General features: G+C 40.4%; 2 protein-coding genes across 2 annotated transcripts; both read left to right on the forward strand.

Annotated features, from left to right (window-relative positions):
- Positions 1-21,444: 21,444 nt before the first annotated feature.
- On the forward strand, positions 21,445-43,401 carry LOC116200477. Its single transcript, XM_031531325.1, has 4 exons — positions 21,445-21,612; positions 21,715-22,097; positions 22,227-22,375; positions 43,262-43,401. The coding sequence occupies exons 1-4, from the start codon at positions 21,445-21,447 to the stop codon at positions 43,399-43,401; spliced, it is 840 nt and encodes a 279-aa protein (XP_031387185.1).
- Positions 43,402-56,929: 13,528 nt separating this feature from the next.
- On the forward strand, positions 56,930-57,726 carry LOC116198767 (pectinesterase inhibitor 11-like). Its single transcript, XM_031528999.1, has 2 exons — positions 56,930-57,326; positions 57,399-57,726. Exons 1-2 carry the CDS (start codon positions 57,003-57,005, stop codon positions 57,432-57,434), a joined length of 360 nt encoding a protein of 119 aa, XP_031384859.1. The 5' UTR covers positions 56,930-57,002; the 3' UTR covers positions 57,435-57,726.
- Positions 57,727-72,089: the final 14,363 nt, after the last annotated feature.

Consider the following 72,089-nt stretch of genomic DNA (forward strand, 5'->3'; position numbering starts at 1 on the left):
TTTGAATTATGAGAAAAAAGTGTGAAAAAGTAATGAATAGTTGAGAGAAAGTAATAATTGTGCTGTTAAATTTTGGAATAAAGTAATGAATTGTTGATAAAAAGTAATGATTGTGTTGTTGAATTGTGGAAAAAGCAATGAATAGTTGAGAAAGAGTAATGATTGTATTGTTGAATTGAAGATAAGTTGAGTTAAGTGGAGTAGAGTTAAAATGAAAGTTAAAATTTGTTTGTGAAACCAAACAAACCAACTACCATTACATTGGAAGATTTTGATTTTCCGGTCAAGTAAATTTTTCATTTGTGTTTTAAATATTTGGAAATTATCAAAAACTTCCAATATGAATTTTAATGGAAATAGCCAGGTGAATCTTGAAAAATCATCAATAAAGATAACGTAAAATATGTAACCCAAATGAGACATAACTGGAGAGTGCCAAACATTCGCATAAATAACTTCCAATGGAAATTTTGCAATATAGTTCATAGAAGAAAGAGGTAACCGGGAATATTTACCCAGAGTATAGGAATCACAAGAATCTTTATTGAAGGAAAGCATTGAAATTAAATTTCTAGACCGACTTATTGTTGTGCTCGAGCCCCTGGTGCTAGATCACAAATAGTTTTGTAGTAACATGAATGCCCGCGATCGTGAAAGAGGGATTGGGTAGAGAGACCCCTTAGAGGGGCAGTTGAGGAGAATCATTCCCGAGAGATTGTCCTTTAAGAAGAAACTAGAATGAGTCCATATCACATGGCAATCGTTATCTTGATATAATCTGTGAAGATATACTAGGCTATAATCAAGATTAGGGACATGAAGCACATTTTGCAAATATAAGGGTCTTGATCTTGTTGGAATGGTCACGAACCCCACATTATGTATAGGCAAAATAGATCCATTGATAGTAACAATAGATGAGGAACCAAAATACGGAGTAATGTTGTCTAATATACCTTCATTATGGAACATGTGACACGAAGCCCCGGAGTCCAAATAAGTACCCAGTGATGGTATATCATTCAAGCTCATAGCAGCAAAAGACTTTTGATAGGCATGAGACTGATGTTGATTATAGTAGTCCAAACATTGTAGGGCCGTATGTCCAGTAGTATTGTAAAGTTAACAAACCACGGCAGCAGGGGCATGCCCTTGTATCTTGTCATTAACTGAGAAGGAGTTACCTGAAGGCGTTACCGAATGTGAGAGTTGATTCGGTTGTCCACGACCATAAACAATTACTGCAGAGCCTCCACGACCACCATATGCATAGCCATGACTGTATTACCACGACCATAGGAGTTTCTCGAGAAATTTTGCTGTGAAGCATATCCTCGACTAAAACTAGCTCCATGGAATCGACTGCCACCTTTGCTACCCCTCTATGAGATTTTCCACCACGACTGCTATTGTTTTGCTGTCTACGGCCTCCTCCTCGTCCTCCAGGATGTATGAAAACCTGAAGGGCTGTGTTAGTTGCTGGAGAGGGAGTAGGATAAAACTTTCAAACTCTGTTTTCATGAAACAATAGTTTGTTTCGAAAGACATCAAATGATATGGGACTGGGATCATTATCATGAGATGTCATAAAGGACTCATATTCACGAGGAAGTCCAACAATAGCAAAAGTAATAAGGTCTTCATCATCAATGGGTTTTCCAATCTCCTTCAGCTGATCATCAAGCAATTTACAATCAGTGAAGATACTTTTCGACTCCTTGATCTTCAAACTTCATCTAGGTGAGTTCAACCTTAATGTCCCAACACATGACTCAAGATCTTTCAACAAACCGATTATGTAAGCCATCCTAGACTTGCCGTGCACTACCTAGATCATGAACCTCTTCTAGTAGTGATTCAGAGAGCGTGGAGAACAGCCAATCGACACCAAGCTTCATACATCGGATTCGTCGAGCCGAGGCATGGCCGACTGCCATCAACAAAGCCAAACAGATCGTGGGACTTCAGAAAGGTTGAGAAGAGTGTTTTCCAAACAAGATAATTTGAATTGGTAAGTTGAATGTTGACAAGATTTGTGATATTAGGTACTGTGATGGAGCCAGAAACTAGTGTAGATGAGGATGGAAGAATAGAGGCGAAAGCTGGTGTAGGGGCAGTACAGTTATCAGTGTTTTTGAAGCTGGGGTTAGGAAAGGAATGAATGGCGAGAGGGGTGGGTAAGTTGCCAATGTTGCTTGAATTTTCTTGCTCGTGGGACATGGTGCAGACTGGATGTTGACTAAAGGGAGATGATGGGAGAGATGACAGAGATTTGACGGAAAGAAGGCGATGGCTTAAGAAAAGAAAGAATTTGATATATATAATTAAGAAGGATACAACAATGGTGTTCTGATACATAGTGAGCTATACAAGGTGAGAATATTTTCGAGATACCAAAATGTATTCTAATACGAACAAAGTCTAGCCTAAAAGAGGTTAATACCAAAAAAAAAAGTACAAACTTTTCATATTTTAACAATTTTAACACGATATTTTTTTATTTACCTAAAAATGTACAAACTTTCGTTTTAATAACAATTTTAGCATGGCGTCAATTTTTTTATTAATTTGGACAGAATCGATGCCACATAGGGCTCTAATGACCCCAATCGATGCTTGTAACGCCAATTGGGGAGTGATGGCTGGGGTCGTGGCTCCACCCTTTGAATCAGGAGAATTCCCAAGTAGAGGGTTCTCCCAATTCTGAGGGGTAGGGGCCTCAATTCAGGCCACCCCCCCCCCCCCCCCCCGGATTGGGGTCGCTAGCGGCCCCCTCCGTGACCTCGATTTCGTCCAAATAAACAGAAAATCTGACGTCGTGCTAAAATTGTTATCAAATCGAAAGTTTGTGCATTTTAGGTTAAGGAAAAAAATTCGTGTTAAAATTGTTAAAATGTGAAATATTTGTGCTTTTTTTATTATTAAACCGCCTAAAATGATTAACAAAAAAAAATCAAACAAATTAGAACATGGGATTCATCTCAATTGACGTCATCCAAACTTCAGTCTTTGCACCTCACATCTAGCTGTTTGGATCCATATGAAATCCAATCAAACCTTCCTCAAAAATATCAAACAACTTATAAAAATTTACTTTCAAATTCTTCTAGCAATTTTGGATATTTTCTTTCTTAAAATTCTTGTTTAGATTGAATTTACCTCAATAAAAGCATTCCCATATGCAATTGTTCCAAAGGTACCATCGACTCGATTTCCCATTTTATGTTGATTTAGTAAGGCATCTATAAGTGCTGCATCCACGATGGTTTTCCAAAATTCTCGTGCCTCCCTCTTTGTGCCTTCATCTTCATCCTTTGGTCTTTTCGAAAGATATTTAAGTAACAACTCTCAAATTCCTAGGAAAACACACAACATCAAAAGTACATTTCCATAATCCACTATAAAATCCATAATTAGGAACCAAAATGAAACCATCATTTTCTCTAAATTCTCCATAAGGGCTTTTCTTTTAGTCAAAACCTCAATATCAAAACAATTAAGTAGAGCAGGTAACAAACAATTGAAAAGATTATAACTACATTGTGGATTGATTAAGCTCAAGTGAGTGAACAATACCAAGAGCTCAAGATTGACTTGTTTCATTACAGTGATAAACTTAGCAGCAACAAAATTTTTGGCTTTAAGCTAAAACAATGCATCACAGAATGCCATCGTTATCAAAGGTCAAGGATGTTCATTAACAGGCTGTACAGAAACTGTTGTCGAGAAAATAATACCCACTAGTAAGAAAAACTTTAAAAGAGGAAAATTCATCAGATGGACGAAATATAGAGGAAACAGCATTGCCGCCCATCGTGGCATTAAAGATTTAGAAGAAAAATGAGAAAGTAGATGAACCCAAGCTGAGTAAGAAACATGAAAGAAGAGGAGTGGGGAGCTTGGTTTTGATTAAAAAAAAGAAGTGTGCTCGTTTCTGCAAGGAAAAAATGCATATTAAATCATCCAATGCTTGGCAGCGAAGCAACCTGTAAAAGTAAAAGGTTGAATTTTTCGGTGATTTTTTTTTTGTTTCAAGCAGGACTGAGGTTACAGCAACAAACCCAATAAATCTTGACCAAGAAATTGTAGAGACAAGCAACACTGAAAGAAATCAAACCATTCATCGATAGTACTTGAGAGCTAGAAACGATGGAGATCCTCATAGTGGTCTTCCTTCAAATACTGAGGAAGCTAGGTCTCAAAAATGATTATTAATAAAAATATTTTAGAATTATGCATTATACATAAAATTCATACAACAAAATCAAAATTGTACAAAGGATCTAAATGATCATAGATGAAATGTAATTACAAGTATAAATTATTCCGTAAACATTGCTAGAGAATAAAAGAAAATTAATTCAAATACAACCCGAAAGCAAAAATCTAAATGGAAATGCATAACTAGATACAACTAGACACATAGTGCAACTACACATTATCATCCATCCACATTGCTACAACTATATAATTTATATAATCATGGGAAAAGTACAAAAAAAACCCCATTATGGTTTGAGATTGAGAGAAATTGCACCATGTGTTTTTGTAAGGGACAATTAGCCCCCGCCCCCCCTCCCCCCGTGATGTACTCCATTAGCCATAGGGGGTTACGACGTTAATTTTTTTTTCCATTTTTAATCCTCCATCTTTAGCCTTTTAATCATTTTGGTTTTAAATATTTTTTCTTTTATCATTCCAATCCTCAACTTTGCATTTTTCATTTTAGTAATCGAAGGAAAATCGAAAGGGAATGAGGGGTCGAGGCCGCCAATCAGCTACCCTGACCCTTCCACCGAGGTCGCTTGCGTCCTCAGTGCATACCGGCAACCTCTATAAGACCCGGCATTTTTTTAAAAAAAATACATACTTATATACCTACATACGCTTTTATATACATATATATGTGTATAATATAAGTTGCTGGGAAAAAAAAAAGAATGGGAGCATGAGCTCCACGTGGCCCAAATTCCTCCCCTAAGCTTCCACCGCCATTTATTCTTTCATTTTCATTCTTGTTCAGTCCTGTTATAGCGGGGAGGAAACGAAGAAGAAGAAACAGAGGGTGTGTGTGTGTGTGTGTGTGAGAGAGAGAGAGAGAGAGAGAGAACCGATCGAACTCAAAGAAGAAGAAGAGTAAGAGGAAGGATAGGTTCAGGGAGTTTTCTAAGTTTAGCTTCAGCTCTGTTCCGTGTCAAAGAACAGAACAGAACATAAGGGAATAGATAAAGAGGGAGACGAACGGAGTTGAGGAAGAGTCGAAGCAGCGCTAGAGGCTAGGCTTGGAATTCCGATTAAGTAAGTCGATTCTTCATCCCTAGGCATTCTTTTTACTAAGTATAGAGGTTGATTAGTTCGTATTTTATTCATATCAACTTAGGTTACTGTCCGGGGTGCTGGGGGAAATGCATTTGGTTTGCTGTAGATTTTTTGTAGTGAGTTGGGCGACCTCTGAATTTACATGTAAATTAGAGGATTATGTTGTACTGTAATGTGCAGATTTTTTTTCCTATGATTGAGATGGCTAGAAACAATTGATAAGTTGAATGTTCTTCGTTCATTTCAAATTTTTGAACTATAATAATTTCTTGGGCCTAGAGATGCCTTCAATTCCATTCCTCTGGCTATGTTCATGTTTGGTCCAGGTCAAAGATGAGGTTGGAACTTTCTCATCTTGGCAAAGGCTTTAGAACGTTTTGGGGGATATGTATTACTTCTTTTCTTGCTTCCTTTCATTTTATTTTATTTTCATTTATTTGTTTCGAATCCAAATCTTTTGGTTTTAACCTTGAATTTATGCTTATACTTATGCACATTGTGCAGATTCTCTGGTCATACCTTGGAAAAAATAAGTCCTAGAATACTTAGAAACTATTGTGTTTGGATACTATTCCTCTTCAATTACTATGAACTATTTCTTAAATTTTAGCAGACTTCTATTCAATGTGAGATTGCCTCGTCAATCAAACTTAATTTTTAGGGTGGTATCCTGTAGATATTCACGTTGCTTTTATTGGAGAAGAGTAGCATCTTGGGATCTTTATGAACTTCTGCTTGGGAACTCTCATCTCTCCATAATTTTTTAAACAGATTCTTTGACCTCACACAAAATTCATTCATTGATAAATTTCAGCCAGGGGACGGATATTTGCTTTTGGTTGGTTGTGGTGTAGGAAAGTGATATAAGGAATTTGGGGAATTAGATAAAATGGATCAAAAATTGAGTTTTAGAATGTCGGTTAGTTGAGGTGAAAATTTGAGGAGTAGGGGGCTAGCTAGCTATGTGAGATGGTAAGGTTGTCGAAGAATAATGATTGTTGATTCAATTTGGATTAACTAGATATAGTTAGTGAATTCAATGATATATATTGTTGTTAAGTTACTAAAGTTCCAGTTATTGCTATTTTAGCTTAGACAAGTTAATAAGTTATTATAAAACTTTTGAAAAACAATATTGGGTAGGCAATGTTAGGAGGTTATGCTTTGTTGCCTTGAGTTTCACGGTGTTGAATTTCTTGTATGGAAATTGTTTTAAGTAGTTTTTGGTATAGATGAGAAATGGACTTAAGGAATATGATATACATATATACATATGTATAAATCGGGACTTATTGGAAATATTAGGCTCCAAAGAAGACTGTGGGAGGTATCGGAAGTCCTCTTGATAGTGCTATATTTTTATTATCTAATATAATGCTTGCAAATAATAGGGATCATGGAAACTGGATCCTTGCACTTTGAAAGGCTGACTCAGTTTACTATCTTTTTGTGGGTTTTCGGTGAGTACCTTATTCCATTGCGAAATGATATATATTAATATGTATATATATATATATATATATACACATACTACGTTAAGTGGATGGTAATGATGGTGTGATTAATAGGATTGATTATAATAAGAGGATTTGAGAGATATTGCCATTTTATGTTTCATTTTGATTTGAGATATGTAGTGTGATTTTGTATGCTAATTGTATATGAGAGATGTGATGATAACATGCTGCCATTGTAATGTGATTGGAATTGTGCTCGTGTATGATGATAAATGCTATGAGATGGCATGGTTGCAATTGATTGTGCTTGTGTTTTTTTTAATATAGCCATAGGATCGCTTGACCCGGCGGATTATAAAATGGGCCAGATCGGCCGCTGAACCCGGCGGAATAGAAAGAGGGGTCTGATCAGCTGCTAGACCGGCGGAATATAAATTGTGGTCAACTCTTACCACTAGAGGTTAATAGGTGGCCTCCGCTTATGAGATATGGATATTGGGAGTTAAGGATGATATGAGTGAGATGTGCGGGGTCACGGTACTGTGATAACTCTGTTGCGAGGAAATGCAACCCTATGGCTATATTGATTGGTCGTGTTGTATATTGTTTGTTTGTTATGATTATTGGAGATGTGATGATTGTTGTGATTGCTATAGATATGATAATTGTTGAGGTTGTATGAAGTTGTTCTGTGAAAGTCGTGTTGTTACTAGAGTTTGTTCTGACAAGTGATTGTGTTGTGAGTTGTTATGGAACGTTAATGAATGGATATTTGATGTTTATGTGATATTGGATATTAGATGAATTTTTGGAAGAGTTGTATGTATTCGTTAGTATGACTTAAATTTAGTTATTATGTTGGATATAATTATTAATATAAGTTATATATATATTTATATCGTATATGTGTGCGGGTGAGCTAATAGTGGAATTAGATGTGATTGTATTATTTATTTAAATATTTGGTTGTTTGCAATTAAATATTTATTTAATAATAATTCATTTTGCTTTGGAATATAGTACTCACTGAGATGCAGCTCACACTCTGCATATATATTTTTCAGATCAGTTAGGAGCTACACTAGCAGCACATGAGAACTTTTTTGGAACATCAGGGATCAGCTTGGGGGACTAAGTAGGGATTTTAGTTATTTGATGACTATTCTTTTTGTATAGAATGTATTTGAATATGCTGCGACCTGAAATTGTTATTTAGTTGGTTTAGTAATGTGGTTGAGAAAAAAAAATTCTCTCTTTTGAGATGTAGATATATATCTTAGATATTGCTGAATTGGTTATATGTTTTTGGGAGTTGTGGAAAGCAGTTTTATAGGAATAGTTTGTGTGATAATAGATATCGAAAAAAAAATTAGGGAAAACGGTGATGAAATTTCGGGTCTTGACAATTTTGGTATCAGAGCCTAGGTTATGAGATTCTATAGACTTAAGTTAATGCTTGATCCTCGATAAATTTTTTTTTTCTAATTGTGGAGATTTTGATAGGATTTCTTTATCAGAGTCTTAGTCAATATCTGTGCTTGTATATATTAGATTGGTGATGAAGTTTTGTATTGTTTTTATTATTCACTGGGATGTGGGATATAGTATAATAAATTCCCATGAGCCTCATTCCTACATGTCTCTTTTAGTCATAGAAATATAGTATTACTTATTCTTGATCATCGGGTGCTAATGCTTGTAGTGGGTAGTGAGTTATTTTGCTCTTTTGAGTGAGACTCTCATATGGAGAAGACCTCTTGTTGTTGGACAAATTCTGTTTGGTTTTCATGATCTGGTGGAATATTTTCAATTCCCTTGCCTAAGGTTGAGGCCAATTCTTCATGTTTGTGTATTCCAGTTTGTGTTTACTTGACTTGATAATATTAAATTTGATTTTTAAAATTTTTGGTTGACATTGACTGACGTTTTGATATGGGTATATTGGCTCGATTCACTGTGCTGAAAGTTGTGCTATATATGGTTTCTATTTACTCTAAATCCTTGACTTTTCACTTTGAAATCTTAAGTTTTTGGTGAGTCCTTACTCTTATTTTTATTCTACTTGTTCCACTAAATTGGTGGATTATTTTCTTTGCATTCAAGTGATGTTGTCAGTGAAATCCTATGAGTATGAATGGGATGTGTAGGTGTGTTTAATTACCGTGGATGATGCCTTATGGTTGATTTTGCCTGACTTAAAAAAAAATTGTTTTCTTTGATTGATGTACCTACATGGAAATGGATAGGTTTGTACAAGCTAGTCAAGGTTACTCGATATTAAACTTCTATATCTCCATGCCATGAGTCTCATTCTTGAATTGTCTTAATGTGATATGTTGAGTTCTATTCCATACAAAAGTTGAGCGAGCTACCTGATTGTGTACTATTAAAGCTATGGTCTTTGGTTGCAAATTCTTTCTTACCGGTTTCCGTTTGGTTTCTTTGCTTGAAATTCTAAGTAAATTGTTGCCTAGGTTATGGGTCTAATTATGCATGAGTTGAACTTCATGATAATTTCCTAAGAGTATTTTGTTACATATCCCGAAAAACAACGGAGTGATTGCTATGTTTTAACAAAAAGTATATATATTTTCCTCCTTAAGGGTAGAATTATCCGATATTCGTTTATCCTTTTGACTACATCGCTCTTTCTCATTATTTGGTCCCACTTTGATATTAAATGTAATTGTCAATTTAAATTGTTTACACATAGTTTTAGTGGCTGTTGGGCTAAAATATAAAATATTTTATTATGAGAGGCAAGAGGATGATGATATTGGTAGGGGTTTCTATTTTCTCATAATCGTGAATCTCTACATTTGAAATTCTAGGAAATATTGGGCTATATTTTGGCATTCCTTTCAATTAGAGTCACCACAGTTCACTTGGTAAATTGTTATTGGGATAGGCATATTGGATTTTCTTTTTCTTTTTTAACTGTGTCAATGGCAAGATTGTTTTGGTAGACTAAACCATATCTTGACTGTTTTGGTGGAGTGAAATTAAACTTGTTTGGAATATATGTGTGTGTGTGTGTGTGTGTGTGTGTGTGTGCGTATGAAACTCTGACATCGTGGTGAATTTCCCATCGTATTCTATCATTAGAAAATTTTTGAGATATACTCCTTTTATGATACAAAGAAGAAGTTAGAAATTCCTTGGGGAAAAAAAACAAAGAAAAATTTGGTTGCTCGATCTTGGATGGCTCCTTGGTTGTTATTAGAGATAACATTCAATTTATTGGATTGTATTAGATAATGATTTGGGGACTTTAGGGTGTTATGAACCTTAAAAATCTTTTCTGCTTCTATAAACAAATTTCGAGAACGAAATTTTTATAAGTGGGAGAGATTATAAGACCCGGCATTTTTTTTTAAAAAAATACATACTTATATACCTACGTATGCTTTTATATACATATATATGTGTATAATATAAGTTGCTAGGAAAAAAAAAAAGAATGGGAGCATGGGCTCCACGCGGCCCAAATTCCTCCCCTAAGCTTCCACCGCCATTTATTCTTTCATTTTCATTCTTGTTCAGTCCTGTTATAGCGGGGAGGAAACGAAGAAGAAGAAACAGAGGGTGTGCGTGTGTGTGTGTGTGTGTGTGTGTGTGTGTGAGAGAGAGAGAGAGAGAGAGAGAGAGAGAGAGAGAGAGAAAAACCGATCGAACTCAAAGAAGAAGAAGAGTAAGAGGAAGGATAGGTTCAGGGAGTTTTCTAAGTTTAGCTTCAGCTCTGTTCCGTGTCAAAGAACAAAACAGAACATAAGGGAATAGATAAAGAGGGAGACGAATGGAGTTGAGGAAGAGTCGAAGCAGCGCTAGAGGCTAGGCTTGGAATTCCGATTAAGTAAGTCGATTCTTCATCCCTAGGCATTCTTTTTACTAAGTATAGAGGTTGATGAGTTCGTATTCTATTCATATCAACTTAGGTTACTGTCCGGGGTGCTGGGGGAAATGCATTTGGTTTGCTGCATATTTTTTTTAGTGAGTTGGGTGACCTCTGAATTTACATGTAAATTAGAGGATTATGTTGTACTGTAATGTGCAGATTTTTTTCGTATGATTGAGATGGCTAGAAACAATTGATAAGTTGAATGTTCTTCGTTCATTTCAAATTTTTGAACTATAATAATTTATTGGGCCTAGGGATGCTTTCAATTGCATTCCTCTGGCTATGTTCATGTCTGGTCCAAGTCAAAGATGAGGTTGGAACTTTCTCTTCTTGGCAAAGGCTTTAGAACGTTTTGGGGGATATGTATTACTTCTTTTCTTGCTTCTTTTCATTTTATTTTATTTTCATTTATGCTTATACTTATGCACATTGTGCAGATTCTCTGGTCATACCTTGGAAAAAATGAGTCCTAGAATACTTAGAAACTGTTGTGTTTGGATACTATTCCTCTTCAATTACTATGAACTATTTCTTAAATTTTAGTAGACTTATATTCAATGTGAGATTGCCTCGTCAATCAAACTTAATTTTTAGGGTGGTATCATGTAGATATTCACGTTGCTTTTATTGGAGAAGAGTAGCATCTTGGGATCTTTATGAACTTCTGCTTGGGAACTCTCATCTCTCCATAATTTTTTAAACAGATTCTTTGACCTCACACAAAATTCATTCATTGATAAATTTCAGCCAGGGGACGGATATTTGCTTTTGGTTGGTTGTGGTGTAGGAAAGTGATATAAGGAATTTGGGGAATTAGATAAAATGGATCAAAATTGAGTTTTAGAATGTCGGTTAGTTGAGGTGAAAATTTGAGGAGTAGGGGGCTAGCTAGCTATGTGAGATGGTAAGGTTGTCGAAGAATAATGATTGTTGATTCAATTTGGATTAACTAGATATAGTTAGTGAATTCAATGATATATATTGTTGTTAAGTTACTAAAGTTCCAGTTATTGCTATTTTAGCTTAGACAAGTTAATAAGTTATTATAAAACTTTTGAAAAACAATATTGGGTAGGCAATGTTAGGAGGTTATGCTTTGTTGCCTTGAGTTTCACGGTGTTGAATTTCTTGTATGGAAATTGTTTTAAGTAGTTTTTGGTATAGATGAGAAATGGACTTAAGGAATATGATATACATATATACATATGTATAAATCGGGACTTATTGGAAATATTAGGCTCCAAAGAAGACTGTGGGAGGTATCGGAAGTCCTCTTGATAGTGCTATATTTTTATTATCTAATATAATGCTTGCAAATAATAGGGATCATGGAAACTGGATCCTTGCACTTTGAAAGGCTGACTCAGTTTACTATCTTTTTGTGGGTTTTCGGTGAGTACCTTATTCCATTGCGAAATGATATATATTAATATGTATATATATATATATATATACACATACTACGTTAAGTGGATGGTAATGATGGTGTGATTAATAGGATTGATTATAATAAGAGGATTTGAGAGATATTGCCATTTTATGTTTCATTTTGATTTGAGATATGTAGTGTGATTTTGTATGCTAATTGTATATGAGAGATGTGATGATAACATGCTGCCATTGTAATGTGATTGGAATTGTGCTCGTGTATGATGATAAATGCTATGAGATGGCATGGTTGCAATTGATTGTGCTTGTGTTTTTTTTAATATAGCCATAGGATCGCTTGACCCGGCGGATTATAAAATGGGCCAGATCGGCCGCTGAACCCGGCGGAATAGAAAGAGGGGTCTGATCAGCTGCTAGACCGGCGGAATATAAATTGTGGTCAACTCTTACCACTAGAGGTTAATAGGTGGCCTCCGCTTATGAGATATGGATATTGGGAGTTAAGGATGATATGAGTGAGATGTGCGGGGTCACGGTACTGTGATAACTCTGTTGCGAGAAAATGCAACCCTATGGCTATATTGATTGGTCGTGTTGTATATTGTTTGTTTGTTATGATTATTGGAGATGTGATGATTGTTGTGATTGCTATAGATATGATAATTGTTGAGGTTGTATGAAGTTGTTCTGTGAAAGTCGTGTTGTTACTAGAGTTTGTTCTGACAAGTGATTGTGTTGTGAGTTGTTATGGAACGTTAATGAATGGATATTTGATGTTTATGTGATATTGGATATTAGATGAATTTTTGGAAGAGTTGTATGTATTCGTTAGTATGACTTAAATTTAGTTATTATGTTGGATATAATTATTAATATAAGTTATATATATATTTATATCGTATATGTGTGCGGGTGAGCTAATAGTGGAATTAGATGTGATTGTATTATTTATTTAAATATTTGGTTGTTTGCAATTAAATATTTATTTAATAATAATTCATTTTGCTTTGGAATATAGTACTCACTGAGATGCAGCTCACACTCTGCATATATATTTTTCAGATCAGTTAGGAGCTACACTAGCAGCACATGAGAACTTTTTTGGAACATCAGGGATCAGCTTGGGGGACTAAGTAGGGATTTTAGTTATTTGATGACTATTCTTTTTGTATAGAATGTATTTGAATATGCTGCGACCTGAAATTGTTATTTAGTTGGTTTAGTAATGTGGTTGAGAAAAAAAAATTCTCTCTTTTGAGATGTAGATATATATCTTAGATATTGCTGAATTGGTTATATGTTTTTGGGAGTTGTGGAAAGCAGTTTTATAGGAATAGTTTGTGTGATAATAGATATCGAAAAAAAAATTAGGGAAAACGGTGATGAAATTTCGGGTCTTGACAATTTTGGTATCAGAGCCTAGGTTATGAGATTCTATAGACTTAAGTTAATGCTTGATCCTCGATAAATTTTTTTTTTTCTAATTGTGGAGATTTTGATAGGATTTCTTTATCAGAGTCTTAGTCAATATCTGTGCTTGTATATATTAGATTGGTGATGAAGTTTTGTATTGTTTTTATTATTCACTGGGATGTGGGATATAGTATAATAAATTCCCATGAGCCTCATTCCTACATGTCTCTTTTAGTCATAGAAATATAGTATTACTTATTCTTGATCATCGGGTGCTAATGCTTGTAGTGGGTAGTGAGTTATTTTGCTCTTTTGAGTGAGACTCTCATATGGAGAAGACCTCTTGTTGTTGGACAAATTCTGTTTGGTTTTCATGATCTGGTGGAATATTTTCAATTCCCTTGCCTAAGGTTGAGGCCAATTCTTCATGTTTGTGTATTCCAGTTTGTGTTTACTTGACTTGATAATATTAAATTTGATTTTTAAAATTTTTGGTTGACATTGACTGACGTTTTGATATGGGTATATTGGCTCGATTCACTGTGCTGAAAGTTGTGCTATATATGGTTTCTATTTACTCTAAATCCTTGACTTTTCACTTTGAAATCTTAAGTTTTTGGTGAGTCCTTACTCTTATTTTTATTCTACTTGTTCCACTAAATTGGTGGATTATTTTCTTTGCATTCAAGTGATGTTGTCAGTGAAATCCTATGAGTATGAATGGGATGTGTAGGTGTGTTTAATTACCGTGGATGATGCCTTATGGTTGATTTTGCCTGACTTAAAAAAAAATTGTTTTCTTTGATTGATGTACCTACATGGAAATGGATAGGTTTGTACAAGCTAGTCAAGGTTACTCGATATTAAACTTCTATATCTCCATGCCATGAGTCTCATTCTTGAATTGTCTTAATGTGATATGTTGAGTTCTATTCCATACAAAAGTTGAGCGAGCTACCTGATTGTGTACTATTAAAGCTATGGTCTTTGGTTGCAAATTCTTTCTTACCGGTTTCCGTTTGGTTTCTTTGCTTGAAATTCTAAGTAAATTGTTGCCTAGGTTATGGGTCTAATTATGCATGAGTTGAACTTCATGATAATTTCCTAAGAGTATTTTGTTACATATCCCGAAAAACAACGGAGTGATTGCTATGTTTTAACAAAAAGTATATATATTTTCCTCCTTAAGGGTAGAATTATCCGATATTCGTTTATCCTTTTGACTACATCGCTCTTTCTCATTATTTGGTCCCACTTTGATATTAAATGTAATTGTCAATTTAAATTGTTTACACATAGTTTTAGTGGCTGTTGGGCTAAAATATAAAATATTTTATTATGAGAGGCAAGAGGATGATGATATTGGTAGGGGTTTCTATTTTCTCATAATCGTGAATCTCTACATTTGAAATTCTAGGAAATATTGGGCTATATTTTGGCATTCCTTTCAATTAGAGTCACCACAGTTCACTTGGTAAATTGTTATTGGGATAGGCATATTGGATTTTCTTTTTCTTTTTTAACTGTGTCAATGGCAAGATTGTTTTGGTAGACTAAACCATATCTTGACTGTTTTGGTGGAGTGAAATTAAACTTGTTTGGAATATATGTGTGTGTGTGTGTGTGTGTGTGTGTGTGCGTATGAAACTCTGACATCGTGGTGAATTTCCCATCGTATTCTATCATTAGAAAATTTTTGAGATATACTCCTTTTATGATACAAAGAAGAAGTTAGAAATTCCTTGGGGAAAAAAAACAAAGAAAAATTTGGTTGCTCGATCTTGGATGGCTCCTTGGTTGTTATTAGAGATAACATTCAATTTATTGGATTGTATTAGATAATGATTTGGGGACTTTAGGGTGTTATGAACCTTAAAAATCTTTTCTGCTTCTATAAACAAATTTCGAGAACGAAATTTTTATAAGTGGGAGAGATTATAAGACCCGGCATTTTTTTTAAAAAAAATACATACTTATATACCTACGTATGCTTTTATATACATATATATGTGTATAATATAAGTTGCTAGGAAAAAAAAAAAGAATGGGAGCATGGGCTCCACGCGGCCCAAATTCCTCCCCTAAGCTTCCACCGCCATTTATTCTTTCATTTTCATTCTTGTTCAGTCCTGTTATAGCGGGGAGGAAACGAAGAAGAAGAAACAGAGGGTGTGCGTGTGTGTGTGTGTGTGTGTGTGTGTGTGTGTGTGTGTGAGAGAGAGAGAGAGAGAGAGAGAGAGAGAGAAAACCGATCGAACTCAAAGAAGAAGAAGAGTAAGAGGAAGGATAGGTTCAGGGAGTTTTCTAAGTTTAGCTTCAGCTCTGTTCCGTGTCAAAGAACAAAACAGAACATAAGGGAATAGATAAAGAGGGAGACAAATGGAGTTGAGGAAGAGTCGAAGCAGCGCTAGAGGCTAGGCTTGGAATTCCGATTAAGTAAGTCGATTCTTCATCCCTAGGCATTCTTTTTACTAAGTATAGAGGTTGATTAGTTCGTATTCTATTCATATCAACTTAGGTTACTGTCCGGGGTGCTGGGGGAAATGCATTTGGTTTGCTGCATATTTTTTTTAGTGAGTTGGGTGACCTCTGAATTTACATGTAAATTAGAGGATTATGTTGTACTGTAATGTGCAGATTTTTTTCCTATGATTGAGATGGCTAGAAACAATTGATAAGTTGAATGTTCTTCGTTCATTTCAAATTTTTGAACTATAATAATTTATTGGGCCTAGGGATGCTTTCAATTGCATTCCTCTGGCTATGTTCATGTCTGGTCCAAGTCAAAGATGAGGTTGGAACTTTCTCTTCTTGGCAAAGGCTTTAGAACGTTTTGGGGGATATGTATTACTTCTTTTCTTGCTTCTTTTCATTTTATTTTATTTTCATTTATGCTTATACTTATGCACATTGTGCAGATTCTCTGGTCATACCTTGGAAAAAATGAGTCCTAGAATACTTAGAAACTGTTGTGTTTGGATACTATTCCTCTTCAATTACTATGAACTATTTCTTAAATTTTAGTAGACTTATATTCAATGTGAGATTGCCTCGTCAATCAAACTTAATTTTTAGGGTGGTATCATGTAGATATTCACGTTGCTTTTATTGGAGAAGAGTAGCATCTTGGGATCTTTATGAACTTCTGCTTGGGAACTCTCATCTCTCCATAATTTTTTAAACAAAGTCTTTGACCTCACACAAAATTCATTCATTGATAAATTTCAGCCAAGGGACGGATATTTGCTTTTGGTTGGTTGTGGTGTAGGAAAGTGATATAAGGAATTTGGGGAATTAGATAAAATGGATCAAAAATTGAGTTTTAGAATGTCGGTTAGTTGAGGGTGAAAATTTGAGGAAGTAGGGGGCTAGCTAGCTATTTGAGTTGGTAAGGTAGCCGAAGAATAATGATTGTTAGTTCAATTTGGATTAACTAGATATAGTTGGTGAATTCAATTATATATATTGTTGTTAAGTTACTAAAGTTCCAGTTATTGCTATTTTAGCTTAGACAAGTTAATAAGTTATTATAAAACTTTTGAAAAACAATATTGGGTAGGCAATGTTAGGAGGCTATGCTTTATTGCCTTGTGTTTCACGGTGTTGAATTTCTTGTATGGAAATTGTTTTAAGTAGTTTTTGGTATAGATGAGAAATGGACTTAAGGAATATGATATACATAAATACATATGTATAAATCGGGACTTATTGGAAATAGGGTAAATTACAAAAAAAAAAATCCAAGTTTTGTAAAATGTCTCAATTTTGTCCTAAATTTTGTTTTGTAACAGAAAAAACCATAAGTTTTCTAAAATGTCTCAAAAATTACCTCCGTTATAACTTCCGTCAATTTTTGCCTACGTATGACCTACGTGGACTGTTAAAGGGACCCGCCATCAGCAGAAAAAATCGACGAAAGTTATAATGGAGGTCATTTTTGAGACATTTTAGAAAACAAAATTTAGAACAAAACTGAGGCTTTTTACAAAATTTGGGTTTTTTTTTGTAATTCGCCCTTCGAAATATTAGTCTCCAAAGAAGATTTTGGGAGGTATTGGAAGTCGTTGTGATGGTGCTATATTTTTATTATCTAATATAATGCTTGCAAATAATAGGGATCATGGAGACTGGATCCTTGCACTTTGAAAGGCTGACTCAATTTACTATCTTTCTGTGGGTTTTCGGTGAGTACCTTATTCCATTGTGAAATGATATATATTAATATGTATATATATATATACATATATACTACATTAAGTGGATGGTAATGATTTTGTGATTAATAGGATTGATTATAATAAGAGAATTTGAGAGATATTGCCATTTTATGTTTCATTTTGATTTGAGATATGTAGTGTGATTGTGTATGCTAATTGTATATGAGAGATGTGATGATAACATGCTGCTATTGTAATGTGATTGGAATTGTGCTCGTGTATGATGATATATGCTATGAGATGGCATGGTTGCAATTGATTATGCTTGTGTTTTTTTTTAATATAGCCATAGGATCGCTTGACCCGGCGGATTATAAAATGGGCCAGATCGGCCGCTGGACCTAGAGTAATATATGTAGGGGCTTGATCGGCCGCTGGACCCAATGGAATATAAATATGAGCTAGATCGGCTGTTGGACCTAGCGGAATAGAAAGAGGGGCCTGATCAGCCGCTAGACCGGCGTGATATAAATTGTGGTCAACTCTTACCGTCGGAGGTTAATAGGCGGCCCCCACTTATGAGATATGGATATTGGGAGTTAAGGATGGTATGAGTGAGATGTGCGGGGTCACGGTACCGTCATAACTCTGTTGCGAGGAGATGTAACCCTATGACTATATTGATTGGTCGTGTTGTATATTGTTTGTTTGGTATGATTATTGGAGATGTGATGATTGTTGTGATTGCTATAGATGTGATAATTGTTGAGGTTGTCTGAAGTTATTCTGTAAAAGCCGTGTTGTTGCTAGAGTTTGTTCTGACAAGTGATTGTGTTGTGAGTTGCTATGGAACGTTAATGAATGGATATTTGATGTTTATGTGATATTGGATATTATATGAATGGTTGGAAGAGTTGTATGTATTCGTTAGTATGACTTAAATTTAGTTACTATGTTGGATATAATTATTAATATAATTTATATATATATTTATACCGTATATGTGTGCGAGTGAGCTAATAGTGGAATTAGATGTGATCGTATTATTTATTTAAATATTTGGTTGTTTGCAATTAAATATTTATTTAATAATAATTCATTTTGCTTTGGAATATAGTACTCACTGAGATGCAGCTCACACTCTGCATATATATATTTTAGATGAGCTAGGAGCTAGACTAGCAGCACATGAGAACTTTTTTGGAGCATCGAGGATCAGCTTGGGGGACTAGGTAGGAATTTTAGTTATTTGATGACTATTATTTTTGTATAGAATGTATTTAAATATATTACGACCTGAAATTGTTATTTAGTTGGTTTAGTGATGTGGTTGAGAAAAAAAAATTTCTCTTTTGAGATGTAGATATATATCTTAGATATTGCTGAATTGGTTATATGTTTTTGGGAGTTCTGGAAAGCAGTTTTATAGGAATAGTTTATTGATAATAGATATCGAAAAAAAATTAGGGAAAACGATGATGAAATTTCGGGTCGGGACAACCTCGATGGAAGGGTTGGGGTTACTGATTGGCGGCTATAGCCCCTGAATCGACCAGGGGCTCCAAGTCGGAATTCTCGAAAGATTCTCGAGATGGGACCGCCAATGGGGGACCCCGACCCCTCCACCGAGGTCACTAGTGTCCTCCGTAGGTACCGGCAACCCCTCTAACGAGGTCACTGGTGTCTTCAGTGGTACTAGCAATCTCGGTGGAAAGGTCGGGGTCGCTGATTGGCGGCCCCAACCCCCAATTAACTGGGGACTCCGAGTTGGAGTTCCCGATCGATTCACGAGTTGGGGCCGCCAATTGGCGATCTGACCAAGGTCGCAGGTACCCACAGAGGATTTTGGCGACCTCGGTGAAGGGGTGGGGGGTCACCGATTGGCGGCCCTAACCCCTCATTCCCTTTCGATTTTCTTTTGAGGACTAAAATGAAAAAAATAAAAAGTTGAGGATATGAATGATAAATGAAAAAAGATTTAGAACCAAAATAATTAAAATGCTAAAGATTGAGGATTAAAAATGAAAAAAATAACGTCATAACCCCTTATGGTTAAAGGAGTACACCACATGGGGCTAGTTATCCCTAATAAAAACATATTGTGCAATTTGTCCCGACCCTAAACTATATGGGGTTTTTGTACTTTTCTCTATAATCATTTCCCCTTCCAATTCATCTTCAACTTCATTTCTTTGAGCATGGTATTCATCTAGAGCTTCATTATAACTTTCAATATCAGATCGACCTCTGCAATAAAATCACTATTTCGATCAACACCCATAATGTAATTGTGCAAGATACAATAGGAGCCTATTATGTATTTTTGAGATTTAGATCTATAATGTGTTTTGTTTTACTTATTATGATAGGAAATGGTCATTTCGGTGCACCAAATGCACATTCAATGACATTACGCAAGGATGCATGTCGATGATTAAATAGCTCTCGAAAGGTTTGTTATTGATTCCTTCAGTATCCTTTTAAGTGATATCGTTACAAGGTGATATAAGCCCTAAATTTAGTTGGAATCCAGCATCGACAAAATAATATTTAGCTATTAAAAAATTATTGATATTTATCAATATATAATAAAGTAAATAATATTTATTAATTTGATTACCTTCAGCAATTTTAATATTGTCTTCTCTTGTCAATGAATTTTTCAAAATTCTCGAGATGCAGTCCTTTCTCAACCAAATAGAGCATAAGTAAATTTCATAACGAAATCACACGCGGCTAGCACATCCAATGTGGGCCAATCTTCTCTACCATGATATTTAAATACATTTTGACTGGATGCTTTGGCATGTACATGTGTTCCATTGATCGCCGCCACACAATTCTGAAATTGAACTTTAATTTATTAAAATCAATTTATTGTAAAACCTACTTTATGTTGGAAATTATGGCTTATGGGTGAATGAGGAAATTGCTCACAAGCTAATAACTCTTGATTTGCATATGTTAACCACACTTAAAATTCCTCTTAATGATAGAGGAATATATTACATTCAGGTGGGAATGAATTATGTTTAAGTGGTGGTTACAAGAGATTAATGGATTGCATTCATGAATAATCAAATTCCACTAACACATATATATTGAATATATATGAGAGTGCCCGGTGAGGATGTGACTTTTCACATTCTGATTGTGTGTGTTAATTGAAATTGCATTAACACATGCAATGTCTAGTGAAGAATCTGAGACGACTCTATTTTGTGTCTTCTCACATGTGTGTCGTGAGAATAGGAAGAGTCATAGAAGAATTGAACCTCTAACCTATAAAATCCAACAATTCACTCATTTGTAGGACAGGCACAAACATTTTCTTCTCTTAGATTTTTGAATTTGCATCTGAATTTTGAGATAGTGTTTGCGCTTCACTTCGAGTTTGCTGGAGCGTTACAATTTGTGTTGTAGCTTCGCTTATTGCCATTTGACCATGGGAAACGATTGTCCATGTGACCTCAAGCACTCAAGAGGAAACAATTCTGTTTCAAGGGTTTTGTGTCTGACACAGGACTCGGCTCTCTCGTGTGTTCTGATCTTCTGATTTTGTCTTTGTATCGATTTAAATTTCCAAGTTCATTTAATTTTATCGCATTCTATTTGTCTGAATTGCTATTCGAATTGTCGTTCAATTTGTTACTTATTACGTGCCATTTTTAATTTTTACAATCTTGAAACAAATTTCCTATTTTAAACGATTCGAATGGCATTAGGGAACGATGGGGATGCGACCAACGGAAGCCAGACTATTGTCTTTGGCCCTGCTCCTATGTTGTTTAACCATTTGGTTAGCTAAAACATGGCTGCTCCCTCGATGGTTCCTGTGAACCATGTCGAAAAGCCCGAGAAGTTCAATGGGTTGAACTTCAAGAGGTGGCAGCAAAAGATGCTATTCTACCTCACAACTCTGAACCTTGCAATGTTCTTAACTGAAAATGCTCTAACCCTATCTGAGGGGGAGTCGAATGTGCAGGCTCTCAGTGCGATTGATGCCTAGAAGCACTTCGACTATCATTGCCGAAATTATATCATGAATAGTCTTCATGATTTCCTGTATAGTGTCTATCAGGGGTTTAAGACGGCAAAGGAGCTTTGGGAATCATTGGACCGTAAATATAAATCAAAGGATGCAGGTGCAAAGAAATTTCTCGTCGGACGGTTCCTCGATTTTAAAATGGTGGATTCAAGGACCGTAATGAGTCAAGTACAAGAATTTCAAGTGCTCTTGCATGAGATTCAGGCTGAGGGGATGGCTCTAAGTGAATCCTTCCAAGTGGTTGTTGTCATTGAGAAACAGCCTCTTGATTGGAAGGACTTCAAGAGTTATCTGAAGCATAAGCAGAAGGAGATGTCAATGGAGGATCTTGTTGTCAGGCTTCGAATTGAAGAAGACAATAAGAACTCCGGAAAGGGTCTCATCCTTCATGCTACTGCTAAGGTAAATGTCATGGAGTAAGGGCAAAGCTCCAAGAAAAACAAAGGCAAGAAGAAGCAAGGTACGAATGGAGGAGTCTCTAAGCCCAAGTTTCAGGGAAAATGCTTCAACTGTGACAAGAAAGGTCATAGATCTGCTGACTGCAGGCTCCCAAAGAGGAAAATGGACCATGAAGCAAACATGGTTAATGAGATGGCCCGAGATGGGGCAAACATCAACCTATCTGCTGTGGTTTCAGAGGTGAACCTTATTAGGTCCAACCCAAAGGAATGGTGGCTCGATACCAGTGCCACCTGTACGGACCCGAATGTGGACTCTCGTCGGGGCCCGCATTGCGCGCTTTTGGATCGCGCGGCTTGGGAGTGTCCACCTTCCCGTAGGGACGCGTGACGGACACGCGTGAGAGAAGGAGTCGCCACTTATCATTTTACGACCCGTAGGTCGAGGGCGGATAAGTTACCCGAGTCTAGGGGTATGGAACACCTAGTTTGTCGTTAAGGCATTGATCTGTGCGGAACCGGAAAATCCGTGTTCGGGGGTTCATGTTACGTGCGGGCCTATATCCCGCACGCCCTTTCGGCACTCTGGTTTGCTAGGCTTGCATTTTTGTTTTATTTACCGCATGAATTAGGCTGCACTCGGCTCACACGTTTTGACACCGTAACTTCGATGAATTAAACAATGTCGGTGGAGAAGCTGAGAGAGAAGTAAACCCGTGTGTCGGGGAATTGGTTCACAATCTTGCGTTACAGTTCATCGAACCATGGAGGTTGAATCCCTGCGTGAACCAGAACCGCGAGTTCTTGGATTTACTTGTATCTGGGCAAGCATTAGACCGATTCGATTAATTCGACTCTCGGACCGTTCGCTCACCGACTGGAATTCTTACAGAATAAATGTACAAAATAAAATCCTTACAATGCTCTCGAAAACAATAAATACAAATTACAAATGGCCGAATTCCAGTCGACTCGCGTTCGGTTATTATTCCACTCTAACTCACCGTGAGTTTAGGGAAAAAGACCGAAGAACTGAAATTCAATGGACGCTCTCACTGAATAGGGCGTTGGACCCTGTGAGTGTTGATTAGGGCGTTGAACCCTGTGCTCGATGATTAGGGTGTTGAACCCTAATATTATTCGGCCTAGGGATCAAGCTCGACCCGTATGGCAAACAAGTGCGGAAAGATAACACGCAACATGTTAATAACAGACAAGGTGTTTTGTATTTACCGAATGTACGTGGATTAACAAGTTTATTAATCCAAAAGTGTTTTTGCAAGCAAATGCCATATGCTAAGCAATCAAACACGTGCCAATGTTTTAGTATTCTGCTTTTGTTGGAAATTTGGAAAAGAGAATCGAATATCATGTGTGTAGATTGCTTTTATAGTGATTCGGTGTTGTGACACTGAATTACCACTGAATTGATCCAAACTTGTATTTTGACTCTAGATTTGGAACCTAGAGTTCCGCCTAACCATTTTCTAGGATTTGGTTAAGTCGAGTGAAATGATTAGTCCGATAACTGTATTTTGATACAGAATACCCAACTGACATCTTAAACTGCGCTAGGATGTCGGCGAATCACAAAATGATGTTCTTGCCCTTGATTTGAAAATTTGTTTTCAGAAAAGGAGAACAACACAATAAGGATTTGAAAGTATGAGGGTTTTGAAAAGGGCATTAACACCGTTTTGTAATTCGTCGACGCGAGTTACAAATTAATGTCCAATTCGTGCAAAGTTATTTAAATGGAATGAATTAACCGTGTGAACGTCCCGATTAACCCGTTCGTGGAATTAATGCTTAAGGTTATTGCCGAATACTTTAATTGTGAAAACGATTCGTGATTCGGCGACCAACACGAATCCGTAAGGATCGAGGATATTTGGTCCAATGACCGAAACTACCCTCGTAACCGAATGGACCCGAATGAGTCAACGATACCCGAATCCATGCATGTTTTGTTTTGAAAAGACATGTAATCGATGTTTTAACATGGGAATCGTGGAAATATCGAAATTACACTTTCGTACAATCCGAGAAATGAATTAAACTCGAAATAAGGAAATCATTCTTGATCCAAAAAGGGCCAAGAAGCCCTCGGCTTCACCTTGTCAAAGATGGCCGAATACTCTCATGGCTCGATTCAAATCACAAAGAATTTCCTTGTCTTGGTTTAATCATTTTTCGCATGCTCAAACATCAAACATCATGAATAACACGTTTTGACAAAAGCCGGTATTACCATGATTTGATTAACTCATTTAAACATGCAAACATTCACAAACATGTTATTTAAGGAATCGATAAAATAATACCGGCTTCATGCATGCAAGAACAACAAAATAAACTCGGAAAATAACTTGGATCGGGCTAAGGAGACCAATCTTAACCCTAAAAGAGCAACTCAAGTCTCGGCCATCCCATTTAGAGACTTGGCCGTGAGCTCACTTGCCATTTCCGGGTCGGATGGTCTTCCAAACAACAATCCAAACCTTTTTCCGACATGCTAGCAAGTTATAAGGTAATACACATGCATAATATAACATAAAATTGCATAAAAGTTAAGTCTTGCAAGTTAAGTATGCATAAAATACCATAGTACTCCATAGCCATGCAAAAATATAAAAAGCCCTAACTCCTCTAAGTCAAGAGTGATTTACCTAGCCTCGGGATACGAGGAAAGAGTCGGGGAAGTGTTCGAGAGTCGGATGACTCAGTTGAACGATTGGAAGGATGCCCGGGTGCAAAGGATGCACGTTCGGGGAGCTAGGTGCACGGGGAATGCGGCTGGAATGCACGGGAGGCGAGCGGTGTGCGCGGGGTGCGGGCAGGCGCGCGGGTGCGCGCGGGCGGGCGCGCGTGCGCGCGGCTGGCGCTGGCGGGTCACTATTCACCCGAGAGTAGCGATTTCACCCGAAATGCACTATTTGACCTGAAACAATAATTTAAAGACTTCAAATGGAAAAACCAATTTCACCAATGAACTCCATGGGTCCAAAATGAGTGGGATATGAAGTTTGAGAAATTTTGAGCTTAAGTCGGGATGATGAACATCGGCTTCCGACTTAAGAACTCAAGGCTCTCTTTTGATCTTTTAGGTTTTCTTTTCTCTTCCTTCTAAGGGCTGAAGTTTTCTGGTTCTTGAGTGTTCTTGGCTATGGAGTTTGAGAGGATTTCTTGAAAGAGAAAGGTTGGAGAGAGTGTGTAAGAGGAGAAGTGATTATCTTAATCACTTTTGGGCCATTTATAGGCAAAGCTAATGACACAATTAGCAAAAGCAAGTGCTCTTAACCCCCATGCTTAGAAAATATCAAGCCTCATCCTCTTCCATTGCATTAATGAAGAAGAGATAAGACATTGATGAGCATTGATGAGCATTGATGGAGGCTTGAGTGTTGTCTTCAAACTCTTGGATATTTTCAAGCAAGAGTGCAAGTTGGCTTCTTGCATTGAAGAAGAAGAAGAAGCTTCTAGAGTAAAGGGTGACTCATCTTGAGTAGCCCGTGGGTCCCACGACCGAAGAGGAGAAACCGGGAAAAAGCTCGGGTCTCGATTGATCGCGCATTCGAAGTTCGTGTTTGAATTGAACGTCGAATTATCGATATACGCGAGGAAATGGATTTAATGAGTCCGAGATTGGCATTTTCCGTGAGAAATTGCCAAATGTCTGTATGAGGCTTGGAAGCCGGTTTTGCTCCTTTTATGCATTCAGAGCGAGGTTACCCACTTCTGACAGCATATCTTGTATCTGCATCCCACGTCGGTCATTTTGACATAAATTGTCAAATTACGTGGGCCCTTGTCCCTTAAGCCGGTAAATACAAATATGGAGCCGGAGATGTCCTAGGAGGCCGAAACTGGATTTCTCAGATTGCTTTCTGAGTTTCTTGGGCGATCCGGAGATTACTGCGATCTCTGTTTGCTGAGATTGGGCCTCTAAGGATATGAAAAGTGCATCTGAGACCCTTAAAGCACTGCTCGAGGGGTCTAGATGAGTTGTGTGATTCATTCCGACAATTCCACATTGAGCCTTGAGAAGGCTAGCATTGTGTAAGGTAAGCATCCGGCGTCAAGTTTCCCCAAAGAGGACCTCCGGATATGGATTTTCACTGAAAATGGCCTTTTGTGCCCCTCGGAGGTTACTCGGGAAACCGTGAAGGGTTTTGCTGTCTGTTTTGCCCAATTGCGAATGTCCGCTGGAGTTTTCAGGGCAATGTAGTGTGAACTTCGTTTGCCGTAATTCCATCAGACCAGTCTCCGGTTACGCTCTTCCGAAGAAGGGTATGCCCGTTTTGTCATTCGGAAGTCATTCAGAGTGTCTGTATGGCTTCTAAAAGACAATATGAAGCATTGCTCGTGCTCTGTATGATTGAGGGGCATGGCCGCATCTGATATTTGGAATTAACTTTTCTTCGAGAAACCGGCATTTTTGGACTTCCACTGAAAAGTTGTCTGTATACAGAAAGTTGTTCTGTATAGAGCAGATGATTTGCAAAATGCCTTTGGGGACACTTTTCATCTGTTTGGCATTGGAGTGGATTTTTGGGGTCCAATATTGGCTGTCTTCCGATGATCGAGCGAACTATCGGAAAATAGAACTGTCCGTGTGATATACTGAAAATGCCGGTTTTGGATATTGCTGAGCTCTCTAGTCACTCTATTACCCTTTGGTGACCCCTGGAGTCCTTCTGTCATATGCATGTGTCATTTGCCCGATTTTGCCGACTTGAGGATGAATAGTGATTTTCTGCTCTGTTAAGTCGTTTTTCTGTATTCTGCTCAGGTTGTGGCTTGGATCATTGCTGATATCATCGTTTGGAAAGGTGAGCCAAAATGGGGTGCTGACAACTTGCCCCTCTTTGACTGCATGCTCGAGTAGAGGATGCAGCCAAAGACTTCAGAAGCGCCCCAATTTGATAGCAATGATTGACAAGGAATTTCCGATAACAGTCTTCTCCCTCTTACTTTGGATATGTGGGGATGTTATACCTGATGCAGAAATGTAAAAGTCAGGATGAACCTGAGGGGATGGACCCCTAAACAGATAAGTAGTCGGGACGTACCCGAAATGCAGGAAAGTAGTCGGGACGTACCCGAAATGCGGAAAAGTAGTCGGGACGTACCCGAAATGCGGAAAAGTAGTCGGGACGTACCCGAAATGCGGAAAAGTAGTCGGGACGTACCCGAAATGCGGAAAAGTAGTCGGGACGTACCCGAAGGGTTTGCAATATGCACGGGGCGCATACCGAATGAACAACATGGTTCAAAGGCGCCTACCCAATGGACTTGCGGGGTGCGGGGCGTGTTGCCCGGCGGGTTTGCAAGGTGCGGGGTGTTTTGCCCGGCGGTTTGCATGGTGCAGAAAAGTAGTCGGGACGTACCCGAAATGCGAAAAGTAGTCGGGACGTACCCGAAGTGCGAAAAAGTAGTCGGGACGTACCCGAAATGCGGAAAGTAGTCGGGACGTACCCGAATGCGGAAAAGTAGTCGGGACGTACCCGAAATGCGGAAAAGTAGTCGGGACGTACCCGAAATGCGGAAAAGTAGTCGGGACGTACCCGAAATGCGGAAAAGTAGTCGGGACGTACCCGAAATGCGGAAAAGTAGTCGGGACGTACCCGAAATGCGGAAAGTAGTCGGGACGTACCCGAAATGCAGAAAAGTAAATTGCATGGGATGCATTGCAAAAAGTAAATGCAAACGTTGGGGAGTTGCGTGAGGTGTGGAAGGAATCATTGTGCTTCCTCCGTCACTGAGCTTGTCCGTGTTGCAATCGATGTAGTGGCAGAATGTTTCATTGTTTGCCAACTGATTGTGATGCGATTGAATGCATGGAGTATTATCCTGAAGACTTCTCCTTGGATTTTAGTTGTGGTCCTTAGCATAAGGCAGACATGCATTCATCAAAGAAAGACTTCTTCCGAGGTTCACATCTTCGTTCCTGCATATAGAACCATGGGAGCTAACAGTAGTTGTCAGTTCTACTCTACAGCCATAATGAAGATGTAGAAAGAAGTCTGAATAATAATGCTTTGGGGATTTGAACTTGATGACCATTTAAAGGGATGGTCGTATCCCGCTAGGTTTGTGATTTGACAAGAAAGGCTTTTTACAGAACAGGCATGACCTGTAGAATTTGCATAAGGGTATAGGGGGATTCTTTGGGATCCTCCAAATCAAGGATACAAAGATTCGACTGTATGTCGAAACGTGTCTCATGCTCTGAGAGTAAAAGAGAGTTTGCTTGCATCGAAGACTGTCAAACCACTATTTGTTGCCGCTGCATGCTGAATGTAGCTGTCATTTCGTGGTCGAGCTGCCGAAGGTCCCCTAATTTTTGCCTAGGTCGCAAGACGCGTGACGACCTAACGGGGTGTTTTGTTTGACATTTCTCTCATTTAGATCTCACCTTTTGCTACGATCATCCGTATTGGGTCTGATCGCACCTCTCGATTCCTCTAACTTTTGCCTAGACCGCCCTTTTCGGGTTTTCAGCCTAGCGAGGATTTTGATTCATGCTCTCCTTTTGCCACGGTTCCCCTTTGCGGGATTTTAAACCGTGCCTCTCATTCCCTAATTTTTGCCTAGGCCGCCTCAAAGAGGTTTTCAACCTAGCGGGAAATCCATTCTTTTTCTCTCAGGAAAAATTCAGAGAAAAGGGAAAGAGCAGAAGATGGGAGTACATGAGTTAACGAAATTAAAAGTGTTGGGAACTGTACATGCAAAGAAAGATAAAATGTAATGTGCATTTGAGAAAACATCCGCAGTGGGATAAGAGAAACACCATCACGGATAGTATTTCTTAAGAGCATCAGCATTGACCGGAAGAGCGTTCTCGTTTCCGTCCATATCGTTGAGAATGATTGCCCCTCCGTCAAAGACTTCTTTAACGATGAATGGACCGTCGTACTTGTAAGCGAACTTGCCCCTGGAATCTGGGGCGATGTGTAAAACTTTTCGCAAGACGAGGTCGCTGGGGCTGAACTTGCGAGGACGAACTTTTTTGTTGAATGTTCGAGCCATTCTTTGCTGATAGCACTGACCGTGGCAAAGTGCAGTTAGCCGCTTCTCGTCGATGAGATTAAGCTGTTCATAGCGTTGCTTCGCCCATTCTGCTTCCTCGAGTTTGGACTCGGCAAGAACCCTCATGGAGGGAATCTCCACTTCGATTGGAAGAACCGCTTCCATGCCGTAGACCAAAGAATACGGGGTTGCCCCGGTGGATGAGCGGATAGAAGTCCGATATGCCAAGAGTGCAAACGGGAGCATCTCATGCCAGTCCTTGTAATTCACCGTCATTTTTTCGATGATTTTCTTTATATTCTTATTCGCTGCCTCTACCGCACCATTCATTTGTGGACGATATGGAGAGGAATTACGATGTTGGATCCTGAACTGTGCACAGAGCTCGTCAATGAGCTTATTATTCAGGTTCTTGGCATTGTCGGTGATGAGAGTCGCAGGGACCCCGTATCGCGCAATGATGTCGCGTTTGAGGAAGCGAGCCACGGCCTTTGCAGTGACTGACGCAAGGGTGATAGCTTCGATCCACTTGGTGAAGTAATCGATAGCTACCAGTATGAACAAATGTCCATTGGATGCTTTAGGGTTGACTGGACCAATCACGTCCATGCCCCACATTGAAAATGGCCACGGAGCAGCCATTGGATGGAGCTCGTTGGGTGGTGCTCTGATCTGATTCGCGTAGACTTGACACAAGTGACAGTGTCTGACATGCTTGACGCAGTCGGTCTCCATGGTAGACCAGAAGTACCCGAGTCGCATGAGCTTCTTTGCTAGCATGAGTCCATTCATATGAGGTCCGCAATTTCCTTCGTGCACTTCTTCCATGAGGCGTTGTGCCTCATTCTCGTCGACACACCGAAGTAGTGTAGCATCGAATGAACGGCGGTAGAGAGTCTCGCCACTCAGGAAAAAGTGTGCCGCAATGCGGCGTAGAGTCCTCCGGTCATGACGATCGGTGAACGCTGGGAATTGACCTGTTTGCAGCAAGTGCTTGATGTCTGCGTACCACGGTTTGCCGTCAACAGCATCAATTACATCGCAATGGGCAGGGCCCTGAGCAATCTCAAACTCGAGAGGTTCTATGAGATTCTCCTTCGTAATGCTCACCATGGATGCGAGCGTTGCAAGTGCATCTGCGAACTGGTTCTTCATGCGTGGGGTGTACGTAAATGAGATATCTTTGAAGTTCTCTGTCAACTCTTCGAGGTACTCATGATATGGCACCAACTTTGGATCTTTCGTCTTCCATTGTTTAAGCGTCTGGAAGATTGTGAGCATAGAATCGCCAAACACTTTTAACTCCTTGACTTTGAGGTAGATTGCGGCCTGCAAACCGAGGATACAAGCTTCATATTCGGCTATGTTGTTGGTGCAAGGGAAATCAATCTTCGCTGCAACAGGGAAATGACGCCCCTCAGGGGATATCAGCACCGCGCCGATACCAGACCCAGTGGAATTGACTGCACCGTCAAAGTACATCTTCCATCCTAGAGTCTCTTCCTCATCACTCACTTGGAGGATCCTTTCATCTGGAAAGTTAGGGTTGATCGGTGTGTCGTCCTCGATCGGAAACTCCGCTAGATGATCTGCAATTGCTTGGCCCTTCATTGACGTGCGTGATACGTATTCGATGTCATACTCCGTCAGTTGGCAACGCCATTTTGCTATGTTCCTCATGGAGGACGGACTGCTGAGTAGATACTTCAAAGGATCTGTCTTTGACAGCAGGCGAACAGTATGGTAGAGAGTGTATTGCCGGAGCCTTTGCATGACCCAAACGAGTGCGCAACACATCTTCTCTATCTCAGGGTAGTTGGACTCCCCTTCAGTGAACTTTTTGCTTAAATAATAAATTGCTCGCTCTGCATGAGAGGAATCGTCCTTTTGCCCTAACATGCATCCGATGGATTGTCGGCGTACTGTCAGGTACAGAATGAGAGGACGATCCGGTGAAGGTGGAACCAACACCGGTGGCTGAACTAGGTATGCCTTGACTGTATCAAAAGCTTTCTGACACTCGTCATCCCATTCAACCGCTGCATTTTTGCGAAGCAAACGGAAGAGTGGTTGGCACTTGTCTGTTAAATTTGCAATGAAACGTGCGATGTAATTCAGCCGTCCTAGGAAACTCCTTACTTCGCGCACTGTCGATGGAGGGGGCAATTCCATGATCGCCTTGACTTTGTCGGGATCAACCTCGATGCCCTTTTCGCTGACTACAAACCCTAGCAATTTTCCTGACTTGACGCCGAAAGTGCATTTCGTTGGGTTGAGTCGGAGTTTGTACTTCCTGAGACGATCAAATAGCCGCCTGAGGTTGACAAGATGATCTTCACCTGCTTTGGACTTTGCAATCATGTCGTCGACGTAAACCTCTATCTCTTTATGCATCATGTCATGAAATAGAGTGACCATTGCCCGCTGATAGGTTGCCCCAGCGTTTTTGAGACCAAAAGGCATGACCTTGTAACAAAACGTACCCCACATCGTGATGAACGTCGTTTTGATCTTATCCTCCTCGGCCATCTGAATCTGATTGTATCCAGAGAAACCATCCATGAAGGAGAATTGTGTGTGGCGTGCTGTATTGTCCACCAAGACGTCGATATGGGGCAGCGGGAAGTTATCCTTAGGACTGGCCTTGTTAAGGTCTCGATAGTCGATGCAGACTCTGACCTTCCCATTCTTCTTTTCCACTGGCACCACGTTAGCTACCCATTCAGAGTAATTGCATACCTCTAAGAATCCCGCATCCACCTGTTTGACGACCTCCTCTTTAATGCGGAGAAGAAGATCAGCTCGTTGACGCCGTAAGTGTTGACGTTTGGGCGGAAATCTTTCAGTGTCGAGTGGGAGGAAATGCTTTACGATCGAGGGGTCCAAACCTGGCATATCGGTATAAGACCAAGCGAAGACCTCTTGATACTCTGACAAGAAATCGATCATCCGGGCTCTCTGTGCGGGGTCGAGATCCGTCCCGATCCTTAGGGTGCGTTGCTCTTCTGTGGTGCCTATGTTGATCTCTTCGGTTGGCTCGATCGAAGTGAGTTGATGGTTTTCAAGACGATGCAAACTCTCTTCTATCTCGGGCACGCGACCGTCCTCGTCAAGTCCTTCCCCGAAGTATATGGGTAGGGACTTTCTGAGGTGTGTTTCGGACGAATTCGAATCGTTGCATCGGTGATTTGGATTCGATTGGAGCCTGGACACGAAAGCGAATTGTTTTAGAAATTAAAGATGCTAGAAGTAAGCATGAGAGAGAGAATCTAGACACAAAAATTCAAAAAGCATGTAGGGATTTTATTAACAAGCCATAACAAAAACCCCTCTTCTGTTGTGTGGCTTATGGCGTTGCCGACACACAGGTAGCATTATATATAAAGACCGTCTTACACATCGGCAACTACGGCCGAGTAGAGCGGAACTGAAGTCCAGTTGGTAAGCTCCTCATCCTCCCGTACAGGGCGGATATGAACCCTGGAAGATGTCTCCTCAGTGACGGCATATATGGCTGGCAAAGCCAAAAACGCTTCAACTGCATCCGAAGAGAAGTCATCTGTTTCAGTGATTGGGCTATCGGAGGTGCCTCCCATGATCTGCGGTGGTGCTGCAAAAAACTGTGAGAGTGGTGGAACCAGAATGCCCCTGAAGAGCTTTTCGTAATGTACAGCAAGGCGGTGTAGATGCTTTCCACGGCGAGACTGCACGATCTCATGACAGGAGGGGCGAAAGCCAAGTCCCCTCCTATTGCGGTATTCCTCCATTTCAATCGGTCGAAGGATTCCCTGTGCACGTGCCCCAAGTCCAGTTCCGGGGACGTAATCGTTCTTCAACAGAACCTTTCCAATCATACGATCGGTTCGTGATGGACCGACTTTTCCGTAGTCTCGGATTACGGAAATCGTGTCGAAAGAGTGAAAGGGAAGATTCTGATCTTCTCCAATGCTGATGTAAGGAACGGCTGTCTCCTTGTAGACTGCGTAGTCTTCCTCACCGTTGACAGTGATAAGCTTACCTTCGACGAAGAACTTCAGTTTCTGGTGCAGCGACGAAGGAACAGCGCCGGCGGCGTGAATCCATGGTCTCCCGAGCAAGAGACTGAAAGCATTGGGTATCTCGAGGATCTGAAAGGTGACAGAGAATGAGCAAGGACCCACATCGATCAGGAGATCGATTTCTCCATTCACTTCTCTCCTAGAGCCATCAAAGGCTCGAACAGTGGTCTTGCTTGCACGGATGCGGCTCATGTCCACGTTCATCTGTTTCAGTGTGGAGACGGGGCAAACGTTGAGAGCAGAGCCGTTGTCGATCATGACTCGACCAACAATGTGATTGTTGCACTTACAGACTATGTGCAATGCCCGTAAGTGTTCCTGACCTTCGGATGGAAGCTCATCATCTGCAAAGGATATCTGATTCGAGAAGATTGAACTAACAGTCTGCTCGATATTATCCGGTGCCGTGTCTTTTGGGACTTGTGCCGCGGTGAGGACTTTCAACAAAGCATTCCGATGCGGCTCGGAGCTCAAAAGCAACGCGAGGAGCGAGATATGGGCGGGTGACTTGCCCATTTGCTCCACCACTTTGTACTCACTTGCCTTGATCACTTTCATGAAAGCTTCCGCTTCTTGATCGGTGACCTTCTTTGTAAAGACTGGCACGGCTTCTGGAACGGCTGAGGATGTAATAACAGGGGCTTTCCCTTTGTCTGTAGACTCTGGACCCTGATAAACTCGTCCTGAGCGCGTGATGCCCATCGCACTCATCTCATGCTCCATGTTGGCAACCTCATTCCCATAATCCCAGGGAACTCGACGGTCTTGGTATGGCTCCTTCGCAAGAACCTCGATAACGAATGGGACGTCAGATGTAAATGCATCATTTGTCGGAGCATAATTGACAATAAAGGGAATTGAGGTCTTCTGCGCGTCTTCTTCCTCTTTGATAGAAGCGATGCTGATCATGTTGATAGAAGGTCCTGAACCTGATCCATGATCGGGGAGAGGGTTTGCGCGGACATTCGGTGGCTTCACTTCATTAAAGGAGATTTGCCTTGCGTCGATCAACTCCTGAATTTTATTCCGGAGTGTCCAGCAATTGTCGAGGGTATGACCAGGAGCACCCCGATGGAATTCACAGTGTAAGTTCTGATTCTGCACTGCGGGGTCAAAGTTGGGACCAGGCGCTTCTGTTCTGATCTTGTTGCCTGCAAGAAGCTGCCTGAATATGTGAGAGAGAGGGGCTGGTAAAGTGGTGTACTGCTTGCGTGGACGCGGTTGTGCAACTTTGTCCTGATAAGTTCTGGGGGCTGGAGCACGTTGAACCGACTGAGGAGATCTCGAAGCCGGGGGTCTACCTTGTTGAGCCTGAGCAGGAATATGCTGTTGCGGAAGTTGCGACTGGATAACAGTTGGCGGGGTTGGGAAATAAGCCTGCGATGTTTGGTAGGGCTGCACATAATGCACGGGATGTGCATATGCCTGGGGAGTCTGTAATGCAGGAGTATAGTCCACCGAAATCGGCTGTGAAGCCTGATATCCGGAGTTGACGGCGCCAATAGTCATGTCTTTGCTTCTCCTGGAGGTTCCAGCAGTCTGCTTCTTTGACGTCTCTCCATCCTTCTTCTTTGATGGGCCTTCGATTCTTCCTAACTTAACACCCATGTCAAGCTTCTTTCCTGCCTCGATCAAGTCCGAGAAGGAGGAAGTATGAGCCAGGAGATGTGAGTAATACGCGCCTCTGAGTGTGGAGTGGAACAGCTGAACTTGTTGTCGCTCAGTGATTGGAGGAATGTGCTTTGCTGCTCTTCCTCTCCATTCCGTTGCGTATGCTTCGAAAGCTTGACCCTCCTTCATCTCTGTCATGCTGAGATCGAGAAGGGTAGGAGGTGTTTCCGCACAAAATCGATACTGGTCGAGGAACTTCTGAGAAAGATCTGTCCATGTAGGGACATCGCCGGCTTTCAGGGTCATAAACCAATCTAGCGCCGATCCCATAAGACTATCTTGGAAAGTCTGAATGACGAATTCCTCATAATCCCAGTATGAGAGCATTTTGCTCTGATAATGACGGAGATGATGCCGAGGGTCTCTGGTCCCATCATATCTTTTGAACTCTGGAATTTTGATCTTAGGGGGCAGCCGCATGCCTGGAAAGAGATTCCAGTCACTGTCACTGAAATCGAAACGGGGGTTGCCTACTTGGAGGGCTCGAATGGTTTCCTCCATTCTCTTTATTCTCCTCTCCTGTTCATTCTCCGCTTCGAGAGGAACGTTTGTCGGTAGAGCTGGAGGGGCAGCCTGAGTAGGCGTGCCCGGTTCAGTGGGAGGAATGTTTAGGGGCGGTGGAGCAGGGTAAGAAAAGCTTATTTGGGGTTGTGGAGTTTGGAAAGGAAATTGGTCTGCAGTGGAAACAGGAGCCTGTGCGATCGTGACCGGAGGAACTGTCGGTGGTGGCACAGTATAGATTGGAGGATGCATTGACACGGTTAGCGGTGGCAGCGCATGCATAGTAGAGTCCGTGGATAAGAAAGCTGCTGGTGGCAACGGAACTGCTGTTGGAGCAGGTGGTGGCGGTAAAGGATCATTGATCGGATGGACTGTTGGTGCAAACGCCATTGCCGAGAAAGATGCGTCTTCAGCCTCCGAAGCAAAGGTTGGAGTGACCATTGGATTTGGATCGACAATTGGTCTATGCTCCAGAGGCGGAGTAAAGCTCGATGAGGCCTGATTCTGATTCCTGAGCATGGCCATGAGCTCAGTCATGTTGGTGGCCATGTTGGCCGCCAAGTGGTTCACCATTCCTTCTAACGCAGTAAAACGTGCGGACTCCACAAGGTTGGACGCCGTCTGTACTGTTGGTGGAGGATGTCCGATAGGGACGCCTGAATGCGCTGTAGATATGTCCGTGAGCATTACAGGTGATGTAACTTGCGTCAGTGGTGTTTGAGAATGTATCGGCGTTGGCGGAGTATCCTGTTCAAGAATGGCGGGTTGTTGGTCTTCTGCCATCCTTACTCGTGCACGAGTCGGATATCGATGGGACGCCAGTTGTTAGTACCTGTATGCGTAAGTGTATGAGTGTACTTATAGTGCTTTGACTATCTTCAAAATATAGATGACAGTATATGAATGCATGAGGTGCATAAGTTTGAAAATACTAATGCCATTACATCAGTTTGATTCATATTCTATAATTTATAAAGACAGTCTGTTTGAAAAGGAAACATAAACATTAAACCGCCAACTATTACAACCCGTAGCTGAGTGAACGCTGCGTGGGTCCGGTGCGGGGCAAAAGCGTTAACAAACTAAACCTAAGGATGAAAGACCTTGCGAGCTTTTGCCCGCGCTCGGTCCAGCATAGCGCTCAAACGCGCTATCTCCCTGTCTTGGTTCGCTATGCGTGCGCGAATCTGAGCCAACTCGCTCTGAAGCTCTCTGTGATCAGTGAGTTCTGCGCGAATATCCACAAGCTCACAACGGAGTCGATCTCGCTCTTCTCTGATGGACTGCAATTCTGTGCGCATGACTCCTTGGACTGAGCTCTCCGCGTCTGGAATGTCTGCATGCGGTGCGTGAGGAATCCGCGGCAAATGTCGTCGACGAACGGGTGTGAGTCCCTGTGGATGGAATTGCGCCACATATGCTACGGTAGCTGAGAAAGCTCGTTCGTCGTCGGTAGGGTGCTCCGGGAAATAGAGCTCTTGAACGGTGCGCGTGTTCCATAAACGTTGAACTTCTCTAATCCGCAGAACCCTATCTGGAAGTAAAGTTATAATATCCGTCCACATGAAGCGGTGTGGAGTGCGATCTGCCTCTCTAGGAATATCCTGTAAGCCGCCAAGTTGTCTGATGACTCGGGCTGGGAAAACAAGTGTGCTCCCTAAGTGACTGATCAGAGGAAGTCCTATGACTGAAGGGCATCCAATGGTCATGGGTCCACCGGGATTCCAGCGAGCAGCCCACAAAAACTGTGCCGGGGTGAGTCTCTTGAAGAACTGGATCCAATCGGTGTAGTCGCGATCGGAGGGCCGAAACACTTGAAGTAGGCGAGCGATGAGCGAACGCTCGTCAGTGATGTAGGAAAAGGGATGTGATGAGCAGAACGGCCTGATGTGTGCGAGGAGCCAAATCTGAAGAAGATGCGGAGCTCCTCTCATTCTACCACGTCGAACCTCTCGTACATAGTCAAGAGACCGAATGGTCTCAGCCAAGACGGCTTCTACATAGCTACGGCCTCCTACCACTTGGAGGATGACTTGGGCAAGTGCCCCGTCTATGAGGTTCGACGAGTGGGGGAATAGGATGGTCCCAAAGATGAGCAAGAGGAACCCGTGACAGGCGTCACGCTGGTACGATTCTCCCCTGGCATTGAGAGAACGAACATGTATGAAGTCTATGAGCCATGCGGTCCTAACGCTATGCTCCTCCATGCTGAAGCTCAAGACGAATTTCTTCGTCGCGGAGATTTAAGAGGATGGCGAGTCTACTCTGTATCGTGGCGAACTGGTTGGGCGCCACGATGTCGAGGGTCGGCATGGGTCGCTGAATGAGTGCCGCGTACTCCTCTACTGTGGGAGCTAGCTCTGACCCCTGAAAACTGAATACGGCCCGCTGAGTGTCCCAAAAACTAATAGCAGTTCTACGTAGGGTCCAGTCAATGGGGGAATCAGCGAGTAATGGCAAGTCTCCTATGATGAGCCGGAGGAATGCACGGTCAACTGGGCGGAATGTATTCCAAAGGCGAGTAATGTCCGCAGATGGCATGATGATGACATCGAGCCTAAGACAGGGATGCGAGCGATCCATCCCCTAATGGAGAGATGTTGGTTTAATGTTTATAAACAAACTGATGTAATGTCCTAGGTTGTTTTGAAAACATGCATGCAGTGCAGAAAAGTAAAGTATATCTGTATCTATTACAATGTACATCGCTCATTGTAGAAAAACAACAAAAGGCCTGCCTAAAAGAAAACTACGAGCCGACTCAAAGACTCAACTTTTGGGTCGGTTGACGGCATGAAGGCAATTTTGGTCCAGCATGACGGTCCCTGTTTATGCATGGTTTAGGTGCTACCGGGATAGCAACTAACTAAAGATGGGGGCTCCCGACTCAAGGGTATCAATTCCATGAAATCGGGCGGGATTCTTTTCAAGGCCTAAGCGACAGTCGAACCGCGCGCCGTACCCCTACTTCGAACCCCTGTCTAACCTAGCTTCCTAGATTGTCGCTCGTGGGATTTCAAGCGTGGTACCTAAATCCACTAGAATGATGCAATGCAAGTGCAGAAAAGTAAATATGCGTAAAATAGATAAGCGAGAAAGTTGCAGAAAGCGGTAAATGAACATGCAAGCAAGCAAACGGATTGAGCCTGAATCCACTAAGTATGTCCCCAGTGGAGTCGCCAAGCTGTACGGACCCGAATGTGGACTCTCGTCGGGGCCCGCATTACGCGCTTTTGGATCGCGCGGCTTGGGAGTGTCCACCTTCCCGTGGGGACGCGTGACGGACACGCGTGAGAGAAGGAGTCGCCACTTATCATTTTACGACCCGTAGGTCGAGGGCGGATAAGTTACCCGAGTCTAGGGGTATGGAACACCTAGTTTGTCGTTAAGGCATTGATCTGTGCGAAACCAGAAAATCCGTGTTCGGGGGTTCATGTTACGTGCGGGCCTATATCCCGCACGCCCTTTCGGTACTCTGGTTTGTAGGCTTGCATTTTTGTTTTATTTACCGCATGAATTAGGCTGCACTCGGGTCACACGTTTTGACACCGTAACTTCGATGAATTAAACGATGTCGGTGGAGAAGCTGAGAGAGAAGTAAACCCGTGTGTCGGGGAATTGGTTCACAATCTTGCGTTACAGTTCATCGAACCATGGAGGTTGAATCCCTGCGTGAACCAGAACCGCGAGTTTTTGGATTTACTTGTATCTGGGCAAGCATTAGACCGATTCGATTAATTCGACTCTCGGACCGTTCGCTCACCGACTGGAATTCTTACAGAATAAATGTACAAAATAAAATCCTTACAATGCTCTCGAAAACAATAAATACAAATTACAAATGGCCGAATTCCAGTCGACTCGCGTTCGGTTATTATTCCACTCTAACTCACCGTGAGTTTAGGGAAAAAGACCGAAGAACTGAAATTCAATGGACGCTCTCACTGAATAGGGCGTTGGACCCTGTGAGTGTTGATTAGGGCGTTGAACCCTGTGCTCGATGATTAGGGTGTTGAACCCTAATATTATTCGGCCTAGGGATCAAGCTCGACCCGTATGGCAAACAAGTGCGGAAAGATAACACGCAACATGTTAATAACAGACAAGGTGTTTTGTATTTACCGAATGTACGTGGATTAACAAGTTTATTAATCCAAAAGTGTTTTTGCAAGCAAATGCCATATGCTAAGTAATCAAACACGTGCCAATGTTTTAGTATTCTGCTTTTGTTGGAAATTTGGAAAAGAGAATCGAATATCATGTGTGTAGATTGCTTTTATAGTGATTCGGTGTTGTGACACTGAATTACCACTGAATTGATCCAAACTTGTATTTTGACTCTAGATTTGGAACCTAGAGTTCCGCCTAACCATTTTCTAGGATTTGGTTAAGTCGAGTGAAATGATTAGTCCGATAACTGTATTTTGATACAGAATACCCAACTGACATCTTAAACTGCGCTAGGATGTCGGCGAATCACGAAATGATGTTCTTGCCCTTGATTTGAAAATTTATTTTTAGAAAAGGAGAACAACACAATAAGGATTTGAAAGTATGAGGGTTTTGAAAAGGGCATTAACACCGTTTTGTAATTCGTCGACGCGAGTTACAAATTAATGTCCAATTCGTGCAAAGTTATTTAAATGGAATGAATTAACCGTGTGAACGTCCCGATTAACCCGTTCGTGGAATTAATGCTTAAGGTTATCGCCGAATACTTTAATTGTGAAAACGATTCGTGATTCGGCGACCAACACGAATCCGTAAGGATCGAGGATATTTGGTCCAATGACCGAAACTACCCTCGTAACCGAATGGACCCGAATGAGTCAACGATACCCGAATCCATGCATGTTTTGTTTTGAAAAGACATGTAATCGATGTTTTAACATGAGAATCGTGGAAATATCGAAATTACACTTTCGTACAATCCGAGAAATGAATTAAACTCGAAATAAGGAAATCATTCTTGATCCAAAAAGGGCCAAGAAGCCCTCGACTTCACCTTGTCAAAGATGGCCGAATACTCTCATGGCTCGATTCAAATCACAAAGAATTTCCTTGTCTTGGTTTAATCATTTTTCGCATGCTCAAACATCAAACATCATGAATAACACGTTTTGACAAAAGCCGGTATTACCATGATTTGATTAACTCATTTAAACATGCAAACATTCACAAACATGTTATTTAAGGAATCGATAAAATAATACCGGCTTCATGCATGCAAGAACAACAAAATAAACTCGGAAAATAACTTGGATCGGGCTAAGGAGACCAATCTTAACCCTAAAAGAGCAACTCAAGTCTCGGCCATCCCATTTAGAGACTTGGCCGTGAGCTCACTTGCCATTTCCGGGTCGAGATGGTCTTCCAAACAACAATCCAAACCTTTTTCCGACATGCTAGCAAGTTATAAGGTAATACACATGCATAATATAACATAAAATTGCATAAAAGTTAAGTCTTGCAAGTTAAGTATGCATAAAATACCATAGTACTCCATAGCCATGCAAAAATATAAAAAGCCCTAACTCCTCTAAGTCAAGAGTGATTTACCTAGCCTCGGGATACGAGGAAAGAGTCGGGGAAGTGTTCGAGAGTCGGATGACTCGGTTGAACGATTGGAAGGATGCTCGGGTGCAAAGGATGCACGTTCGGGGAGCTAGGTGCACGGGGAATGCGGCTGGAATGCACGGGAGGCGCGCGGCGTGCGCGGGGTGCAGGCAGGTGCGCGGGCGTGCAGGCGTGCGCGCGGGGCGCGCGGGCGTGCGCGTGCGCGCGGGCAGGCGCGCGGGTGCGCGCGGGCGGGCGCGGGCGTGCGCGAGCGTGCGCGCGGCTGGCGCTGGCGGGTCACTATTCACCCGAGAGTAGCGATTTTACCCGAAATGCACTATTTGACCTGAAACAATAATTTAAAGACTTCAAATGGAAAAACCAATTTCACCAATGAACTCCATGGGTCCAAAATGAGTGGGATATGAAGTTTGAGAAATTTTGAGCTTAAGTCGGGATGATGAACATCAGCTTCCGACTTAAGAACTCAAGGCTCTCTTTTGATCTTTTAGGTTTTCTTTTCTCTTCCTTCTAAGGGCTGAAGTTTTCTGGTTCTTGAGTGTTCTTGGCTTTGGAGTTTGAGAGGATTTCTTGAAAGAGAAAGGTTGGAGAGAGTGTGTAAGAGGAGAAGTGATTATCTTAATCACTTTTGGGCCATTTATAGGCAAAGTTAATGACACAATTAGCAAAAGCAAGTGCTCTTAACCCCCATGCTTAGAAAATATCAAGCCTCATCCTCTTCCATTGCATTAATGAAGAAGAGATAAGACATTGATGAGCATTGATGAGCATGGATGGAGGCTTGAGTGTTGTCTTCAAACTCTTGGATATTTTCAAACAAGAGTGCAAGTTGGCTTCTTGCATTGAAGAAGAAGAAGAAGCTTCTAGAGTAAAGGGTGACTCATCTTGAGTAGCCCGTGGGTCCCACGACCGAAGAGGAGAAACCGGGAAAAATCTCGGGTCTCGATTGATCGCGCATTCGAAGTTCGGTGTTTGAATTGAACGTCGAATTATCGATATACGCGAGGAAATGGATTTAATGAGTCCGAGATTGGCATTTTCCGTGAGAAATTGCCAAATGTCTGTATGAGGCTTGGAAGCCGGTTTTGCTCCTTTTATGCATTCAGAGCGAGGTTACCCACTTCTGACAGCATATCTTGTATCTGTATCCCACGTCGGTCATTTTGACATAAATTGTCAAATTACGTGGGCCCTTGTCCCTTAAGCCGGTAAATACAAATATGGAGCCGGAGATGTCCTAGGAGGCCGAAACTGGATTTCTCAGATTGCTTTCTGAGTTTCTTGGGCGATCCGGAGATTACTGCGATCTCTGTTTGCTGAGATTGGGCTTCTAAGGATATGAAAAGTGCATCTGAGACCCTTAAAGCACTGTTCGAGGGGTCTAGATGAGTTGTGTGATTCATTCCGACAATTCCACATTGAGCCTTGAGAAGGCTAGCATTGTGTAAGGTAAGCATCCGGCGTCAAGTTTCCCCAAAGAGGACCTCCGGATATGGATTTTCACTGAAGATGGCATTTTGTGCCCCTCGGAGGTTACTCGGGAAACCGTGAAGGGTTTTGCTGTCTGTTTTGCCCAATTGCGAATGTCCGCTGGAGTTTTCAGGGCAATGTAGTGTGAACTTCGTTTGCCGTAATTCCATCAGACCAGTCTCCGGTTACGCTCTTCCGAAGAAGGGTATGCCCGTTTTGTCATTCGGAAGTCATTCAGAGTGTCTGTATGGCTTCTAAAAGACAATATGAAGCATTGCTCGTGCTCTGTATGATTGAGGGGCATGGCCGCATCTGATATTTGGAATTAACTTTTCTTCGAGAAACCGGCATTTTTGGACTTCCACTGAAAAGTTGTCTGTATACAGAAAGTTGTTCTGTATAGAGCAGATGATTTGCAAAATGCCTTTGGGGACACTTTTCATCTGTTTGGCATTGGAGTGGATTTTTGGGGTCCAATATTGGCTGTCTTCCGATGATCGAGCGAACTATCGGAAAATAGAACTGTCCGTGTGATATACTGAAAATGCCGGTTTTGGATATTGCTGAGCTCTCTAGTCACTCTATTACCCTTTGGTGACCCCTGGAGTCCTTCTGTCATATGCATGTGTCATTTGCCCGATTTTGCCGACTTGAGGATGAATAGTGATTTTCTGCTCTGTTAAGTCGTTTTTCTGTATTCTGCTCAGGTTGTGGCTTGGATCATTGCTGATATCATCGTTTGGAAAGGTGAACCAAAATGGGGTGCTGACACCACCAAACATGTGTGCTCAAACAGATACTTCTTCACTACGCTCGAACCGGTCACTGGGGAGAGGATCTATTTGGGAAACTTTGCCCATTCTGCTATTGAAGGTCAAGGCAAGATGGTCTTGAAGATGACTTCAAGAAAGGAGCTGACTCTGAACAACATATTGTACGTACATGAGATTTGGAAGAATTTAGTCTTCGGGTCATTGCTGAACAAACATAGGTTCAAGATGGTTTTTGAGTAAGACAAAGTTATTTTGTCAAAGTTTGGAATGTACGTAGGAAATGGATATGTGTGTGATGGGCTTTTTAAGTTCAATGTAATGATCACAATCAATATGAATTCTGGTTCTTCTACATATTAGATTGAGTCTCCTGATTTATGGCATGGAAGACTAGCTCATGTTAATTATGATACTTTGTGTAGATTAATTAACTTGAATCACATACCTACATTCCAAATTGATTCACAGAACAAATGTGAAATTTGTGTTGAGGCAAAATTGACAAGGTCATCCTTTCAAACGATTGAAAGGAACACCGAGCCACTTGATCTAATTCATAGTGATGTATGCGATTTAAAGTTCGCAATAACAAGAGGCAGTAATAATTATTTTATTACCTTTATCGATGATAGTACAAAATATTATTATGTATATTTGTTGAAAAGCAAAGATGAGGCCATAGAGAAATCTGTTCTCTATAAAAATGAAGTTGAGAATCAACTCAACAAGAAAATCAAGAGATTGAGGAGTGATAGAGGAGGCGAATACGTAACGCCTTTCGGGAATGCAGTGCACAACACGGAATTATACACGAAGTGATTACACCTTATTCACCTCAATCAAATGGTGTTGCTGAACGCAAAAATCGCACGGTAAAAGACATGATGAATGTGATGTTATTAAGTTCAAGATTACATCGAAATATGTGAGGTGAAGCAATATCGTCAAGCAATTACCTATTAAATAAGGTACCTCGAAAGAAAGAGGAAAAGACACCTTATGAATTATTCAAAGGTAGGAGACCATCCTACGATCACTTGCGAGTGTGGGGGTGCTTGGCAAAAGTAGTCGTTCTGACACCGAAGAAAGTAAAGATCAATCCTAAGACGGTGGATTGCATCTTTATTGGCTATGTACATAACAGTAGTGCTTATCGATTTCTTGTGCATGAATCTAAGATTCCCGATATACACAAGAACACGATAATGGAATCAAGGAATGCATCGTTCTTTGAAGGTATATTTCCATGTAAACTGAACGAGGCATCGAGTTCGTCGAAACGAACCTCATACACGATGAATGATGGACTTCATGACATAGATCATGAAAGCCATGATTCAGATCAAGAGATTGAACCTAGACGCAACAAAAGAGCTAGAATTGAAAAATCATTCGGGAATGATTTTCTGACATATTTGTTAGAAAAGGAACCACAAAGTTATGCTGAAGCAGTGAATTCATCTGAGGGACCTCTCTGGAAGGAGGCAATCAAAAGTGAAATTGATTCGATTATGCAAAATTAGTGGATCTCCCCACTGGTTGTAAACCCTTAGGATCCAAATGGATTTTTAAGAGGAAAATGAAAGTAGATGGATCCATTGATAAGTACAAGGCCATATTTGTAATTAAGGGATACAGGCAAAAGGAAGGCTTAGACTATTTTGATACTTATTCTCCTGTGACTAGAATAAATTCCATTAGGGATACTTATTCTACTTGCAATTTGCGGCACTACGTAATTTGGAAGTTCATCAAATGAATGTGAAAACAACTTTTCTAAATGGAGATTTAGATGAAATCTATATGGAATAACTCGAGGGATTCGTGGCTCTAGGAAAAGAAAGGAAAGTCTGTAAATTGGTCAAATCATTGTATAGGTTGAAACAAGCGCTAAAGTAGTGACACGAAAAATTTGATAATGCAATGATTTCTAATGGATTTAATATCAATGAGTGTGATAAATGTGTATACATTAAGGAGACAAAAAATGGTTACGTCATTTTATGTCTCTACGTGAATGACATACTCATTGTTGGTAGTGATGACAGAATGATTAAATCTACGAAGAATATGTTGAATTCGAAATTTGACATGAAATATATGGGACTCATTGATGTGATTTTAGGAATTAAAATTATGAGAACATCAGATGAACTAATCAAATTACATTAACACATATATATTGAATATATGTGAGAGTGCACGGTGAGAATGTGACTTTTCCCATTCTGATTATGTGTGTTAATTGAAATTGCATTAACACATGCAATGTCCGATGAAGAATCTTAGAAGACTTTATTTTGTGTCTTCTCACGTGTGTGCTGTGAGAATAGGAAGAGTCATAGAAGAATTGAATGCCTAGCCTATAAAATCCAACAATTCTCTCATTTGTAGGACAAGCACAAATATTTTGTTCTCTTAGATTTCTAAATTTGCATCTGAATTTTGAGATATGTTCGCGCTTCGCTTCGAATTCGCTGGAGCATTGTTGTTTGTGTTGCTGCTTCTTTTGTTGCGATTTTACATTGGGAAACGATTGTCCACGTGACCTCAAGCACCCAGGAGGAGACAATTCTGTTTCAAGAGATTTGTGTCTAATACAGGACTCCGCTCTCTCGTGTATTCCGAACTTCCAGTTTCGTCTTTATATTGATTTAAATTTCCAAGTTCTTATACTAGTGAAATTCATTTAATTTTATGGCGTTCTATTTGTCCGAATTGCTATTCGAATTGTCGTTCAATTTGTTACTTATTACATGCCATTTTAAATTTTTACACTTCATAATTCTTATATTATCAATAAAGATTATGGATAGACCGATTGCTCTTAGGATTTTTAGTGGAGCCTCACTTTTGTTCGGTTACTTAATAAGCTTTTTTTCAACTTCAACCATATTGAATAGGGCAAATTACAAAAAAAACCCAAATTTTGTAAAAAGTCTCAGTTTTGTCCTAAATTTTGTTTTGTAACAAAAAAAACCATAAATTTTCTAAAATGTCTCAAAAATGACATCCGTTATAATTTTCGTCAATTTTTGCTGCTGATGGTGGATCCCTTTAACAGTCCACGTAGGTCACACGTAGGCAAAAATTGACGGAAGTTATAACAGAGGTCATTTTTGAGATATTTTAGAAAATTTATGGTTTTTTCTATTACAAAACAAAATTTAGGACAAAATTGAGACATTTTACAAAACTTGGATTTTTTTTTGTAATTTACCCATTAATTAACACATTTTGAAATTGACGACTTGTAGTTTCACCAAATCTTTCGAAATAAAATTTAACCACTCGATTTTTTAACATTATGTGTTGATGAGTGTCTTCATCTTCAACTAAAAATGCTTTGGGTTCCATTCATATAATCTGAACTCCTTCCTAACTATCAGTAATCGTACGCAATATTTCATATGAATATCCTCACTCTCAAGATTCAAACTACCAACAATACGATTGCCACGGGAGCGTATTCTTAGAAACACCCAACTAGCCAGTGGCGAATCTAGGACCCCCAAGCTAATGGGTTCAAAGTAAAATCTATTTTGATCTAAAAAAGAACTAATTTATAAGTTCATGATAATGCTAATACTGCAAATAAAAACGTAAGTAAAAACTCAATCATCTAAATCTCTGAAAATATTGGACAAATCTGATGTTTTGAAATCTCTAAATAATCAACGCATTATTTATAGTGTCAAATACATTTCATTCAGTGTAAGCAACTAAATAATCACTCATCCATGAATTTCCCATCTAGTTTCGCCATCTATCCTTCATATTGTTGATTGTAGAAAAAACCCTCTCCACCATTGCAGTAGCGACAAGCAAAATCAATGTTAACTTCACAAGTAAATTAACTAATGAATAGATCATGTCGCTTCTGCTTTCAACAAGCTTCTCTACAAACCTACTATTCCTTATAGAGGAAAATTCATCTCTTGTACACATATCAATGATCTACATTTCAGGCTAATTATCCAAACTCGTCAATTTGATAGCAGAAAAATTAAAAGGACAAATTTGGGCAGGACATAATCAACTTTTGTTTGTTAAAGGCCGAAACAACAATATTTGGACTAAGGCAACTCAATATTTGCTTCATGAACTTATTTTTCAACTCTTAAGTTGCCTATCAAGAACTACATAAAATAATCCCGCACGTTATCGATTTAAATAAAGTATCTTCTCAGTTTCACGTCACCTTCTTCCCCAAGCCACAAGTACTTTATTCATATTGAGGACTTCATTATCATGCACATTACAAAATGATGAAACCTCATCCAGAAATGTTTTTCTTCCACTGTCTCGCATCAAATCGTAATTTGAAAATGTAAGATTAATATTTAATATTATAGCAATAAATTATACAGCGGAATAAACTGGCCTTCAGCTATTGCTTTGATGTCGTCGATGATTTTCCACTTGTCACACGATAGACCTGCAAATAAAACTGAGAGTGTTTTCTAACTCCTAACCTCTCCATATGAGACGTCTAGATAGAAACACAGACTCTTTTAATTAGGCGGAGCTAGGGACCCCTTAGAATATTATTTCCTTATATATCCTCCCATCAAAAGGATATTAACTGTAATTCACAATATATAGAATATCTCACTCAAATAACCGAATATTTTGTTACATGAGGGCCACATAAATAAGAGATTATTTCCTTAATTATGTAAATACATAATATATTCTTACATTCTCCCACTTGGCCCCATGACACATATCTATGAGTGATAAACTTTATTTGCCCAAACTTGATATTACCTAAACTGTGGAAACCTCCCACTTACCCTGATAATGTTATACACGAACCATGGTGGTGATACCTGGTGAGAGAGTACTTCCCATCCATGTGTCACGATGTACAACACTCCTAAAATAAGCACTAAAGGGAAAAATTTGTAACTTAAAATAAGTTACATGGGTTCTACTTTATATCCCAATGAATTCAGTACTTTATTTGCGCAACTGATGGGAAATAGAATTCAACTTTATTCTCTAAAATAACAAAAGTAATACATAATTATCCAAAACATATCAAGAAAAAACTACATTGCGTATAAGCCCATACATCCAACATGACCAATTAACTGTTTTACCGGTAAACCTTTGGTCATTGGATCCGCAATCATAACATCTGCACTGGTGTATTCAATAATCACCATGTCTTTCTTGATATACTCCCTCACACTGAGGTACTTAATATCGATATGATTTCTTCTGCTACCACTTTTGTTATTCTTAGAAAAGAACACAGCAGCTGTGTTATCACAATAGATCTGGATTGGTCTCTGTATGGTATCAATAACTTGAAGACCACTTATGAAATTCTTCAACCATAGTGCCTGTGTCATGGCTCATAGCACGCAATAAACTCTGCCTCCATAGTAGATGTAGCCACCATAGATTGCTTGATACTCCTCCAAGAAATGACTCCTCCAGCAAGAAGAAACACATATCCTGAAGTAGACTTTCTGGAATCTACACATCCGGCAAAGTCAGCATCTAAATAACCAACCACCCTCAAATGGTCGGTATGCCTGTAGGTCAATCGGTAGTCCTTGGTTCCCTGAAGATACCTCATCATTTTCTTTGCAGCAACCCAATGTTGGATCCCAAGATTACTCTAGTAACGTCCCAGCAATCCAACTGCCAGACATATGTCAGGTCTCGTGCAGACCTGAGCATACATTAAACTCCCAACTGTGGATGCATATGGGATGTTCTTCATCTGCTCAAGTTCCAACTCATCCTTAGGTGACTGGTCATTATTGAATTTATCTCCTTTGATTATAGGGTCTGGAGAGGGCCAACAGTCTTTCATACCGAATCTCTGCAATATCTTATCAATGTAGGCTTTTTGAGACAATCCTAAAGTTCTTTGTTTCCTGTCTCTTTGAATCTCTATGCCAATGACATAAGAGGCTTCACCCATATCCTTCATTTCAAAATTAGCAGAGAGAAACTGCTTAGTCTCTTCCAGCAAATCGAAGTCACTGCTTGCAAGGAGTATGTCATCTACATATAGGACTAAGAAAATAAACTTACTCCCACTGACCTTAAAGTATATACATTGATCAACAAGGTTCTCAGAAAATCCGAATGAAGTGATGACCTTGTGAAACTTTAGATATCATTGGCGAGATACTTGTTTTAGTCCATATATAGAATTCTTTAACCTGCACACTTTATGACTATCATCATTAAACCCTTCAGGTTGCTTCATGTACACCTCCTCATCAAGATCCCCATTAAGAAAAGCCGTTTTCACATCCATCTGGTGTAACTCTAAGTCCATATGAGCCACCAATGTCATAATTATCCTGAGCGAATCCCTCTTAGAAACCGGAGAGAAGGTCTCGTGGTAATCTATACCTTCCTTTTGAGTAAAACCGTTGGCGACAAGTCTAGCCTTATATCGTTCGACATTACCAAAAGCATCTCTTTTTGGTTTTATATACCCATTTGCAGCCAATTGCTACCGCCCCTTCTGGTAATTCGACGAGATCCCAGACTCCATTCTTAGCCATAGAATCTAACTCATCCTTCATGGCATCTAACCAAAATGAGAAGTTATCCTCACTCATGGCCTGTGAAAATATTGTGGGGTCTTCTTTAGGTCCAACATTCAAGTCGGACCCCACAAGGTATACAAGATAGTCATCAGAAATAGCAGGTCTCCTAGTTCTTGAGGCCCCATTTGGATTCACAGTGCATTGATTTTAACTTTAACTTTAACTTTAACTCAATACACTACACAACAAAAATACACATTTCCCAATTCAAAAATTTTAACTTTAACTTTAACTCAACACACTACACAACAAAAACACACGTTTCCCAAGTCAAATTTATAATTACATCTCATTTGTCCTTTTCCACAATCAAAATCAAAGTAACTTTAACTCTGAATCCAAACGGCCCCTGAGAATCTCCTTAAATCAACTTGTTCAGTACCCTGAATAGTACAAGTTGGCTCTTCTGGTTGAACCATAACTTCAACAGGAGCAGTTTGTTCCTGATTTGGTTGCTCTCTATGATCGACCGATCGATTATGCCTTAATGCAACCAAAGGTATTGTAGGTACCGAAACACCTTCTCGAGTTTCTTCAAACTCAATAGTTCGAGTACCATTACTCCCACTAGGTTCAACATCCTCAAGAAACCTTGCATTATTCGATTCGACAATTCGGGGACTGTGTGAAGGGCAATAGAACCTGAAACCCTTGGAATTTACAGAGTAGCCAATGAAAAAACCGCTAATGGTCCTTGTGTCCAATTTCTTTATGTAAGGATTATACACCCTTACTTCAGCAGGACAACCCCATACGTGTAAATGATTCAGACTAGGTTTCCAATCACACCATATCTCAAATGGTGTTTTAGGCACTGTCTTGGTAGGAACCCTATTTAATATATACATAGCAGTCTTTAAAGTTTCACTCCATAATGACAGTGGCAACTCAGAATGGGTAATCATGCTTCTTACCATATCCATAAGCGTTCTATTCCTCCTTTCAGCAACACCATTTTGTTCTGGTGTGCCAGGCATTGTGTATTGAGAAATTATACCTTCACTTTCGAGGAATTTCGCAAATGGACCACTCATTTGTCCATTCTCTGTGTACCGTCCGTAGTACTCCCCACCTCTATCGGATCTAACGATCTTGATTTTCTTGTCTTTTTGTTTCTCTACTTCTGCCTTAAATGATTTGAAAGCATCAAGAGCTTTCGCCTTTTCATTTAGAAGATAGAGATACATATATTTGGAATGGTCATCAATGAAGGAGATAAAATATCTCTGACCATTAAAACAAGTAGTAGGAAATGGACCACATATATCAGTATGTATGATTTCGAGAAGCTTAGAACTCCTTCAAGAACCCTTGGATTTCTTGTTGGTCTACTTTCCCTTTATGCAGTCCACACAAGTTTTAAAATCGGTGTCGTCCAGAGTCTTTAAGACTCCTTCTTTTACCAATCTCTTAATCTTCTCTAAAGAGATATGTCTCAACCTCTTATGCCAAAGTAGAGAGGAATTTTCATCCACATGATTTCTCTTAATACTAGCAGTTGCATGCAAACATAAATAATTCTGCTCAAAGTCGGGATGTAAATCAACTTTGAAGAGATTATCAATCATGGTACCTCTACCAATTTCAGAATTATTTCTAAAAATTGTCAATTTATTCTCAAATAAAAATTTGTAGTCAAATACAACCAGTCTCGAAATAGAAATCAAGTTTCTAGAAAAGTCTGGAATGTAAAAGACATTATTCAAATCTAAAATATATCCCGAAGACAGAATTATCCTAAATGTCCCAACTCCAACGACTTGAGAGCGTCTCTTATTTCCTGAGTAGACGAATCTCTCACTTTCCGTCGAATTTCTTAGGTTGAGAAAGCCCTGCATGGTGTTCACAATATGGATTGAAGAACCGGAGTCAATCCACCATGTATTCTTAGGAGTTTCAACAAAAAATGATTCATGACATACTAAAGAAATTGAGATACCTCTCTTTTCAAGCCACTTCTTATATTTGGGGCAATTTTTCTTTACATGCCCATCCTTCCTGCAGAAGAAGCACTTCACCTTACTGCCATGCGTCTTGGATGGCACCTTATACTGCCTCTTCCCATGATCTTTCTTGCCCTTACCTTTTGGACGGGTAGCCAGACGGGCAACTTCAGGCTTGTCATGCTTCATCCTCTCCTCCTCTTGAATACACATGGTCAAGAGTACTGTAATGGACCACTCCTCTTTATGTGTGTTGTAGGAGATCTTGAAAGGTCCATACTCAGCTGGTAAGGAGTTAAGAATGAAGTGAACCAAGAATGGCTCAGAGATATCAATCTTCAGTGTCTTGAGCTGCCAAGTCTCTCATTTCCGTAATGTGTGCACGCACACCCTTTGAACTATCGAAGGTCTTGCTAGTCAATCTCTTCATCAGGGTACTTGCCAAGGCCTTATATGATTTGGCAAATTGTACCTTAATTGCCTTCAGAAATTCCTTAGCTCTAGTCACCTCACCAACAGCTCCCCGTATGCTTTTACTTACACGGGACTTCATGAGCATGAGGCTTAAGCGATTGGATTTCTCCCACCACTCATACTTCTCCTTGACCTCAGGCGCATCTGTATCCGTGGGAGCAGGTGGCTCCTCCGCACGGAGCGCATAGTCCAGGTCCATGTACCCTAGAGTGAAAAGAACCAACTTCTCCCAGTCAGAAAAATTTTGTCCATCAAATATAGGAACATAAGCAATATTTTCAAAAACAGATTGAGGAAGTGCTGCAAAGATCAAGGACATCAATTAAGTGCTATGCAAAATGAGAAATAATCATATATAGTAAATTTCTCCTCCCTTTGGGGATAGGCCGCAAAAATGCATGAATTTACTAGTGAGACAAGCGAATTTGATAATTACGATGAAGCTATTCTTTAACCCTTTGGGCATAGAACAATCCCACCATAATACCAAAATTACCTTCTCAGATTAATCTAAGTCCCAAGACTAATAACTACCCTTTGGGGTAAAGCGATTAATCTCACGACTCAATTACAATTTGATGCTAATAACTATATTGTAGTTTAACTAAAAATGATTTGCCTTATATAAGGTGCTTTGGCTACTCCTATATCCTTAAAACCACACTACATAGCATCTGAACCGGACTAGAAAATAATTAAACCAGTCAAAACCGGTCAGAGTTACCCGAACCGATCAAACCAAAATCAAACCAGTCAAACTGTTCACAGGGCCGGTCAAACTGGGCTGAGGTTTGACTTCATGGGCTTGAGCCCAAGCCCAGCCCAGAAGAACTGAAGTGGGTCGGACGCTCAGTTGGGCCGAAACCCAAACACTAACTCGGGCCGGACTAAAACTGGTGCGGGCCGAGATTGGATCGGGCGAAACCGAAATCGATCCGGGTCGGGTCGGGCTGCATCTCCTTCACCCGACTCCTCCCGAAAACTGCGAAACCCTAAGCGGCCCTCACCTCCCGAGAACCCTAGCCGCCGCCTCCTCTCACCGGAAACCCAGCCACAGCAGAGCCTGTCATGGACACCCTTTGCCACGGCAGCGACCATCGCCATCACTAGCCATGACGGTCGCCGGCTCGACCTGGGCTCGAGAAACGGACTGAGATTGTGAGGAGATTCGAGACGGATCGGGAGGACAGTGACCGAGATAGAGCGCCGTGACCACGATTCCAGTTGGGTGGGCCAAGACCGGATGACCCACAACGCCGGACGCGGCTCATGGCTCGATTCCGATTCGGTGGTAGAGCAATCGACAGCCAGATGACGCAACCGGCGACCCCCGCTTGGCCGCAATCGCACCGCCTTTCAGCGGCATCGATCTCAAGCCACGGAACGAGGTTGCAGACGACGATTCGATCTGGTCTGGGTCGGGTCACCGGCCGAACACACGCCCTCTACCGATTCCAGGACTGGTGTGACCCTTTGGCCGTCACTTTTGGCCGCCCCAAGGCTGACCGCGGCCACCTGAGCCCCTTAAACGCCTAATCCGACCCTAATTAGCTTTAATTAACCCTAATCCGGCTTGATTAAGATTGAATACATATTAACCACATAAAATCAAATAATATTGCAATAATAGAAACCCTAATTGCAAGAATAAAATCCAATCAACCTTAATCGACAGGTAAATCGCAAACCCTAATCGCATGATATTATAAAATCATCAAACACGACTATAGTATCAAGTATGGCATGAAGGTTGGCTCTGATACCAACTGTAAGATTAATATTTAATCTTATAGCAATAAATTATGCTGCGGAATTAATTGACCTCCAGCCATTGCTTTGATAACGTCGATGATTTTCCACTCGTCACACGATAGACCTGCAAATAAAACTGAGAGTGTCTTCTAACTCCTACCCTCTTCGTATGGGACGTCTAGATGGAGACACAGACCCTTTTAATTAGGCGGAGTTAGGGACCTTTCAGAATATTATTTCCTTATATATACCAATTGTAAGATTAATATTTAATCTTATAGCAATAAATTATGCAACGGAATAAACTGACCTACAGCCATAGTTTTGATGACGTCGACGATTTTCCACTCGTCACACGATAGACCTGCAAATAAAACTGAGAGTGTCTTCTAACTCCTATCATCTCCGTATGGGACATCTAGATGGAGACACAGACCCTTTTAATTAGGCGGAGTTAGGGACCCCTCAGAATATTATTTTCTTATATATCCTTCCATCAAAAGGATATTAACTGTAATCCACAAGATATGAAATATCTCACTCTAATAACAGAATATTTTGTGACATGAGGGCCACATAAATAAGTGATTATTTCTTTAATTATGTAAATACATAATATATTCTTACAGAAAATTCTCCTTAATGTCATGGCGTTAACAATATCCTTCTTTTTTCTCTGCAATGCTTGTGATAACTCATTTGTGATTCCCAATAAATTTCTCATCAAATGTATTATAAAAACATATATAGATGGCACATCAATTCTAAAAGCTCTTTGATCTAGATTCTGGCCGTCCTCCTTCCACGTCTCAAGCACCTTAACTATAGAAGAAAACATAAAAAACAGGTCTAAGAGTGTACAATAATGTGATGCCCATCGCATATCACTAGCCTGTCTTAGGCCAATTGCCTTATTCAAACATCGACCACTTTGAATTTCCTCTTTTAGCAAAGCTTGCTTGACATTAGAAATATGATTCTCTCGAAGCATGTCAAGGGATGCTTACATGAGCCCCCAATTGTATCCAACAAAGTGGAATTTTAATTGAAAAGTGAAACAACTTTGGCCTTGTGTATACTCATTTTTCGTCCTTTATAATGATCCAGTGTGAGATTCGAGACATTGAGTCTTAGGCCGCGTATTTCCATGGTGCCCATGAAAATTAAATACTGCGTTTGGTTTCAAAATATGATTTTAAAATTAGATTTTGATTTTGAAAAAGAGTGGTATAAATGGTTATATATGGGGTCCATCCTTTGACTTTATAGAAGTTATTTTATTTTGTTGTGGAAAAAAAAGTGGTATAAATAGGTCCCACCATTTGACTTCGTATGGGTTATTTTGTTTCGTTATTGGTAGAATTAAGTTAAAGTATGATTTTAAAATTACATTTTGAAACCAAACAAGTCATAAAAGAACTCATTTGGAGAAGTTCAATGCAAGGCCCATGATGGAAGATTCAACCCTAAAATATGAACCTGCATCCTGTGATTGGTGGCGATGAAGGAAGTTAATGTGGCCGCCGAGTTTGCTTAGGCGGCAATCCTTCAATATTTATAATATCTTTTGTTATAGGTATTAGAATAAATCGGATATTTTCTCCAATATTTTTAGAATATCTCGTTTTAGAGATTTTCTATGGTCTAGGAGTTTATTTCCTTTTCAAATAACATTCCAATATTACAATTACAGACGTATCAGATTTAGGGAGATTTCATGAACACGCCTAAAAATATGTGTTTCGAAGCTCCTTGTAAGGGTCGCCCACCATCAATCAAACTCATATCTTTTCCTTCATCGCAATCTATATTTCCATATCGTTACTTTTTCTTGCACTTTTACCTCTCTTGCACATATCTCACTTTCCGGAGCGAAACCCAATTAACCTTCCATGGTTGTTCGGTGCCGATCTATCGGCTTCTACCTATTTTGATTCATAAACCGAGATAGTCTTCCAAATTCTAGTTTCCTGCCTAGATTCCCCTTTTCGGCCATTTAAGGCCGAGAACCACCCCTTGTACGGCCTTGCTAGCCGTGATTCAATAGCCTTGGACATCCAAGGGTGACACCTTTGATCCACTTCGGCATTCCTTGCCAAAGTCTCCGCGAGTCAATTGGGTTCGCTTGGCCATGAGTGGTTCAAGTGAATTAATTCAATTGGTAACTTATTCCCTTTGAGTTATCTTTAGCCAAGACAAGTGGTAGGTCCTTGGCTGCTGCTCTTTTTGATTTCGGATTGTCGCCGATTATTGGTGAAGAATCCATAGCGGCTAAATTCTCAAGCCGTGAGACCGTCTAAGGAGCACTTCGTTTATTCGAAATCCAACAGCCATACACTCACATAAACTCTCAAGGCTGTGTTACAACGCTCTGCAACGGTGGGGTTGGCTGGTGTCTCATCGATTTTTATTTTCTTGTGCCCTGGCACGCTTGGTATTCTATGCATCTATCCGTCCCGTGCAATCCGGTAGAGGTTTTGGCGTTTTCCAATGTGAACACGCTCGGTGCTACGTGCTAAAGTCGTGCTACTATCATGGAATATAGTTATTATTCTTTCACACCATTGACTAGTAGTTCAGTGCCGTCGACTTATTAGTCACCATCGACCGACTATTTGCCGATGTCCAGTTATTATAATTATCCGTAGCCACAGGTGGTTAGTTACGTGGCACCATCGACTGGCTACTCCATCTCGCCTGTGGTTTATCCACAACAAGTAACAGCAAGCTACTCGATGTAGTCAAAAAATTGACGAAAAACTAACGTTGTGCTACGTGATGAAAAAATTTCAAAATTTTGTGCTATGTGATGGAATTATTGCTTGTGTTATATCTTGAAAAAATTTTAAAATATCGTGTTGAATGGTGAAATTAATACGATATGTGCTATGTGATGAAAATTTTTAAAATATCGTGTTATATGGTGATATTAACTCTTTTTTTTTTATTTCTTTTCCAACAGAGGCCATAGCTGCCACTCGAATGGAAAAGCTCGACATTATTATTTAAGCAGCTCTTCCTGTGAACACAAACGCAAACCACATAATAACAAAGTGAGCTCACACTCACGAAGTGAGAAGGAACCAAAAAGATGAAAATGCAATCTTTGTCCTTCTTCATCACATTTCTCCTCCTCCTCCTCCACAACCTTCCAATCTTATCTGCCGACTCGGCAGATCCCCCAGTGACTGAATCCAATGCGACAGAGTTCATACGGACAAGCTGCAGCCAAACCCGTAATCCTGATGTCTGTTGTGCCATGCTTATCGGCTATGCTAATGCCATCCAGAATGACCCGACCCAACTGGCCTTGACGGCCATATCCGTGAGCCTATCCCATGTCCAAGATGTCGCATCATACATATCCAACCTCTCTCTCAGGGCCAACGAGACAAGCAACAATGACCACCTGGAGGTAACAGCCTTGCATGACTGCTTATCAAACTTCCGGAATGCCGTGGCTCAGATGCGTGGTTCTTTGAAGCAGATGAGGCAGCTCCGGGGCGGCGATCCGAGCAGCTAAGAGGCCTTCAGTTTCCAGATAAGTAACATGCAGACTTGGATGAGCGCCGCCATAACCGACGAGGAAACATGTATGGAAGGCTTCGATGGGGTGGTTGACGGGCCTGTGAAGGCAGAGGTGTGCGATCGGGCCACAAATGTAAAGAAGGTGACGAGCAATGCACTTGCATTGGTGAATGGTTATGTCAATAGTAAGAGTTGAATGGAGAATAGCTTGAAAATAGGATTCGTGCAGTGACATCGTGTGCTCAATCTAAGACTAAGAAATTCACTATCGATTTTCATTCGTGGTCTGTCCGTGCCCAATTATTGTCTGGTGGCAGTAGCATTGTTGTTTTATGTTTCTAATTATTAATGTCCGTGCTCAATTATTAAGCGAGTAAGCCAAAAAAGAAACAAAACAAACAAATAATGAAAACAATACGTGGATAGCCTGTTGGCGAAGATAGAGAACGAGCGGTCCACGGAAATCATGAGAGCATGAAATAAAGGCGAATGAGAAATCTCAATTAAAGAATCCATAACTTTTTATATTCTATTTAGAAAGTAAGTTTTAGGGAAGATATGCATATATTTTTATCAATATTGGATCTCAAAATTGTGAGAACAATATCTCTCGTAATTTTATTTATTGAAAAAGATATTTTATCAATTTTTACCACTTAGCATGTTTTCAAAACTTACATGTCATAACACAAATCACGTTTTTTTTGTCAAATCTAACACACTTTTTAACAAGCGTCAAAAAAATGGACGAAAAGTTAAACTAGCCTTGACGGTTGGCGCTCCTTGCACTCGTGGTATGTGACATGTGGACAAAATAAAATAAAAAACTTTTAAAAAAATTAATCAAAAATGAAAAAAAATGGATAAGGATAATCTCATTAATATCGAATATGGTACAATTTTATTATTAAATGAGAAAGTGTATTACTATGCTACATTCTTGTAGCCATACGGTTTATTTTTCATTTGTGGACAGAATGTAGAGCGCATGTTTTTTGTGACGTTTTTTTATCTTGGGTGCTTTGTTTCCTTTAAAATAATATTTGTACAAAACCGTGGGTATAGCACACTCCCAACAAATGCTCAAATGAAAAGAAAATTTGTCTGCCATTTTCTTTCCATTTTCCTTTTCTGCATCAATGGCACTTTTATTGATGTGCCCAAGAATGCAGTTCAAGACGAGACCAGATCTAGTTCGGGTCCTATCACTCGTTCCATGGCCAAGAAGCTTGTTGCAACTCTCCCCGGGCCCTTTACCTTACTTAAGTGCTTGGAAATAGGAGACGAGGAGTCCAGCCCGAAGTTAGGAGTCTAGCCATAATTTAAAAGACTTCAGCTGTTACGAGAAGATAATATTTTTATGATATAGTTTCCCTTAATTAGATATTATTTCCTATATTAGCTTGAGTCAGCAATCTTAAGTTTCTTATTTCAGATTATTACATTACTCTATTTTAGGAAAGTAATTTGGAGAATATTAGATGTTAATTTCCTATTCTAGAGTCAAGAGGGGTGTCTTCCCTCTATATAAATATGCACCTTATTGTAAGAGAGGAAGACGGAGAATTTGATTAATTTTTGAATGAAATTGCTTAGAGCGTTTCTTATCTTTTCTTATCTAAACAAGTTCATTGTTTAGTGGCGAAAACCCCGATTGTTATCGTTCTTCCTTGAGCGTGGCGAATCAACTCGACTTTTCTTACTCGTGGCGAGTCATCTTATCGAGTGAGTTCTGTTGGTTCTACCATCCACCCTTCTTTCTTACCCAGTTCTGGTTCGTGAGCCTATCATTTGGTATCAAAGCATAAGGTTCTGTTCTTGTTGGCCGAGTGAAACACGTGAAAGAGTGTATACGCGAGTGTTTAGTGAGGAATTATTCTGGGAAACACAATGGATGAGGAAAACGTCCATCAGGTTCCGAGGGGACTCACACTCGAGCAAGCCCAGTTCCTTGGGCTTCAGCGGGGGCAAGAGGAGCTCTCTGCACGACTCGATCTGGTGATCTAAGCTCTTGATCGAATGGCTGTGGCACCTGCTCCTCCACAACGTGCACATCGAGTTCCTAGACGGAATGTTCGAGTGGAAGATGAAGCTGACCTGGAGGATGAACTTCCTGAAGAAGAAGAGCAGCCGGTTCCACGAAGGCAGCAAAGGGGAGTCGGTACCAATCTCAAGTTAAAGATTCCGCAATTCAAAGGCACGAGTTCCTCTGAAGAGTACCTCGAGTGGGTCCGGCGCGTCGATAAGGTGTTTGAATGCTATGAGTACTCCGAAGAGCAGAAGTGTCAACTTGCTGCCCTCGAGTTCACCGATTATGCGAATATGTGGTGGGAAAACTTAAAGGCGCAGCGAAGAAAAGATGGGGAAGATGGGATTTGTAGTTGGCGGGAGATGAAGCGCATCATGCATAGAAGATTCGTGCCCGAGTACTACAAGCAAGACTTGTTCCTCAAATTGCAGAGTATTCGTCAGGGAGGTATGTCCGTTGAAGATTATGTCATGGAGTTCGAAATGTTGTCGATGAGATGCGAATTGAGTGAGCCACGGGAGCAGACCATTGCTCGATTTATTGGTGGCTTGAACAAGGAAATTGCGGATATCGTGGAGTTGCAGCCCTATGTCTTTTTGAAAGATGTGATTACGCTGGCCAGTAAGGTGGAAAAACAGCGAAAACGCAGCAAAATCAATGCATCGCGGGTGCTTTACCCAAACCAGTGGCTGCTAGTTCGGGATCCTCTTTGAAGTGGAATGCGCAGCAGAAGGATATAGGAGGCTCTCAAAGGCCTCAAGCTGAGGCGACAAAGGGAAAGGAGAAGCACACTGATCCGCAACGCCCTGTTCGGAGCCGAGACATCAAGTGCTTCAAATGTCTTGGATTAGGACACATAGCTTCCCAATGTCCGAATCGGCGAGTGATGACCATCCAGAACACTCAAGAGATCGAGAGTGAAGATGAAGGGGTGGATGTGGAGGTTTCTGGAGGTGCGCAGGGAGAGAATGTAGAGTTTGCCGATGAGGGTGAGATGCTCATGATTCGTCGAGTCTTGAGTTCCGAAGCAAAGTTAGAAGAAGAACAGCGGGAGAATCTTTTTCGAACTCGGTGCACCATCCAAAATAAGGTGTGCGGAGTTATCATTGACAGTGGGAGTTGCACCAATGTTGCTTCTACGACCTTGGTGGAGAAGCTGAATCTGGCTACTACAAAGCATCCATGCCCCTATAAGTTGAGATGGCTGAATGATCAAGGCGAGGCACGAGTTACTCAGCAAGTTCGTATTCCATTCTCAATTGGGAAGATGTATAAAGATGAAGTAGTATGTGACGTGGTTCCGATGAGTGCAAGTCATCTTCTATTGGGAAGACCATGGAAATACGATAGGAGGGCTTTGCACGATGGATACAAGAATACTTATTCATTCACCAAAGAAGGGAAGAGTATTGTCTTAGCACCACTTAGTCCACAACAAGTGCAGAAGGACCATAGTGCGAGTGTGAATGGCTTGAAGAAAGAAAGCTTGGTGATGACATTGGGAGAGCTTGAAAGGACTCTGTTGAACTTCAACTTAGTTCTCATTCTTTTCATGAAGGAAGCAACGCCCGAAGCACATATTTCTCTTCCGCCTCGGTTCATGGCTCTCTTAAAGGAGTTCGTTGACGTATTTCCTGCGGAGTTGCCTAAAGGGTTGCCTCTGATTCGGGGGGATTGAGCATCAAATTGATCTCGTTCCTGGTTTTGCTTTACCTAATCGACCGGCATATTGGTGCAATCCGAATGAGGCCAAGGAGCTGCAACGGCAAGTGAATGAATTGCTTGAGAAGGGTTACATACAGGAGTCCATGAGCCCATGTTCTGTACCAGCACTTTTGGTGCCCAAGAAGGATGGATCGATGAGAATGTGCGTCGATAGTCGGGCCATCAACAAGATTACAGTAAAATATCGTTACCCCATTCCTCGACTAGATGATATGCTTGATGAGTTGAATGGTTCGAAAGTGTTTTCAAAGATCGATCTGAAAAGTGGATATCATCAAATCCGCATGAAAGAGGGAGATGAGTGGAAGACAGCTTTCAAGACCAAGCATGGCCTATATGAGTGGATGGTCATGCCATTCGGATTATCCAATGCTTCGAGCACCTTTATGAGACCGATGAACCATGTCTTGCGGGAATTCATTGGCCATTTTATTGTTGTCTACTTCGATGACATTTTGGTCTACAGCAAGACCCTTGAGGAGCATGCCGGGCATCTTGGGAGTCTTCGAAACTCTAAGACGAGAGAAATTATACGGGAATATAAAGAAGTGTCGATTCTGCCAGGAAAAAGTCGTCTTTCTAGGCTTTGTTATCTCTCAGCAGGGGGTCGAGGTTGATGAGGAAAAGGTCAAGGCCATTCGGGAGTGGCCCACTCCCACTACTGCATCCGAGGTGAGGAGTTTCCATGGCTTGGCATCCTTTTATAGGAGATTTGTGAAAAATTTCAGTACTATACTTGCTCCATTAATTGAATGTACGAAGAAGGGTACCGAGTTCAAGTGGGGTGAATCAGCCCAAAGAAGTTTTGAGAGCATCAAAGACAAGTTGTGTGCAGCTCCTATCTTAACCCTACCCGACTTCTCTAAGACGTTCGAGATCGACTGTGATGCTTCGGCAGTTGGAATTGGAGCTGTTCTTATGCAAGACAAATGCCTAATAGCTTATTTCAGTGAGAAGCTAAGTGGTGCGAGTCTGAACTACTCGACGTACGATAAGGAGTTTTATGCTCTGATCCGGGCTCTTGAGACGTGGGAACACTACTTACTCCCCAAGGAGTTTGTCATTCACACCGATCACGAGTCCCTAAAGCATTTGAAGGGACAAAATAAGCTGAATCGAAGGCATGCCAAATGGGTGGAATACTTGTAGATATTTCCTTATGTCATCAAATACAAACAAGGAAATATTAATATCGTGGCTGATGCCCTATCTCGAAGGTATGCATTGATTTCACTCATGAATGCTAAGCTGCTTGGGTTTGAACTGATTAAGAGTCAGTATGTGGATGATCCCTATTTTTCTCCAATTCGTTTGGCTTGCGATAAGGGCGCTGTTGATGGGTATTATCTGCATGATGGATACTTGTATAAGCTTGGCAAACTTTACATTCCGAGTGGATCTGTTCGTGAGTTATTAGTGCGAGAGGCTCATGCTGGGGGTTTAGCCGGCCATTTCGGAGAGAAGAAGACTCTTGAGATGGTCAAGGAGCATTTCTACTGGCCAAAAATGATTTGGGACGTGCACCGGATTATTGAACGATGTATTACTTGCAAGAAGGCAAAAAGCAAGGAGGCTCCCCATGGCCTATATATGCCTATGCCGGTACCGGACCAGCCATGGATTGATCTGAGTATGGATTTCGTACTTGGCTTACCAAGGACTCAGAGGGGCAAAGACTCGATTCTGGTAGTGGTTGATCGCTTCTCTAAGATGGCTCATTTCATTCCATGTCACAAGTTCGATGATGTTACCCATGTTGCTGATTTGTTCTTCAAAGAAGTGGTGAGGATGCATGGTATTCCTATGAGCATTGTGTCTGATCGGGACCTTAAGTTCCTAAGTTACTTTTGGAAGACCTTATGGGCGAAGCGTGGAACTAAATTGCTATTCAGTACGGCATGTCATCCGCAAACTAATGGTCAAACAGAAGTGGTAAATCGTTCTTTCTCCGTCTTTGATTCGAGCTGCTGTGAGTAAAAACTTGAAGAGTTGGGATACTTGCCTTGCACTGGTTCAATTCTCTTATAATCGGAGCATCCATAACACTACTAGGAAGACTCCTTTCGAAGTGGTTTATGGCTTCAATCCTATTACACCCCTTGATTTGGCACCCTTACCAACCAGTTCAAGATTTTGTTTCGATGGCAAGAAACGGGCTGAGCAGATCAAAGCATTGCATGAGCAAGTGAAGAAGCAGATTAAGAAGAAGAACGCAGCATATGCTCAGGGCGCGAACAAAGGAAGGAAGCCAGTTCATTTCAATCCAGGTGATCTTGTTTGGATTCACCTTCGTAAGGAGAGGTTTCCAAGTAAGAGAAAGAGTAAGCTGATGCCGCGGGCTGAGGGTCCATTTCTTATCAAGGAGAAGGTTAACGACAATGCCTACAAGATTGAGTTACCCGATGATTATAATGTTTCAGCAACCTTCAATGTGAGGGACCTATCTCTATATTTTGAAGATGAAGAAGATATGGATTTGAGGGCAAATCCTTCCGAACCGGGAGGGGATGATGTGCCCAAAAATGCAGTCCAAGACGAGGCCAGATCTAGTTCGGGTCCTATCACTCGTTTCATGGCCAAGAAGCTTGTTGCAACACTCCCCGGGCCCTTTACCTTACTTAAGTGCTTGGAAATAGGAGACGAGGAGTCCAGCCCGAAGTTAGGAGTCCAGCCATATTTTAAAAGACTTCAGCTGTTACGAGAAGATAATATTTCTATGATATAGTTTCCCTTAATTAGATATTATTTCCTATATTAGCTTGAGTCAGCAATCTTAAGTTTCATATTTCAGATTATTACATTACTCTATTTTAGGAAAGTAATCTGGAGAATATTAGATGTCAGTTTCCTATTCTAGAGTCAAGAGGGGTGTCTTCCCTCTATATAAATATGCACCTTATTGTAAGAGAGGAAGACGGAGAATTTGATGAATTTTTGAATGAAATTGCTTAGAGCGTTTCTTATCTTTTCTTATCTAAACAAGTTCATTGTTTAGTGGCGAAAACCCCGATTCTTATCGTTCTTCCTTGAGCGTGGCGAATCAACCCGACTTTTCTTACTCGTGGCGAGTCATCTTATCGAGTGAGTTCTGTTGGTTCTACCATCCACCCTTCTTACCCAGTTCTGGTTCGTGAGTCTATCATTCTTTTATTGTAATCAAAAAAATTCTTTGGGCAGTGAAGACCGACCTCGAGTTGGTGTGGGAGTTAGTGCATGGAAGGTTATTGTTGAGGTTAATTCCGAGGTGGTTGTCTCATTGCTATGGTCTAACAGAGAACATGCCAGGGCCAATGATGCGATCACTAGAGCCATCCGGGCTTTATTATTACACGATTGGACGGTAGTGGTGGAGCATATATATCGAGAAAGTAATTAATATACGGACTGGTTAGCAAATCATGCACTCCCGCTACCACTTGGCGCTCATAGATTTAGCCACTGCCTGGACGGGCTCGATTTTGTTCTGTTTGGTGATATTGTAGGGACTGCAATGCCTTGCTCATGTACTTGCTTGTTTCTATTAATGCATTAGAGCAGCTCCGTATTTTCACCCCAAAAAAATTCTTTTGAATTCACTCAAAAAATAAATTCTTTTGAAAAAATATTCATAACAGTGCTAGAGTCCTCGATTCGCTTCCGCTATGACTGTGAAAATTATTTTAAGTGATTTATGTCAAGACGAGGAAGTTGTGCAAATTGTTAGGTCATTGAAAATGGGTGAGGTTTACTCGGAATCCAGTACAATAATGGTTAGTTTTTCTTTTTCCTAAGAACTTATCGCAATTACGCATTATTTTTCCTTTGATAGATTATGATCCTTTACCCAAACACTATATATATATATATATATATATATATATATATATAATTAATTTTAGTCCTATAAGTTTGAAAAGTGTCAATTAGTCATATATGTTTTGTCCGTTAGATAGTTTGGGTCCATTTTGTGAATGACTATTAACAGAGTGCTTATGTGGATGTGACGGTGAAAATCTTTTTCTAGTTGTTCACGGAATTAATATGTGACACGAAATATAATTATGTAGCAATTTCACTTGTCGGGAAAAAAAAAACAACCGTGCAAAACCCAACAAAATCGTCCAAAAATGCAAAAAAGTCCACAAATCCAAAAGTTCCCAACTCGAAGAATAGCATAGAACATAGCCCTGAAATCTCCCAAAATTCCCAAATTCGAAGGCTTCGATGAGAGCTCTTAAGCCCCATAATCTCCAAATCAAAGTTTTGAAGCTGGAATCCTAAATCCCCAACCGAAGTTCTGCAGCTTGAACCCAAAATCCCCCAATTCGAAGAACAAAAATTCGAAAATCTCCCAACCTGTAGTTGCTTACTGAAAATTCTTCCGATAATGGACAATCTCACTTGTCGAGGAGCGAGAAAACAAGATTGGAGCAATGCATGGAAGGATGGAGTCGACCAGAACTTGAAGATTAAGGAATTTAAGAAGAATCAATTGGATGATTTAGGGATTTTGATCATTTTGATTTTGGATCTGGGGCACCATCCACTTGTGAAGGGGCTGCTTTTTTTACTCTTCCGTTTTTTACTCTGATGCTCTTTTCATTTTGGGCCAATCACCTAGAAATGCACAACATTTACATTTTTTTTCTTAAATATAGCACGATCTTTTAAAAAATAGCACAGAGAAGCACGATCTTTGTATTTTTCCCAAACATAACACGATCTTTGAAAAGTAGCATAGAAAGACGTAATCTTTACACTTTTTTTCCAAAATATAGCCCGACTTTTAAAAAGTAGTACACAAAAGCATGACCTTCAAGTACGATCTTCTTTTTTAACGTACTAGAAGTGCAGCTAAACCTGAAAGTCGTGTCTTCTATGCTATTTTTTAAAGGTTGTGCTATATTTATGAAAAAATACGAATGTCGTACTTTTCTGTGCTACTCTCCAAATATTGTGCAATATTTAAAAAAATACAACGGTCGTATCTTTTTATGTTATTTTCTAAAGGTCCAATTATATCTATGAAAAAGTGCAAATGTTGTGCTTTTTATGTAATTAACCCTTTCATTTTTATTCTAAAATCCTACTTTTTATATTATATTATATATATATATATATATTAAAATGCAGATTTTGTTTTTAAGTTTTGCCACATAATTGCATTTTGTGCCACATATTAAATGTGAACAATTGAAAGAAGATTTAACACCATCACGTTCACATAGGCGTTCCTTTAATGGTTATTGATAAAATGGACCAAAACTATCTAGCGGACAAAACGTATAGGACTAATATAGCATTTTTCAAACATATAGGACTAATTCGGCACTTTTCAAAGTAATCTTGGGAACTAGCCGCAACAAAATGAAGGAATGATGAAAATTTTGGTTGTTATTACGGAAGATTATAGTTAAAAATGGAAAACTAGAAAGGCTAAATACATTGCTTATGGTTGACCGAAAAGTACATTGCTTATATTCACAAACGCGAGGATATAAACTTTCTTCTGATCATCAAAAGATGATGGTTCAGTAGATGAATGCCTTTAGACGAAAAACTTTTAAAGTAACATTAATTACTCCTTTTGCACAAAATATAAAAGTAACAGTTCTCGTGAAAGTGGATTTAACACAATGAATGTACGCCATCGTCTGATAATCAAGACATTTTAAATTCGATTCTTGTAATTGGACTATCTGTACACTTTTATTAGTTATTAGGAGATCTATTTCATTATATTAATCCCATGAGTATTCTTTATGACAAAAAAAAAGTACAATTCAAAACAGAAAGATGGGCAAATATTTTGATATGATCGAATAGTCTTTCTTTACAAATAACATATTTATTGATAGCAAGCAATATCAACTCTCCTATGAAGAAAAAACATAAATTCAAATTCCGAGAAATCCACCTTTGAAGAGAGAAAATAACCTTATCTATTTAATTTCTAGAATTACAAGAAAAAATACCTGCTACAATTTTAATTCTTAATTATTCTCTTTTCAATAAGCAGCTTTCCTCCCAAACTCTCCAACTCGGAGGGTTGAGGATATGTAACGAATTTTATACGTCCGTCTATCCCTCGATCCCCTATACTCCAAAAGGAACTCCCACTCCAACTATAATATTTCCACGTATTAATAATCCCTCAATGCAAAAGAAAGTGCCAGAGTAATATAATAAAATAATCGAATAATAAACGCATGCTAAGATTAGGCGCGTTTCATTTTCTCTAGTAGGTCCCCGCATGAGCTCACTGAAGCAGAATATATTTGGTAAATGTCCGAAGTCGTTCATTTTTATAAGCACATGTGCCACCCAATATTTGGGACCATATATGGAGGTTGGTCCCTTGCATATTTATATAATTTCCCATTAACAACCATGATACCAACAAATCAGCGTTTGGAAGTGATATATAATATTAAGAATTGTTAAGCGTATTATCATTAAATAAACTAAAGCTATATAAAGCATCATTTTTAAGGAATCAATCAAAAGAATAGAGCTATTTAAAATTAACAGAGATTGCGTCGAATCACATTGCAACTAGCTGGGTATATTGTATCAAACATTTACACTACGTTTGGTTGGGGCCATGAATTAAATAAGAAGAATCCATCCATCCATCCAAATCTATTTATAGATATTTAAGTTAGACTTCCAAGTATCGTGCAATATAAGGCATTCGTTCATGTAATAAAAATGTGCCATGTCAGCGCGCAATTTGAGAAGTTTTGTAGCATATAAACATGTCATATCAGCACGGTGAGAATTGCACTTTTGACCATTCATCTTCTTTTTTTTGCTGAATAATCCTTCCTCTTAATTACAGACAAATGAATTCACGTCAATCTCATTCAGTTGACACACATGTATGAGCACCTTAATTACTTGCTTTGTTCATTATTTTAGTGTAAAGGTGAAAATAATAAATATGGAAAATATTTAGGCCAAAATAATAAATATTAATGTAACAAAGACAAATTCTTCCTATTGCCAATACATAGAGGTGTATGCTCCACATAGAAAAAGCAACATTGTACTATTTGGGTAAATTCTTTCTAAGACAACTGCCTCCAAATAAGATAACCAATCAACCATTAATTACTTATTTTGTACATTATCTTAGCGTAAAAAAGACACCCCAGCCTTGGTTGGGCTTGGCTCGCTGGCTCCTTGTAAAATCTATGAAAGTAGTCCAATACTATTTTTCGTAATACATCATCTAAACGCCAGGTTCTATCCTCCTTTTGTAAGCCCTCAATTCGAAGTACTTTCCTTTTGATGATAGCCTTCAAATGGAAGTATCTCGTGTTGCGATCTCCTTTTTGCACCCATTCACTCCTTGACTTTTGAAACCATAGGAGTTCCTCCTACGCTAACAACTCTTGCGTCAGTGGAGCAAACACTGACGGTGGAATCAAATCCATGAGGGGGCACCTTTAAGCATGTTTTGATGGAGTGGGCCCTAATGAAAAGAAGCTAAAAGTGAGAACCAGGTTGGCTCCAGATGTTCGAGAGTCGCTACTGGACTTTCTCTCCTACAACATAGACTGCATCGCCCAGCAAGCCTCGAATATGCTAGGATTAGACCCAAGTATTATAACTCATCACTTGGGCATCAAAGAGGGAGTAAGGCCCGTTGTACAAAAGGTCAAACCCCTCGCAAGGGAAATGCTCGAAGCAATAAAGGCGAATGTAGAAAAACTGAAGAAAGCAAGGTTCATTCGCGAAGTCATATTCCAAGCCTGGGTCGCGAATACCGTGCTCGTCAAGAAGAGTAATGGCAAATAGACAATGTGCTTGGACTACATTGATCTGAACAAATCTTGCCCAAAGGACGCCTACCCCCTACCACGCATTGACCAATTGGTAGATTCCACTGCAGGCAATGAGCTGCTGATGTTCATGGACGCTTACTCTAGATACAACTAAATCAGGATGCACCCTCTCGACGAGGAGCACACAACATTCTACATGAATAATGGGATCTGATGTTACAAGGTCATGCCCTTGGGACTGAAGAATGCTCGAGCAACCTATCAGAGACTAGTCAATAGAATGTTCATGAAGCAGCTGGGCAAGAATGTTGAAGCCTATGTGGACGACATGATTGTCAAGTCCCACCTTGCCGCTTGGCACCACACGAACTTGGAGGAGACGTTCGCGACGCTTCGTAGGCACCAGCTGAAGTTAAACCACGAAAAAGTGCCTTTGGGGCCAAATCTAGAAAGTTTTTGGGATTTATGATCACGCAGTGAGGTATTGAGGCCAATTCGGAGAAGGTCCAAGCTGTCCTAGACATGGCATCGCTGAAGCCCCCTCATGATTTCTAGAGACTGATTGGGAGGTTCGCAGCACTTAGTCGCTTTCTGGCCCAATCTGGAGACAAGTGCCATGTCTTCTTCAAGGTCTCGAAAGGGGCAAGGAATTTTGAATGGACATGCGAGTACGAAGCAGCTTTCCAGGCAGTCTAAGAGCACCTCCATTCGCTACCTGTGCTAGCTAAGCCTCGTGTAAGGGAAACTTTTATATGTCTACATGGGTGTCTCTAAGACTACGATAAGATCGATTTTGGTTCGCGAAGAAGGTATACTACAGCGACCGGTCTACTACTCGAGCAAGGTCACGTTATAAGTAAAGAAGAATTACTTTGTTATCAAGAAGTGTCCCACATTATAATCATCAAGAAACTTAGGCCCTACTCCATGGCTCACATTATAATCGTCAGGACTAATCGACCACTAAAGCAAGTCTTTAAGCGTCCTAACGCTTCTGGATGAATGATCAAGTGGGTAGTCGAGTTTGGGCAATTTGACCCAGACTACGCCCCAAGAACAACAATCAAGGCACAAGCTCTTGCAGATTTCATCAACGAGGCGACGAGATCTGCAGAGATCGAGATCGACGAAGCTTGCATGCATTGAGGACAAACACTGGATTCTCTAACTAATGGATCCTCTACAGCAAGGGCCTCGGGCGCTGGATGTGTCCTTAGTCCCCCAGAAGGGGAGCCCTTGAAGTACGCTCTAGTGCTCACCTTCTCAACCACAAATAATGAAATAGAATATAAAACCCTAATCACAAGACTCCTAATAGCGAAGGGGGTCGGAATAACCAACCTCCAAGTCAAATTTTGACTCCCAGCTTGTAGTACAACAAGTCTCGAATCAGTGCGAGGCCAAAGAAGATAGGATGAGTAGGTACGTTGATAAAGCGATCGCCCTCCTTTCCGGATTCCCTAAGGTAGTCATGGAGCAAGTACCATGTGAAGAAAACACAATGGTGGATTCTCTGAGCAAATTGGCTACTGAGGACCTAGAAGCAAAAGGGGTCTACTTTGTGGAGTTGCTCAGGAAAGAGGAAAGTCATTCTCGGGGCATCATAATGAATGTAGAGGAGGAGAAGTGCTGGATGACTCCCATCAAGGAGTACCCTGAGAAAGCTATTCTCCCGAGTAACCCCCTAGAAGCGAAGCGCCTATAGAATAAGGCAATTCAGTATACCCTATTAAATGGGGTACTCTATAATCGGGGATATTCAAAGCCCATGTTGCATTGTCTGTCACCTACGGATGCAAACTACGTTCATCGTGAACTAGATGATGGAATTGCTAGAGCGCACAAGGAAGTGAAGAACATTGCCCGTAAAGCGCTTAGGGAAGGATGCTACTGGCCTACCATGAGAGTTGATGCCCAGGGACTGGTTCAAAAGTGCCAGAGTTGCCAGCAGTACGTGAAGAGTGTCGGAGGACCTCCATAGAGCTTACACCAATCCTAGCTACGTGGTCATTCTTAACTTGGGGCATCGACATCATGGGACTGCTCCCACTTGCTTTTGGTAGGTGAAAATTTATCATTGTAGCTGTTGTGCGAACTCGTATCCGGTAACGACGTGTGAATGGCGTCAAGGGGCGCGTAAATGAGCAAATGGATGGGAGTCGTCACTTTTCTGTTTAAGGTCTTAGGACTTCCGGTTGGAGATATGCCCAAATCTAGGGTGCATGATACGATACCTCCTAGGCTTTTAGAAGTCATGGTCTGCGGAAACAAAAATCTATGTTCGGGAGTCCTGTTACGACCAAGTTTTCTCGATCACCCAAGAATTGGTACTTAGCTTATCTAGGGAGCTGTCGGTTTTATATGCCAAGTTGTTTATGGTTCCGCATATCTCACTCGTAAATTGATCCCAAAAATACAAGAGACTTGAATTGAAGGGATGTATCTGATTATATAGGAGCGACCCATATGCATGATAAGCCTACTCACTTTTTGTCTTTTATTTTTCCCATTTCTGTGGTTTTCTAATAATAAATGCTACCAATTATTCATACAAATGCATTAATAAATTCAATGATGCATCTTTTTTATTTTTCATGAAATGAAATCTATCCTAAGCCGATTATATATGCATCCTAAACTACATGCTTCTATTTATCGATTTTTCTTAAAAGTCGAATGCATTGACCTACAACTAATCAGTTTGTTTGAGATGGGCCACCTCATATGATCAAACTCATCCGATCAACTCATTCTTGTACCGCTCATGACCTCATGCACGTTAGGCCTAGGATTTATAATTATCGATCAAAATACAATGAAATGAACTCGTGAATTCTCAATTGGCTACCCGACCCGATACATGAAAGTTCACTTGTCTTTTTCCATGTTCCTAACCTAGGTCACTCAAATACATCAAAATATGCCATAGTGAAATCAGATTTCTCGAGGCTAACATGTGTTGGTCGATATGATCTCATGCTCACCATGAAAGAGATCCCAGACTACAAATACATTCTTAATTATCAAACATGCGACAAAACATGTTTTGATCGAGGATATAATGTTTAAGTCCAATTTTAATTTTAAAAATGGGAAAGGAGGCTAGGGCCAACCTAATGGGCCTTAA

The sequence above is a fragment of the Punica granatum genome, chromosome 3, assembly GCF_007655135.1.
Source record: "Punica granatum isolate Tunisia-2019 chromosome 3, ASM765513v2, whole genome shotgun sequence".
Taxonomy (NCBI): domain Eukaryota; kingdom Viridiplantae; phylum Streptophyta; class Magnoliopsida; order Myrtales; family Lythraceae; genus Punica; species Punica granatum.

Bases quoted from the DNA above. Each gene is read 5' to 3' on its own strand.
- LOC116200477 (XM_031531325.1), top strand. From the start codon at position 21,445: ATGGCTGCTCCCTCGATGGTTCCTGTGAACCATGTCGAAAAGCCCGAG. The intron at 21,613-21,714 runs GTGCAGGCTCTC...AGTGTCTATCAG, and splicing joins TATCTGAGGGGGAGTCGAAT to GGGTTTAAGACGGCAAAGGA. The intron at 22,098-22,226 runs GTAAGGGCAAAG...TGCTGACTGCAG, and splicing joins GCTAAGGTAAATGTCATGGA to GCTCCCAAAGAGGAAAATGG.
- LOC116198767 (XM_031528999.1), top strand. From the start codon at position 57,003: ATGAAAATGCAATCTTTGTCCTTCTTCATCACATTTCTCCTCCTCCTC. The intron at 57,327-57,398 runs GTAACAGCCTTG...TCTTTGAAGCAG, and splicing joins GCAACAATGACCACCTGGAG to ATGAGGCAGCTCCGGGGCGG.